At 37.3% G+C, this 68604-nt stretch overlaps 11 protein-coding genes, 1 long non-coding RNA gene and 1 pseudogene across 17 annotated transcripts; 4 read left to right on the top strand and 9 right to left on the bottom strand.

Annotated features, from left to right (window-relative positions):
• The first annotated feature begins 626 nt into the window (after window positions 1-626).
• On the top strand, window positions 627-3236 carry LOC100258844 (probable inactive purple acid phosphatase 16). The gene is made up of 5 exons (XM_010656023.1): window positions 627-870; window positions 946-1170; window positions 1690-1966; window positions 2209-2377; window positions 3024-3236. Exons 1-5 carry the CDS (start codon window positions 627-629, stop codon window positions 3234-3236), a joined length of 1128 nt encoding a protein of 375 aa, XP_010654325.1.
• Window positions 3237-4315: 1079 nt separating this feature from the next.
• On the top strand, window positions 4316-7509 carry LOC100253695 (protein IQ-DOMAIN 12). Of its 2 annotated transcripts, none has more exons than XM_059739257.1 (6): window positions 4316-4600; window positions 5079-5233; window positions 5330-5617; window positions 6058-6288; window positions 6371-6520; window positions 6681-7509. In XM_059739257.1, the coding sequence occupies exons 2-6, from the start codon at window positions 5159-5161 to the stop codon at window positions 7212-7214; spliced, it is 1278 nt and encodes a 425-aa protein (XP_059595240.1). In that variant the 5' UTR covers window positions 4316-4600; window positions 5079-5158; the 3' UTR covers window positions 7215-7509. The 2 variants fall into 2 exon arrangements, with proteins under 2 accessions (XP_059595240.1, XP_059595241.1); XM_059739258.1 differs by having other exon boundaries at window positions 6389-6520.
• A 1259-nt stretch (window positions 7510-8768) lies between these two features.
• On the top strand, window positions 8769-11456 carry LOC100243460 (probable inactive purple acid phosphatase 16). Its single transcript, XM_010655616.3, has 5 exons — window positions 8769-9174; window positions 9251-9475; window positions 9834-10107; window positions 10240-10408; window positions 10909-11456. The coding sequence occupies exons 1-5, from the start codon at window positions 8916-8918 to the stop codon at window positions 11119-11121; spliced, it is 1140 nt and encodes a 379-aa protein (XP_010653918.1). The 5' UTR covers window positions 8769-8915; the 3' UTR covers window positions 11122-11456.
• A 777-nt stretch (window positions 11457-12233) lies between these two features.
• On the top strand, window positions 12234-15221 carry LOC100265924 (protein IQ-DOMAIN 12). Of its 5 annotated transcripts, XM_010655615.3 has the most exons (7): window positions 12234-12497; window positions 12595-12636; window positions 12861-12974; window positions 13072-13356; window positions 13713-13940; window positions 14059-14208; window positions 14426-15221. In XM_010655615.3, the coding sequence occupies exons 3-7, from the start codon at window positions 12900-12902 to the stop codon at window positions 14954-14956; spliced, it is 1269 nt and encodes a 422-aa protein (XP_010653917.1). In that variant the 5' UTR covers window positions 12234-12497; window positions 12595-12636; window positions 12861-12899; the 3' UTR covers window positions 14957-15221. The 5 variants fall into 5 exon arrangements, with proteins under 5 accessions (XP_010653917.1, XP_010653915.1, XP_002277151.1 ...); XM_010655613.3 differs by lacking the exon at window positions 12595-12636; XM_002277115.4 differs by lacking the exon at window positions 12595-12636 and having other exon boundaries at window positions 12873-12974.
• Window positions 15222-17708: 2487 nt separating this feature from the next.
• Window positions 17709-19161, bottom strand: LOC100260718 (glucan endo-1,3-beta-glucosidase, basic isoform). The gene is made up of 2 exons (XM_002277157.4): window positions 19010-19161; window positions 17709-18801 (listed from the first exon to the last, which is right to left on the bottom strand). Exons 1-2 carry the CDS (start codon window positions 19062-19064, stop codon window positions 17852-17854), a joined length of 1005 nt encoding a protein of 334 aa, XP_002277193.1. The 5' UTR covers window positions 19065-19161; the 3' UTR covers window positions 17709-17851.
• A 2215-nt stretch (window positions 19162-21376) lies between these two features.
• LOC100255644 (glucan endo-1,3-beta-glucosidase, basic isoform) lies at window positions 21377-23637 on the bottom strand. The gene is made up of 2 exons (XM_002277137.5): window positions 22725-23637; window positions 21377-22425 (listed from the first exon to the last, which is right to left on the bottom strand). The coding sequence occupies exons 1-2, from the start codon at window positions 22813-22815 to the stop codon at window positions 21446-21448; spliced, it is 1071 nt and encodes a 356-aa protein (XP_002277173.1). The 5' UTR covers window positions 22816-23637; the 3' UTR covers window positions 21377-21445.
• Window positions 23638-27669: 4032 nt separating this feature from the next.
• Window positions 27670-29149, bottom strand: LOC100265779 (glucan endo-1,3-beta-glucosidase, basic isoform-like; annotated as a pseudogene).
• A 1494-nt stretch (window positions 29150-30643) lies between these two features.
• LOC100260564 (glucan endo-1,3-beta-glucosidase, basic isoform) lies at window positions 30644-32632 on the bottom strand. The gene is made up of 2 exons (XM_010655612.3): window positions 31956-32632; window positions 30644-31656 (listed from the first exon to the last, which is right to left on the bottom strand). Exons 1-2 carry the CDS (start codon window positions 32044-32046, stop codon window positions 30734-30736), a joined length of 1014 nt encoding a protein of 337 aa, XP_010653914.1. The 5' UTR covers window positions 32047-32632; the 3' UTR covers window positions 30644-30733.
• A 2035-nt stretch (window positions 32633-34667) lies between these two features.
• LOC100233076 (glucan endo-1,3-beta-glucosidase) lies at window positions 34668-36537 on the bottom strand. The gene is made up of 2 exons (XM_002277410.4): window positions 36038-36537; window positions 34668-35788 (listed from the first exon to the last, which is right to left on the bottom strand). Exons 1-2 carry the CDS (start codon window positions 36129-36131, stop codon window positions 34860-34862), a joined length of 1023 nt encoding a protein of 340 aa, XP_002277446.1. The 5' UTR covers window positions 36132-36537; the 3' UTR covers window positions 34668-34859.
• Window positions 36538-37932: 1395 nt separating this feature from the next.
• Window positions 37933-39100, bottom strand: G1 (beta 1-3 glucanase). Its single transcript, NM_001281224.1, is given in 2 exon segments — window positions 37933-38876; window positions 39007-39100. Coding segments are annotated over 2 exon segments (1038 nt in total).
• A 3070-nt stretch (window positions 39101-42170) lies between these two features.
• LOC132254190 (glucan endo-1,3-beta-glucosidase, basic isoform-like) lies at window positions 42171-44519 on the bottom strand. The gene is made up of 2 exons (XM_059739261.1): window positions 43613-44519; window positions 42171-43340 (listed from the first exon to the last, which is right to left on the bottom strand). The coding sequence occupies exons 1-2, from the start codon at window positions 43821-43823 to the stop codon at window positions 42400-42402; spliced, it is 1152 nt and encodes a 383-aa protein (XP_059595244.1). The 5' UTR covers window positions 43824-44519; the 3' UTR covers window positions 42171-42399.
• Window positions 44520-48018: 3499 nt separating this feature from the next.
• On the bottom strand, window positions 48019-54788 carry LOC104880126 (uncharacterized). Its single transcript, XR_786457.3, has 2 exons — window positions 53172-54788; window positions 48019-52988 (listed from the first exon to the last, which is right to left on the bottom strand). It is a non-coding gene; the product is annotated as an uncharacterized LOC104880126 (long non-coding RNA).
• Window positions 54789-57968: 3180 nt separating this feature from the next.
• On the bottom strand, window positions 57969-59231 carry LOC100854503 (glucan endo-1,3-beta-glucosidase, basic isoform-like). Its single transcript, XM_059739263.1, has one exon. The coding sequence runs from the start codon at window positions 59068-59070 to the stop codon at window positions 58198-58200; it is 873 nt and encodes a 290-aa protein (XP_059595246.1). The 5' UTR covers window positions 59071-59231; the 3' UTR covers window positions 57969-58197.
• Window positions 59232-68604: the final 9373 nt, after the last annotated feature.

A 68604-nucleotide genomic window follows, 5' to 3' on the forward strand; every position in this document is an offset into this window, starting at 1 on the left:
CTATACTCCAAAATCTTTGGATCAATAGTATTCTTTCGAGTATTCTTGAATAATTTGCAAAATGATGGCTAATGACTTCTAAAAAGAAATAAGAAAACAAATTTTTTTTCTTTGTATGAGTACTTTCATTAGTGTTGTCATCTCATTTCTTTGCTAGATTAGAGTTCCTCTTCTTATTCCAGTCTCATGTGTCCATTTTTCAAAACAAACTTAAATGTTGGAATTCAATTTGATTCCTAGACTACCAAATCCTAAATTTAGCAAATTTGCTATTAAGATTCTTTACCCTTTTATAATATTAATGAGTTGACTGAATGAATTTGTTGTCAAAAGAGAGTGTCCAATCTCTTAGCTTAAATGATTGAGCCATTACCAATTTTGAATATAATTAAGGTGAAACAAAAATGGACCACCCATTACAAATCAAGTCTATTGAATACATTCTATATGATTTAATTCTTATACATTTTCAAATAATTTAAACAGAGTTATAAATATCGACACTTCCGATGTTGGGGGGCAGTTTTAGCCGTTAATACCAAGAACCGCCGAAGAGGTTCTTGTCCATAGTCGTCAGCTCCGGTGCTCCGATCCTTAAAAACTTTCCGACCCATTCGACAGGGACCATGTCACTCACGTCTCTCTATATTCTCTTTCCTCTAATCTTGACCATTGGATTCGGAAGTTCCTCGGAGGAGCATGACGCCTTGCCGCTAAACTATCTTCAAGTGCGCCCGGGGTCATCATCGTTTAAAATTGCTCTCTTCGCTGACTTGCACTTCGGAGAGAGCGCATGGAGCGATTGGGGTCCTCTCCAAGATGTGAACTCTATCAAAGTCATGTCCGTTGTACTGGATCAAGAAACCCCAGGTGACACTACCAAACTGATATGAAGTTTGTGAATTTTTGGGTTACGAACTTTAAGTATCTTAACTTGGACAGCAGATTTTGTGGTATATCTTGGAGATGTGATCACTGCCAACAATATTGCAATTGGTAATGCAAGCTTGTATTGGGAAGAGGCCATATCTCCAACAAGGGCAAGAGGCATACCATGGGCTAGTGTGTTTGGGAACCACGATGATGCACCATTTGAGTGGCCACTGGAGTGGTTTTCTGCCACTGGGATTCCTCACACTCGTTGCACTCTGCCCAATTCATCAGTTTCTGGTGGGTATCAGCTTTAAGTTCTCAATTTTAGATCAATAATTTGGTGATAGCATGTTGTTCATAAAGACATGGCACACGTAGCTTTATGATGATGGGTTCATTGTTATCATGCTGGATCAACAGTTTTGGATTATTGAAGAGTTGTAGTGATTGGAGATGCCCTTTGAGATGATATAGTGGACATGAGTACTAGTAGTTTAAAACTGCACGATTTTTACACGTTGGAACAAACTAGATTCAAAATGATGTCTGCTTGATCCCTTTCCTGAATGTAGTTTAAATGGCATCATTTAGAGGATCAAAATAAGAGAAAAGAAAAAAACAAAGAGCAAAATGATTGTATTTTGATAGCTAGCTTTGATTGTTCTAAGGTGCAAATATGTCATTTATTTGGTGCATGGCTTTGGTCAATAAATGGTAACAAGTAAAGAAGGAGAATGGTCTTATTTCTGAATTCAATATATGGCTCCATTTCATATTACATTTCTTAACTACCAAGGGTAATGATTTCCATTTCAGGGGAAGAAGAGTGCAGTTTCAGAGGTACACGCCGTATAGAGCTAATGGAAAATGAGATTAAGCAAAACAATCTGTCATACTCGATAAATGGTCCTAAAGATCTTTGGCCAAGCATATCCAACTTTGTTCTTCAAGTTTCATCATCCCAAGATCCAGACTCAGCTGTGGCACTCCTCTACTTCCTTGATTCTGGTGGTGGGTCCTACCCAGAAGTCATATCCAGCTCTCAAGCTGAATGGTTCAACCGCAAATCCCAGGAGCTGAATCCCAGTTCTAGGTAGAATAATATGGAAACCCAACTCTTATAGCATTCCATTAGGATAGAAATGTAGTTCTAATTGATTTTTGGTTTATTCATTGAGTTGTAGACAAATGGGGAAAGGAGGATAAAATTTGCTCATTTCTTGCTGGTTTTTTCTCTTTGGGCTGCCAAACAGGGGATGTTTGAAGACAATCAATTTTTTTTTTCCTTTTGTTCTTCTGTTTTCCCATTAAACTAAATAGACTTTTATCTAACAGTGTACCTGAGATGATCTTTTGGCATATACCAAGTAAAGCCTACAAGAAGGTAGCTCCGAAGCTTGGAATACACAAGCCTTGTGTAGGCTCAATTAACAAGGAGGATGTTGCCACTCAAGAAGCTGAGATGGGTATCATGAAACTTCTTGTGAAAAGGCCTTCTGTTAAAGTAAGAATGCAAAACAAATTACAGAAATGCATGCACATATTCCATAAACGTTACTCAATGACATATATTACATAGATACATTTGTATTTACAGGCATAGATGGCCTGTAATGGGCTAGCCCCAAATTTTGAGCTCACATGATCTGAACATCAGAGTTGGGCTGGTAGCTCTATCAAATCTGCAGGCCAAAGAGAATTAAGCCATAACTGGGCAGGCTTTGCCTAACTTGATTCATTAACTACAAAATGGCTCTTGGCAAGCTCTGTACCCAACTGATAATTGCTCCCTGTTATATGATTTCCCAATCTTCTTTTCCCTTACCCTTCATTTCTCAGAAAACAAATGGAACATAAATTTTTTGCATACGTTTATCTCAATCATCTAGAGAACTATTTTCCAAATGACATTTTCATGTTTTCCAAATCTGTTCTAGTGCTCACCATGTTGTTTCCATTCGAATTCGGAAAAATGATAACTAATGCAACAATGTTTATGTACCCAGACCCACCTATAGTTTTCAGTTTTCAGTCTGAGTCTTCAAAGAAGATGTTCTAGGTTAGAGCCTGAGAATAGTTGGATTTTCTGAAAGCTGAACTATTGATGCAAATGGGGTCTTACTGATATTCATCCCTCTGCATGGTGGCAGGCTGTGTTTGTAGGCCACAATCATGGATTGGACTGGTGCTGCCCCTACGAGAAGCTATGGCTATGCTTTGCTAGACACACAGGTTATGGTGGCTATGGAAACTGGGCAAGAGGAGCTAGAATTTTAGAGATCACTCAGCAACCCTTTTCTCTCAAGTCATGGATAAGGATGGAAGATGGCCAATTACACAGTGAAGTTGTCCTGAGTTCTTGATGTCCATGCTCCATTCCTTTTTTTTTCCTAACCTACTCTCACAGCAAAGGGGAACAATGAAAGGACATGTTGGTACATTTCTTATACAAATGTTAGGTGGCTCGAGACAAGCCATGAAATACTTTACATTAATATGGTTTTGGAGGGATTGAGAGTTGGGTGGCAATGTACATATTCTACTTAGCAATATCATAAGCAACAGCTTTGCATCGATGTTGTGGTTCTGTGAAACAACGAATGTGTGTATAATTATAATGACAGTGATGGTACATTATCACTACACGTTGCCAGTTCTATCTCTGCATTATCTAATGTTAAATATATGCAATTTGATCATAATTTAATGTCTGAGTGCAAGTTCCAAGGATTTCTTTTAGTTGTTGTTTTGGTCACCCAATCATTATGTAAACAAGGGAAGGATATGTCATGTGATTCTCACATTGTACTAGCAAAATCTAAGCAAAGACTACTCATTATTGTATAGACTAATGCCTTCTTAACACCAAAGCAGAGGTGCACTCGTTAAAGGTAAGGGGCCGGCCATTCATGTTAACCAAATAACGAGGTTTTCAAACTTTTATGTATAAACTCATACCAACATCCATCCGTGTTTTCAGGACACTTCCACCTTAATACAACTTGAGGCAGCAAAAAAAAAAAAAAAAAACTGGGTTGAGACGAATTTTCCAAAATTTTCTCCACATTCATGGTAGGTCTTCTGCTTGGGCCATGTCACAGCTCAAAAGCCACTTTTCTTCAACTGGGCCACAATGGGGACTGACCCATAATGGGAAAGCTTAAAGGCTTGGTCAAGCACTTGGTTGTTTTGCACATGGCTAATCCATGTACTGGGTCCAATCCTCGTAGACAAACAGTAGGCCCCACTGGGGAAATCACAACCGTCCAATCATCTAGACTTCACGCATTCATTCATATTTTCCCTCAAGAAGCCAAGCCCTAAGGGTTTTTCAGTAATTTGATTCAAACCGACATTTGAACTGAGGAGTGGCAGTTGTGAAAGTGACAGTTGGAGAAGAAAGGAGGCAGTCCCCTAGTTTAGATAGCCTTCCTCATAAGCTACTACAAAGTACCTGAACAAGTCCACTCCATTGAAAGATTACAAAGGCATGCTTTTCTCTCCACAGTTGTTGCTTCTTCCCCTGTCTAAGCCTGTATTTTTTTCTTTTTTCTTTTTTTCTTTTGGAAACGAAAATATCAGAGAAAGACAGAAACCCCACTTGGATTAATATCCATAGTTGAAAGATTGATTGGATTTTGCGTGCTTTCAATATCACGGAATGGGAAGTCTCTGAGTTCATATCCTTCACACAGTCGGTTTTCTTCTTCACGAGTACTTTCTCCAGGTATGCCATCTGATGCTCAAAGAAGTAGCCCCAGTTCATTGATTTCTTGGTTGATGAAATGGTACGTGGGTTTCTATGGATTATTGTGTATATTCTGGTTTTATGCATAAAAATTGAGCTTGTAGGCTGGTGCTTTTGTGTTAGATGAAGTACCCATTCTTTTGATTTAGATTTATTGATGCGTGGTACTTTTAAGCAACATGGGTGAGAGATTCTTTTGGATTTCATTCAAAATTGTGTCTGCTAAAAGAAGGAGCTGAGCTCAGCATCTTTTCAAGTGTTTGTACTTCTGATATGGGCTTCTCTGGTTTAGGGTGGCAAGACAATTGATACTCTATATATATTTTTTTCTGTTCTTTGTCTGCTATCATTTCAGCTTCTTTTCTAGAGAAATTCATAAATGCTCTCTGGTTGTTGAGAAACTGTTGGAAAAGTTAGAAAAATGGGAACTAAAACTTTACTTTTTCAATTGCACTAGAACTTGGTAGATGAATGCTAGTTGTCATTCAAAAAATAAGGTGTGCTTGAAGATCAGCAGGCGAAATTCTTTAATTTTGGATGGGGAAAAAGAGAAGCTGGTTCAGTTTGGTGAAGAGAATCTTCATTTCTGAGGCAAAAGAAAAAGAAGAGAAGGTTGATTGATGCTCTTCTTCTTTCCTTTCTCTAACTGATATTTTATTACTCTTCTAGTATAGCATTCCCAGGACTTGAGTTCACTATTTTTTCCAGAAACCAAAGAGCTGGAGATGCCTTTTCACAAGGTTTAAGCTCAAGCAATGCCCTACACTTGCAGCACCACGTAGAACATTGACTGAAGCAAGAGCCGAGCAGAGAAAACATGCTTTAACTGTTGCCTTAGCAACAGCAGCTGCAGCTGAGGCTGCAGTTGCTGCTGCCCGTGCTGCAGCTGAGGTTGTCCGGCTCACATGCTCTCCTCCATCTTATTACCATACCTGTGATAAGAGAAACCAAAACTTGGCTGCCATTAAAATTCAAACTGCTTTCCGGGGATATCTTGTAAGTTTCTTCTTCAACTCAATAAAATTTCATTTATAATCATTGGTGAAACCATTTTATATCTTACTGAAATTTCCACTATGAAGTGAAATTTGAGCAGAACTATTATGAAAATTCAAACATCTGCCAGACTATCTTCAGTTACAGGATAATTTTCCTTATATTTCGCGACTTTACCAAGGAGGAATATAATATGAATCTTCTTGACATTGGGTTCAAATTTTTGGCCAAATTAATTCTAAAAGTTTAAAGCTACCAGGTTTATGATTCCATTCCCAGATTTTTCCATTTTCTTGTCAAATTTATCGAAGGAAATTCTTTCCATATGAAAACCTCAATTCAGTTCTTCTCCCATCTTTTGTATTTGAATCTGCTCAACATTATGCTACTATATCTTTAATTTGAAAGCCAATTAAATTTTCATTGGGAGAGTGATGCAGGCAAGGAAAGCACTGCAGGCATTGAAAGGATTGGTAAGGCTTCAAGCTCTGGTTCGAGGCCAAATTGTGAGACGCCAAGCAATCACGAAACTCAAGTGTTTACCCTCCACTGCAAATACACGGGCACAGGTCAATATAGGGGGAGTTCTAACTACAGAAGAAACTTATAAAGATGGTAATAACAGAAAGTTTCTTAGGCCAAAGAAAGAGTGTGGAGGGAGAGAAATAAAGGTAGGTGAGAAGAAACCGAATCAAGCTTCTAGTTCAAATTCCTGTGGTTGTTGGATTACATTTCATTGTTTCTTTTACTCAGGCTTATGTTATTGAGCAGCTTGAAGGCAGCGGTCAGAGAAGTTGGGATTACAACATTTTATCACAAGAAGATGTGGAAACCATATGGTTGAGAAAGCAAGAGGCTCTCATCAGAAGAGAGCGGATGAAGAAATACTCATCCTCCCATAGGGTAACTGTATCTGACTTTGGGATTCTTGGTTATGCTACATTTGGTTGACAATATTGGGACAACTATAAAACTTGTATGCTTTGTATTCTGTACAATCAAACGGAGGTTAAAATTTCCTGATTACATCTTTCAATTTTGCCTCATAATTATTCTGTTTCAGGAGAGGATAAATGCTCAAATGCCAGAGGAAACTGAACCCTACAAGGAGAATGGAAGACAGAGCTGCCAGTTAGTGCGGTGGATGGACAGTATGGAACACAAAAGAAAAGAAGCAGAGAATTCAAAGGCAGCAGCTGATTCAAATCTGTTAAATGGCCACATAAATGGAACAACAAATATTGAACTGAGAAATGGGTGGAAACAGAATTCCACAGAAGGATCAGATATGCCATTTTCACTCCCGAGGAGATCATTTTGTCACAGAAAGCATAATTCAGTTATCGATGACAGTTCCTTTCCAAGTTCTCCAGTTTTTCCAACTTATATGGCAGCAACAGAATCTGCCAAGGCGAAGGCTAGAGCACTGAGCACACCTAAGCAGAGGCTTGGGTTTCTAGACAGTTGCTTTGATCAGAGTTCACCATACACAAATAGGCCATCATTTTGGTCTTCACTTAATGGTGAATCAATTAGCAGCAGTGGAAGGAGTGGCTATTCTTGGCAGAACACTGTAAGCATGAAAAGCCTTAACTGAGACTCAAATCAAAGTGGTGCTTTTGGAAGATTCTATGCTAAGTTTTCCAGATTTTCATGATTGACTCTCTGGCTGTAACTGCAGATTGAAGAAACTTCCAAGCTTATCTGATTGGTACAGGAAGTGTGATGCCCCACTTTTATCTTTGTACATTTTCTTATGTGTTATCTTTTTTTGGATCTGTTTGTTTGAGTGCAACTATTCCCTGGCTAAAATTTTCAATCAGAGATGGCTTTTCTATCCTTGTGAAGAAACTTTTTACCGTATATCACTTTAGAAGAAACGTTTTCATTTCTATCATTGGGTACTTGAATATTCTTTTGAGTTAAATTATGAAGAAGAAGAATTATAATGACATGCTTTGGCTGAGTGACACCATGGGAGGATGACAGTCCATTTACTACTGAAAACAAGGCCTATTCTGAAATGGATGTAGTTTGTCATGGGGCATTTCTTCTTCCTTCATCCAGTAGCTTATAATTTAATTGTTCTGTAGAACTTTGGGGTCCTTGCAAGATGTCATGTCTCAAGACAATTATACAAGTATTGTACTACCCTTTACTTCTGCAGTACTGCTTCATAATCTTCATCTTCCTCGCTTTCGAAGTTCACTTTCGAAGTGACAGCAAGACATGGACCTAAAGCAAAGCCATCTCCATTCTCCATTCTGCTTCACACTGAAAAATAAGGTCATCAGATCCTTCAACTTCACCACAGTGTATGCTTTAATCTATTAATATACTTGAAGCATAATGAAATGGAAGCTTCATTCATTATTAAGATTTTCAATCACAACAATCAATCGCTAGTTTGAATCTCGCATTCATTCCCATTTTGGGTTGGATCCTCTATCGTCACATCCATCTACACCTCATAAGATCAAGACAAAATTTCATGATAATAAAAGTTATTTTATTTTATTGAATTTAATTTTAATTTTAATTTCAATTTCAATTTCAATTTCTAATTAAATAAAAAAAATAAGTTTTTTTTTCAAATTTAGGTTGAAAAATACTATATTCCCCTCACGGTTGATAATTTTTGCATGGATTTATACTCTGAACTTATAAAAATACATCATCCCTGCCTTACTTAAACTTTTGTAGCACGTGTTCATCACGCTCCCTCAAGTGGCCTTCAAAGGCTAAACATTTCCACGCGCATAAAATGCAAGTGTGAGATGTAGTCCCTCGAAAATCTACGCCGCTTGGATCCGAATATTCTCAAAGTGACGGGCTCACGATTTAAATATTATTAAGAAAACTTTCTGTTTTATCCTGAACTCTTACATATTTCTATTTATGTCCTCGAAAATTTTATATTTCATTTATTTATCATATGATGCCTCTCCTTATTCTTCTCATTCTATATCCCCTATTTTCCGAACAAAAATTAAGCGGAATTCAAATCGAAAAAATTTAAAATAATTTCTGAAAGCAATACATTACACTAAATAATAAAAATTAGTGACTCATTTCCATTTCCCAAAAAATAAAAATAAAAATCATGGGTCATAAATACAATTATGACGAATTACGGGGCCATCCCCGAATCCCAACACTTAGAAAGTTGATATTTACAGGGGACAGTTTTAGCAGTTGGTAGCACGAACAGCCGAACAACCCCTCGGCAATAATTCCCTGCTCCGGTGCTGTGAGCCCTCCGATTCTTCCAAAATTTCCCAACCTATTGACGGCGATCATGTCCCTCATGTGTCTCTTTCTTCTCTCGCAACTAATCTTGACCGTCGGATTTGGGAACTCCGCGGAACAACATGAAGGTACCGTCGCTCTACGAACACTGCGGCGAAACTATGTTGAGGTTCAGCAGAGGTCATCGTTTAAGATTGCGCTATTCGCTGACTTGCACTTCGGAGAGGACGCGTGGACGAACTGGGGTCCTCGCCAGGATGTGAAGTCCATCAAAGTCATGTCCACTGTGCTGGATCAAGAAAACCCAGGTGAACTTTCAAAATGATATCAAGTTTAGGATTATTTTGAGGTATGAAATTTTAAGAATCTGAATTTGGGTAGCAGATTTTGTGGTATATCTTGGAGATGTGATCACTGCTAACAATGTTGCAATTGGTAATGCGAGCTTGTACTGGGATCAGGCCATATCTCCAACAAGGGAAAGAGGCATACCATGGGCTAGTGTGTTTGGGAACCATGATGATGCACCTTTTGAGTGGCCACTGGAATGGTTTTCTGCACCTGGAATTCCCCACACCCATTGCAATCTCCCCAATTCATCGGTTTCTGGTGGGTTTCATCTTTCAGTTTTTGGATTATTGAAGTTGTTGTTGTGAGTATAAAATACCCTTTGTTTAATAAATTGATAACAAGTAAAGAATGGTCCTATTTCTGAATTCAAAGAAAATGTGCATGTATGGTTTCATTGATTCATTGTTTTACTATTGTTTTGGTATGCAGATGATTTTTTCCCCATTTAGAAGTTATGATTATGTTGGCTTCAGCTATATGCAGAAGGGTCATTGGGGTTTTGCGATACCATCATTTTAAGATACTTTCTGTTAGATACTTAGATAAAAATTAGTGAACATTATCATGTGATTGATATTAGTTTATTAACAGTAAAGGGCAATGCTTTCCATTTCAGGGGAAGAAGAATGCTTCAGAGGTACACCTCGTATAGAGCTGATGAAAAATGAGATTCAGCGTAACACACTTTCATACTCGAGAAATGGTCCTATAGATCTTTGGCCAAGCATATCCAACTATGTTCTCAAAGTTTCATCATCCCAAGATCCAGACTCAGCTGTGGCACTCCTCTACTTCCTTGATTCTGGTGGTGGGTCCTATCCAGAAGTCATATCCAGTGCTCAAGCCGAATGGTTCAACCGCAAATCCCAGGAGCTGAATCCCAATTCTAGGTAGAATAATATGGAATAAAATAACTGGAAAGGAACAGAGAATTTGGAAATTTGTAACCTGTTTGTTGCCCAAATTTTCTTGTTCTTTTGTTCTTCTGTTTTCCCACAACTAAATGGTGTTATATCTAACAGCGTGCCTGAGATAATTTTTTGGCATATACCAAGTAAAGCCTACAAGGAGGTGGCTCCAATGTTTCGAATTCACAAACCTTGCGTAGGTTCAATTAACAAGGAGAAAGTTGCCTCTCAAGAAGCTGAAATGGGCATCATGAAACTTCTTGTGGAAAGGCCTTCTGTCAAGGTAAGGATACTAATAAGATACAATCACACATCGGAACATTCCTGTAAAGAATTTCTCAAGAACATTTATAATTTATATCTATATATACATGTGCAGATGACCTCAAATGGGCTAACCCCAAATTTTGACCTCACATGGTCTGAACAGATGAGTTGGGCTAGTAGCTTATTAAGTCATGACTAGGCAGGCTTTGCCAAGCTTGATTCATTAGATACATATTGGCCCCTGGCAATATAGTTTTCAGTTTTCAGATTTGTACATGTTCTTTCAAGATGATTGGATGACTCGGAATTTGGACCTGAACCTTCTAATCTTATTGTTTTATTTTAATTGCTGAAAAATTGATGGAAAAATGATTGAAAATTCACCAAATAAGATGTTCTAAATTAGAGGCTGCACATAGTTGGATTTTTCGAAGCTGATACTCAGATGAAACTATGGCTTTGCTCGATTGATGCAAGTGGGGTCTTACTAATATTTATTCCTCTTCCTGGTGGCAGGCTGTGTTTGTAGGCCACAATCATGGATTGGACTGGTGCTGCCCATATGAGAAGCTATGGCTATGCTTTGCCAGGCACACAGGCTATGGAGGTTATGGAAACTGGAGAAGAGGAGCTAGAATATTGGAGATCACTGAGCAACCCTTTTCTCTCAAGTCCTGGATAAGGATGGAAAATGGTCATTCACGCAGTGAAGTTCTTTTGAGTTCTTGACATCCATGCCCCATCCTTTTTTCCCCTAAAGTGCTCTCTCCCAGCAAAAGAGGGATAGTAAAAGAAAATGTTGGGACATTTCTTGCATCAATGTTATATACTTTATGCTAAGTTGTTTTTGGAGGGAGAGACAGTTGGCTGGCAATGTATACGCCTGTGCGTGTGTGTATATATATATATATATATATATATTGTGAAACAAGGAATGCGTGTATAATTATAACGACAGTGATGGTATACATTGTTACTACATGTTGCAAGTTCCACCATCCATTAAATATATGCAATTTGATCATGATTTATCCTCTTAATGCAAGTTCCAAGAATTGATTTTAGTATTGTCTTGGTTCTAGGGGATGATCTGGTCTGGTCTCACCCAATCATTATGTAAAAGGTACAAGTACCATGTAATTCCTCATACTGTACTAGCAAAATCTAAGCCAAGACCACTCATTATTCCATACAATAATGTTTTTAACACCAAAGCAGACATGGAATCATTGATGGGGACAATTAAATGAACCAAACTATGGGGTTTGAAAACATTTAAATAGGAATATAATCAGTTCTTTAAAACTCTGTGTATAAACTCTTACCAACATCCATCCACATTTTCTTAATACAACTTGAAGCACCCAAACTGGGTTGAGAAAATTTTCCCATAATTTTGTCCATGTTGATGATGGATGGCTCTTCTACTTGGGCCCAGGAACAGCTCAAAAGCCACTTCTATCTACTGGGCCACTGTGGGGACTGGCCCATAATGGGAAAGCTGGGGCGAAAGTTCCCATGCCGGTCAAAAAACGTGGTTCTTCACACATGGCTCATCAATGGAGAGGGCCCAATTTTCTTGGAGGATACCTCACTGGGAAAATCCCAACCGTCCAATCGATCAAGATGCTCACGATAGGTTGGCATCACATATTCTGATATTCATATCCTTCCTGGAGGAACCAAGCCCGGAGGGTCTTTCAGTAATTTCATTCAAACTGACATTTGAACCGGTGGTGAATGGCAGTTGTGAAAGTGACAGTTGGAGAAGAAAGAAGGCGCGGGGAGGTCCCATGGTTTGGATAGCCTTCTTTATGAGCCACTATAAAGTTTCTCAACCGGTCCACTTCATTGAAAGATTACTAGGGCATGCCATTTTCTCCATGGTTGTTGCCTCCTCCTCCATTTTCTCAGCATGTGATTTTTTTCTTCTTTTTCTTGGAAACAAAAATATCAGAGAAAGAGAGAAACCCCACTTGGATTACTGTCAAATAGCTGATAGATTGATTGGATTTTGGTGCCTTGATTATCACAGAATGGGGAATCTTTAAGCATACGCTTCACACAATCAGTTTTCTTCTTCATTTCATGAGTACTTGTTCCAGGTATGCTGTGTTAAGATCAATGAAGTAGCCCAATTCATTGGTTTCTTTCTGTTTTTGATGAAATGGTATGTGAGACTCTAGCTGGTTTTATGCATAGAAAGTGAGCTTGTAGCTGATATGTTTCTACTCTGTTTTGGAGGTACTTTTTCTTTTTGGTTTAAATTTATTGATGTTATGTACTTTAAGCGTATGGGTAGGTGATTCTTTCTGATTTCCTTTAGAATTGTGAATTGCTAAAACGAAGTACAGTGTTAAATTCACAAGTGCTCTGTTTGGCTGTTGAGAAACTACTGGAGAATTTAAAATTTTCAATGGCCCTACATTTATGGTCAATGAATGCTAATTATCTTTCAAAAAACCAAGGTGTGCTTGAAGGCCGGCAGGCAAAATTGGAAAGTTTGGATGGGAAAAAAGAGAAGCTGGTTCAGTTTGGTGAAGGGGGTTTTCATTTCCGAGGCGAAGAAAAAAGAGGAAAAGGTTGATTGATGCTCTTCTTTCCTTTCTTTAACTGATATGTTCTATTAGTCTTCTTGTATAGCATTCCCAGTACTTAAAAGTTTACCATTGTTTTCAGAAATCAAAGAGGTGGAAATGGGTTTTCACAAGGCTTAAGCTCAAACAATGCCCTGCACTTGCAGCCCCATGTAGAACATTGACTGAGGCAAGAGATGAGCAGAAAAAGCATGCTATGACTGTTGCCCTAGCAACAGCAGCTGCAGCTGAGGCTGCCGTTGCTGCTGCCCATGCTGCAGCTGAGGTTGTCAGGCTCACAGGCACTCCTCAATCTTATCATACATATGACAAAGGAAACCAAAACTTGGCTGCCATTAAAATTCAAACAGCTTTCCGGGGACATCTTGTGAGATTCTTCTACAACTCAATTAACCTTATTTATCATCACACTGATTATACTCTGTATATCCTGCTGAAACTTTTAGAAGAAAAATGTATGCTATGTTACTAGAAGTGTAGAATGATTCTCAAAGATGGTCAAAACTTTTCATTAAGTGTTCTCAAAATGGGATCAAATTCTTTTCATTTGAAATCCTCAATTCGGTTTTGGCCCCAATTTTTTTATTTTTTATTTTTTGTATTTGAGTCTGCAGTGTTATGTAACTAAACTGTAAATTTGAAAGCAATTTTTTCACAAATAAGACTCTGGGGAATCTGTAATTCTTCTTCAACCCAATTAAATCCTGATTGGGGGTGATGCAGGCTAGGAAAGCACTGCGGGCATTGAAGGGATTGGTAAGGCTTCAAGCTCTGATTCGAGGCCAAATTTTGAGACGCCAAGTAATCACCACACTCAAGTGTTTGCCCTCCACTGCAAATAATCAGGCACAAGTTAACAAAAGGGGAGTTCTGACTGCAAATGAAAGTTATAAAGACAGTGATAACAGAAAGTTTCTTAGGCCAAAGGAATTGGGAGGGAGAGAAATAAAGGTAAGTGAGCAAAAACTGAACAAAGATTGCTTTCAGGATTAGTGCTTCTTCTACAATGGAGCTTCTAGTTCAAATTGATGTGGTTATTGTCTTACATTCAATCTTTTCTTCTGCTCAGGACTATGTTATTGAGCAGCTTGAAGGCAGTAGTAAGAAAAGTTGGGATTGCAGCATGTTATTAAAAGAAGATATGGAAACTATTTGGTTAAGAAAGCAAGAGGCCGTCACCAAAAGAGAGCGGATGAAGAAATACTCATCTTCGCACAGGGTAACTGCATTTTACTTTGCTTTCTAAATTATGCTCCATTTGGTTGACAAGCTGGAATAAATACAAAACTTTCATTTTTTTTTCAGCCATTCCAACCCCAGATAGACATTAGGTTCCTAATTTTCTTTCCTTTCCCTTTGTCTTCTCAATAACCAAGTGGAGTGTAAAATTTCCTGTCTATTTATTTCAATTTTGCAATATAATTATTCCTTTTCAGGAGAGGATCAATGCTCAAATGACAGAGGAAACTGAATCCTACAAGGAGAATGGAAAATGGAACAGCCAGTTTGAGCAATGGATGGATGCCAGGGAATATGAAAGAGAAGAACTGGAGAATTCAAAATCAACAATCCATTTGAATATGTTAAACAGCGACAAAAATGGAACAACAAATGTTAAATTGAGAAATGCCTGTAAACAGAATTCCATAGAAGGATCAAATTTGCCATTTTCACACTCGAGGAGATCATTTTGTCACAGAAAACATAATTCAGAAGCAGATAACCGTTCCTTCCCAAGCTCTCCAGTTTTTCCAACTTATATGGCTACAACAGAATCTGCCAAGGCGAAGGCAAGATCAATGAGCATGCCAAAGCAGAGGGTTGGGTTTCTAGACAGTTGCTTTGATCACAGTTCAGCCTACAAGAATAGGCTATCATTTTGGTCTTCATTTAATGGTGAATCAATAAGCAACATTGGAAAGAATGGCACTCCGCAGAATTCTGTAACCATGAAAAGCTTTAACTGAGACTCAAAGGATGCCAGCTTTAGTTCCCGACATCAGTTCGTGAAATCAAATCAAGTTATGCTTTCAGAAGATTCGATACTAGATGCCTACAATTAAGTTTGCCAGATTTTCATGATCCTCTCACTGTTTCTAACCCTCACATTACATAAAGAAACTTCCAAGCTTGCAACTATCTCATTGCTGGAGGAAGTGAAACTAGTTTGATCTTTGACGTTGAAATCTTACATGTTTTAACATGAAAATGTAATTTTGCACATTTTTTTTCCTTGCGCTTCTTTTTTTGTTCTCTTTTTGTGGCTCTGTTTGTTTGATTCTACCATCCCGTGTCTAAAAAATTCAATCAGAAATGGTTTGTCATTATGGAGAAAACTTTTCTCTGCATATCATCTAAGAAGAAACCTTTTCATTCCTATCCAGCACGAACAGTTCTATAACCATTTCACCTCCCTGTAGATATATACCAAAACTTGATCTTCAACACTTTCACCCTCTTTTTAATTGAAAAATGAAGAAGAATATAGAATGACATATGATCTCACATCCATGTTTTGGTTGATAAAATAATGCATATTCTCAAATGGATGTGTGTGCATGTATACAATGTCACCTATCAAAAGATAGAAAAGGCCATTTATATTTCATTTGAGACAATCGCTGCATTTCTTCTTTTATTCAACAGTGCATAGTTTGTTCTGTAAAGAGTTGGAGTCCATGAAAGGTTGTGTACTGTTTCTTGAGTCAACTTTTCTAGTGTGCTAAATGGTGCCAAAGAGATGATTTTAGTAGATAGTAATCTTTTTACTATTGCCTCTATATGGGCATGCTTTGAAGTACATAAATTTTTCTCCACCTTTCTGTGGAGACAAAAAGTTGCCCTTAACTCTTTTTTTCACATAGAGTAACCCCAACTTAAGATAGAACATGAATTAAAAAAAAAAGTGCCCTTGTTCAGAGACAGAAATACATGAAGTCCCTCCTTCACTTACACTTAGTTTTGCAGCTCTTCAATTGAAACTTGTGTGGTTTTTGGGTTGTTTATTTGGTAAAAGAGGTTTTCTCATGTTTTACAGGCTTTCCAGACCCCTTTGGACTCCTTCCCTCCACACGCTGAATCAAATGAGGTATTAGTCCTTGTACTAGCTATTGTTGTTGCTGTTCTACCCAGCTGAAGGGCAACCACTCTCTGAGGTAATCATTTCCAACAAACATTCATCAGTGGCAAAGTAAATGGAAACCTGTAAAAATGGTTTGGGAAACACAGAATGAAATTGATATTAGAGCCTAGGTATGGTATTCCATAACTCACACTTCTATTTGAGCACCTGCATTAGATGGATTGAACAAAGTCCCCGTTGTGATTGTTTTGCAGCTCATTTTGATTCTCATGGATAAGATGTAAACAAAGCGAGAGAGACCTGTTATGTCTAGGCTAGCCATTAGAAGAAGCAGCATTGCAGGCTTGCATCTATCAAGCCGTTGCCATCTGAATTGAACTTAGCCATGGAGTTGTTGAGCTTCAGTTTTTTCTTTGTTAGGTTATGTAAATCCATCCACCAACAGAGTCATTGCAGAGCAATGAACCACCACTGCAGAGGACTCCAAAAATTTGCGATGATACCATTTTGTAGCATCCCGACATTTTTTTATACATGACATAATACATAAAACATAAATAACTTCGATTTTGTCCAAAAAAAAGTTGAATTTCTTACCTATGAAAGAAACATTGATTGACGAAAAAAATTCATATGTTTCAATATTGGTAGACTAAGAAGACCGGTGAAAATCCATGCCCCCGACCAACCACGTTAAGTACCACAAAAATTGGGTGGAGTCAAGTCACAGTCCCTAAATACATTAAGATCTTAATCCTAAAATAACAGCCCATGTGAATTCATGGAAGGCATGCATGTTGTTTACCTTGCTGGAATCATTCTTCACTAGAATATGCCAAGATGTTTGAAGGGTGTTGATTATTGATCTTTGATAGAAAAGAGAAACAATTTTGTTTAATTATTTTGTCAGAGGTATTGAATAAATATCCTAAGTTTTGTAAAAAATAATTATATTTCATATCATTGTAAGTATCATGGAAGCAAACTGGCAAAACATTTCAAAGACATTTTGATTGACATAATGGGATGTGAAAAATTAAACTTGAACAACCAATTTATGCCATAATTGACCTTACCTTACAATGCTTAATCGGGTTTTAAGCTACGGCTAGACTGGGGAATAAGTCTAAATCTTTTATTGACAAGAACAACAATTCCAAAATTTAATTTAATTATGAAAAAAATAATTCTCAGAAGGTCTTAAATATCCATATGTATTGACTTGATGCTAAGGCTCATGACAATGTTAAGACTAAAAATCAACTAATGGTTCACTGTGTAACAGCATAGCATGAACTTTTAGAAAAATTATTGACATGGAAATTTTTTCTCTGAAGGCTTTGAGAAAACTTGGAACCAGGGCATACATCAACATCATTTGGATGTTTTTCGGTTTATTCTGTCCTCTGTGAATGTTGTTTATCACATTATAAAATTTGTCAAAATTTAAAGAACTGAAAGAGCAGATGAATTTCAGTGATTAGTGAAAATGCTGTAAAATGATCGACCTGTGTAGGAATTTTAGCTAATTATGGTTATTTAATAATTTATAGGTCATTGATGGAGGAGTGAAAAAATTGAAGGCTACCTTTCTTCATCTTAACAATTTTCTTGAAATCAAGATTCAAAAACAGGGATTTCAGCTAAAATGTAGTACAGATTCCTCCCCAATACTTGTCTTATTGAATATACAAGCCTTTCTAAGGCCCTTATAAATGAGGACATAAAGTTCAAGAACCCTTATTTGGGATAAAACTTCACTACACCCCCTTCCTATACATTAATTTGGAGAAAACTCAATCTGGTATACAGACTGTTTATTTGGATAAAAGAGGCCCCAATGTTTCTCCAATTCTAGGTTTTTGTTGTTCTCATTGAACATGGCGAATATGTAAGTTTGTATAGGTTTTCCAGGCCTCTTGGGAGTTCCTCCCTTCACGTGTCGAAGCAAATTTGTGATATAAGTCCTTGCATTCTCAATTGTTGTAGCCGTCCCACCAGCCGTAGGCCAACCAGTCTCAGACACAATAATTTCTAAAGAAGCACCACCAGCCTTCTCCAGAGCTGAGTAACCAGCATCTAGCATTGCATCAAATATGTTTTGGTACCCAAATTGGCCATCTTGCTCCATAACTCCAGGAGATGTAAAAAGAGCATATTCAAGGCTGATGTACTGGGTGTTGCCACTGTAGCTAAAATAAGGATACATGTTGAACAAAAATGGGGCTCTAGTGTCCGCTAAGAAGCTGATGATTGGATTGATAAATGATCCGAAATCGGGTCTGAAAGATCCTTTAGATGGAGGGTAGGATTCTCCAAGGACCATGGCACTGAAGGGGGTTGAGACTTTGATTTGGTTGCCAAGGCCAGCCTCTGTAATCGCCTGGTGAATGTTTTTCATGGCCCCCAGGAGATAATTTGCTTCCCAGGCAGGAGGATTTATTTCATTACCAACAGCTATGTATCGAAAATTGACGTTGGCATAGCTTCTGATGTTGTTTTGGACCCACGAATATGCCTTGGCCATGTCGGTAGCTATGCTGTGAAGGTCTTCATTCGCCACACCAACCATGAGCTCAATATTGGAGCCTCTGAGGGCCTGGAGGACTTCTGGGGCCGGAGCGTAAATCCTCATTTTCTGGATGTTGTTTCTTTTGTACAGATCTATAACTTCATGGGGTGGTGGTAAGTTGTCCCCCAGTAGTCCGTAGCAAACTCCAGTGTTGGCACCTGCTTTGAAAATTTGCATTTGCAATTACTGAAGTAATTTGAGACAATAAGACAGCAGCTATACTCTTAAAAAAAAAACTATTAGAGTTAGTCTGAATAAGTCAATTTAATAATAAAAGCCCATGAAAATCGAACAATAGTAAATGAAAGAATATGAAAGAAATAAGGTAGAATTCATCACTCAAGAAGAAAAACAGTGAGAATCGACCTGTTATATGGAAGGTGGCCACTAGAAGCCCAAATAGTAGCATTGCAGCAACCATGGAGTCACGGGAATACAAGGCAACAGCCAAGTAGAAAGGGGAGGAAAGAGAATTCAGCTAAGATGGGTTGCAGATACTGCTATTTTAACTCCCATTTTATAGACAGAGAAGGGGACATCAACTTGTGACTTTAGCCGTTGCATTTGCAGATTGCTTAGCCCTCCTGTCCCACTTGTCAGGTCAATAACTCCATGGAAACCACACAAAATCAATCATTGCAACCGCGTCCCTTGTCTTGTACTCTTGGACCTCCACCGTAATATCTTGGGAGAGTTCCGGATTTTGTCATTGCATGTGGCTTTCAATTTCACACCCTGAACTAAGAAACCTATCAGAAATTATATGGCATATGTCTTAATGTTCACGTGACATTCCTGATTAGAAGTTAACTTAACGGGGAATATTTCATGTATTTTATTTTATTTGATAATTGTGAATATCTCCCATCTTATTTTCACCTCGGTTTAAATACACAACTAATTTCTACGAAATGCCCTAGCCTGGTGCGTGGGGTTTATGAACTGAACAGTTTCAATGACATTAACCTCATCATTTTTGTGAACCCAATTGCGAAATGCTGCCAAAAAAAGAAGATTGATTTTACTAGATGGTAATCTTTTTACTATTGGCTCTCCATGGGCATGTTCTGAGGTACAGAAAAAATTTGGTCTTCACCTTGCTGAGGGGACAACAAGTGGTCCTTTCTCTTGTTTTCACATACTAGTTTGTTCAATGCTTTTACTGAAGTAATATTAATCTTTTTATTTTTGCTTCATCCTTTGGAGTAAAAGAGTTTTTGCATCCACATTTCTGAGGAGATTAGGAGTAACCCTTACTTAGGAAAGAAGAACATGGAAAAAAGAAGTGCCTTCCTTCAGAGACAGAAATACATGAAAAAGGTGCTCATTCACTTGCACTTGTTTTTGCTGCTCCTTAATTGAAATTCATGTAGCTTTTGGGTTGTTTACTTGGTAAAAGAAAACCCAAAAATGAAAGTGGCTCATTGTTTTGCAGTTTGGGATCCATATGTATGAGACGTAAAGAAGGAGAGAGACTTGTTATCTCTAGGCTAGCCATTAGCAGCCCAAGAGGTAGCAGAATGTAACAAACCTTGGAGGGATTTTACTAGTTGAATAGAACTTAGCCATGGAGCTAAAGAAAGGGAAGCCAGACTGAGAAGCCCAGTATACATCTAGCGCTAAGATTTAGCTCTCCTTTTATGGAGACAGACAGAGGCCTCACACTTGGAATTTTAAGTGTTTAGAGTCCCCACACTTAGACTTGCAGGGAAATCAGTGCCCCATGGAAATTGAGTTAGAAGAAACAAATTCACCACCATACCAGCTTCAGCTTTCATCATTTAACAACTCTGTCTCACTTGAGGGTGAATTCTTCACAGTTTGTAATGGCTAGCCTTCTCTAAAAAAATTGACTCAGATTTTGTATATATTTTCAAATAACTTACTTTTCTTAATTCAAATCCTACTCTTAACAGCTATATGAATTCATGGAAGGTATGCATGTTGCTTGCCTGAAGCATGGGATTTTTCCCAGGTAACTAGAATATGCCAAGATGTTTGAATGGTGTTGATCATTATCTTTGATAAAAGGATACTAAACAACTGTTTTGTTTTGTTAGACATTGAGTAATTTCCTAAATTTTGTAAATAAAATTATATTACATATTCTTGTATGCTCTAAAGAAGCAAACTGATGAAACATTTTAAAGAGCCAAATATTTTTTATTGACAACGAAAAATTGAACTTTAGTTAAGCTGGAAGCACCATAAATTATAAATCTTCTCTTTCAGGTCTAACTTTTCTCAAATGGCTAGGCTGGGGAGAAGCACAAAAGCTCAAAAGTCTTAGGATAACACATAAAAATGAATTCATACACATAGGCTAGAAACTAAGACTCATGAAGGAATGTCTTAGATGTCTTCACATAAATGGTAATAGCAATTAATGAGGCAATTGGCACAAAGGCTAAAAAAAGAATACTATTTCATTAGACTTACTAGCCTTTCTTGTGGTCTTTTAAGCTCTCAGTTACATAAAAAGTCTTGCATTCTCTAGTTTAGAATAAAACTTTGACAGGTGGGTGCCTAAGAAGTGAGTTCCAGAGAAGGGCATTATGCAACTCATTATAATTATTTTATTTAATGTGAATTTTTGTTCTATATGCTGTGACTGATCATGGTCTTGATTGATACTTGAATGAGTTTGGTTAAATTATATATATATTGTGCACCAGTTCCAATCAAATACACCTTTACCAAGCAAGACCTGTATCATCGAATACTACAGCCGACTTAGAAAATGAAAGATTTCAAATTCAAATTAGACCAAAGAGTATAAATGTGATGCCAGATGAAGCTAAGCTACACAATTGAATAGACAATTTGAGTGGCACTGGGGATCCTACAAAGTAAAGGGTACTTAGACTGCTTGTTTGGGAGAAATAGCCCCCAATGTCTCTCCAATTCTGGGGTTTTTCTGTTCTCATCAAACATGGCAAACACATAAGTTTCTATGGCCTTTCCAGGCCTCTTGGGAGTCCCTCCCTTCACATGCTGAATCAAGTTGGTATTGTAAATCCTTGCATTATCCAGAGTCGCTCCTGTGCCACCAGCTGAAGGCCAGCCACTTTCCGATATAACAATTTCCAGCGAACTCCCACCAGCCTCCTCAAGCGCTGAGTAACATGCATCCACCATGGAATCAAAGAGATTTCGGTACCCAAGCTGCCCATCTTGCACCGTAACCTCATTAGGCGCCGTAAAAAGAGCATAGTCTAGGCTGACGTCTTGGGTGTTAGCACTGTAACTGAGGTAAGGGTAGAGGTTAACTAGTAGTGGGGCACGGTTTTCCACTAAGAGACTGATGATGGGATCAAGAAATGTACGGGCTTGAGTCTGGAAGGAGCCTTGTGATGGAGGGTAGGAATTCCCTAAAACTCCAAGCTGAGTGGCAGTGGAAACCTTGATTTGATTGTCTAGGCCAGCTGCGGAGATTGCATTGGTGATAGATTTCATCGCAGGGAGAAGAAACTGGGCAACGTAGTCTGAAAGACTCACTTCATTGCCAACTGCAATGTATCGAAATTTGACCTTAGTATAGTTCGTCACATATTTTTCGACCCATGAATTTGCATTGCCTTGGTCGGCAATATCAGAAAGGGCATTGTTTGGGACGCCCAGCATGAGCTCAATGTTGGAGCCTTCAAGGGCCTGCAGAGCAGCTATGTTTGGTTCGTAAAGTCTCATTCTTTGGAAGTTGTTCTGGGTGTAGAGCTCTACAACCTCTTCCGGTGGTGGCAGGTTGTCGCCAAGCGTTCCATAACACACTCCTATTTGGGCTTCTGCTGAGATTGAACAAAAACCATGGAATTAAAAACCAACCAATCTTGTAGGGAAAAGGGCAAATAATTAGTGAACCACTCGTGTATGGGCCGGGATTAAATATAAAAAAGTAAGCTAGTAGTAAGTTGATAAGGGACGACCCTAATTAATCAAGGCCAGTACAGAGCATATATAGAATCTCACATGGGAGAAAACAGATTTCTCAAAAGTAATGAGATACCAATCTTTATTAGACCAAGGCATATTGGATTGAAGTCTTAAAACCCCACTGGCAAGATGCAAGGGAAGAGAGACAAACCTGTTAGGTGTAGGTTGGTCATCAGCAGCCCAAGGAGTAGCAGAACTATGGTCGTTCTTGGAGAGGTTTTAACATAGGAATTGACAGCCATGGAAAAGAAAGGGAAGAATAAAAGGGTAAGTTATATATGTCTCTAGCACTAAAATTTAGTTCCCTTTTATAGAGTGGATCAAGTCTTGCAGCTGGAATTTAAGTAATGATAGATCCATTCCCACAACCGGCTTGAGCCCTCATCATTGAATGCGATTCTGTCTGTTGCTTGAGATTAATTTCTCCCCCTTTTGAGAAGTCTTGGATCTTTCTACACCTCTTTTGGAGGCAAATTTCTGAAACAATCACTGTTATTGTAGTTGCCTCTCTCAGCTGGTAGTGTCTGAACTTAGTTCAAAACACTCCCATGAAATTCAAAACATCAAAACACTGGCATATAAAAAAAGATAAAGAAAAAAATATAGAGAGAAAAGAAAACAGAGATTTTGCACTTGAAGAACATCCATAGATGTGCGGAAAACTTAAAAAAGAGGGCAGGCGACGAACTTGACCCAAAGTGCCAAACATAGGTCATGGAATATCTTTGTGGAAATTACTATATGTTCTCCAACATCCCATGTGAATTCAGGGATGCATTTTGCTTATCCTTCACGGATCTCTCTTCCTGGACGCCGGATCGTGGCCCATTATCAATGGTACGGGGAAGATCGTTGAATTTTGAAGTCGGTGGTATCATAGATGACAAACATCTCCTGACTCTTTTAGTCAAGTCTTCCAGTAACTGATCTTATCCTGTTAGGCTCCGGTAAGCTCCCGTTAGACCCTCATGACTTTGACTAGGCAACAACCCCAATTCACGGAACGACAAGCACAATTCCTCAAAGGAAAAATAAAAAAGAAAAAAACCACCCAAATTGGTGACTATTTATTTGTTTTAAGTTTGTTTTTCTTCTCTTATTAGTCCATTTTTCTCTAGATTGAGCTGGACCAAACCAACCCCCAAGTTGGACCATCTCAGCTGGCCAGCATAGCTATTGATTCATCCCCCAACTTGGTTCGATGCCAAGGCCCAAAATTTGACCCAAGCAATGGCCTAGCTGGTGGGCCTCCACTTTCCATCATGGGCCATAGGTGTACTTTCTTATCATAATCTTGTCTGATGGGTAAGCGACAACTTGAAATCTATAGACTTTTCAACATTAGCGCCATAGGCCCATAGCCCAGATGCAAATGAGACAATTCAAGGATTAACATAGGTTATGGAATATCTTTGGGGGTTGTTCCGGGACTTTTCTCAATAGTACAGTAATTTAAAAAAGTTATGCTTAAATTATTGTAATAGAAGAAGTTATTACAAATATATGGTAGTTTTTGTCACATAGGAGAGAGGAGAGAGGAGAGAGGGTGAGAGAGAGGAGATAGGAGAGAGGAGAGAGGGTGAACGGATAAATTTTTTTAAAAAAAGGAACTCGTCTCTTCTCTAAGAGACGAGTTCCATGAAAAAAGACAAGGGAAAGACGAGTTCCCAAGGAAAAAAAATATATTTTTTTTAAATATATTTTTTATTTAAAAAAAATCCTAAATTAAATTAAAAAAAAAATTCCTAAAGGGAACTCATCTCTTTGGGAATTTTTTTTTTTAAATATATTTTTTATTTTAAAAAAAATCCCAAATAAAAAAAAAACTCCTAAAGGGAACTCGTCTCTTCAAGAGACGAGTTCCCATGTAAAAAAAAATATTTTTTTTTAAAAATATATATATTTAAAAAAAAAAATTTCCTAAAGGGAATTCGTCTCTTGAAGAGACGAGTTCCATGGAAAAAAAAATATTTTTTTTTAAAATATATTTTTTGTTTAAAAAAAAATCCAAAAAAAAAAAATTTCCTAAAGGGAACTCGTCTCTTGAAGAGACGAGTTCCCATAGGAAATTTTTTTTTTTTAAATATATTTTTTATTTAAAAAAAATCCTAAATTAAATTAAAAAAAAAAAATTCCTAAAGGGAACTCATCTCTTTGGGAATTTTTTTTTTTAAAATATATTTTGAAGAGACGAGTTCCCATGTAAAAAAAAATATTTTTTTTTTAAAAATATATATATTTAAAAAAAAAAATTCCAAAGGGAACTCGTCTCTTGAAGAGACGAGTTCCATGGAAAAAAAATATTTTTTTTTTAAAATATATTTTTTGTTTAAAAAAAAAATCCAAAAAAAAAAAAAAAAATCGAAGAGACAAGTTCCTATGGGAAAAAAAATATATTTTTTTAAAATATATTTTTTATTTAAAAAAATCCCAAATTAAAATTAAAAATATATATATATATATATATATATTTTTTAATATATATATATATATATATTTTTTAATATATATATATTTTTTTTAATATATATTTTTTTTTATAAAAAATATATTTTTTTCATGGGAACTCGTCTCTTCAAGAGACGAGTTCCCTTTGGAATTTTTTTAAATAAAAAATATATTTAAAAAAAATATATATTTTTTCCCAAGGGAACTCATCTCTTCAAGAGACGAGTTCCCTTTAAGAATTTTGAGGAATTGTTTTTTTTTTTAATATATATATTTAATATATATATATATATATATTTTTTTTACATGGGAACTCGTCTCTTCCGTCTCTTGAAGAGACGAGTTCCCTTTGGAATTGTTTTTTTTTTTTTTTTTTTTAATTTGGGATTTTTTTAAAATAAAAAATATATTTAAAAAAAAATATTTTTTTTCCCATGGGAACTCGTCTCTTAAGTTCCCTTTAGTATATGAGAACTCGTATTTTCAAGAGACGAGTTCCCTTTAGGAATTTTGAGGAATTGTTTTTTTTTTTTTTTTTAATATATATATTTAAAACAAAAAAACAAAATTTTACATGGGAACTCGTCTCTTCAAGAGACGAGTTCCCTTTGGAATTGTCTTTTTTTTTTTTTAATTAATTCGGGATTTTTTTTAAATAAAAAAATATATTTAAAAAAAAAAAAATTTCCCATGGGAACTCGTCTCTTGAGTTCCCTTTAGGAATTTTTTATTTATTTTAAATATATATATTTTAAAAAAAAAAAATTTTTACATGGGAACTCGTCTCTTCAAGAGACGAGTTCCCTTTGGAATTGTTTTTTTTTTATTTTTTTTTATTTGGGAATTTTTTAAAAAAAAATATAATTTTTTTTCCCATGGAAACTCGTCTCTTAAGTTCCCTTTAGGAATTTTTTTACATGGGAACTCGTCTCTTCAAGAGACGAGTTCCCTTTGGAATTGTTTTTTATTTTTTATTTTATTTTTTTAATTTTGGATTTTTTTTAAATAAAAAATATATTTTAAATTTTTTTTTTTTCCCATGGGAACTCATCTCTTGAAGAGACGAGTTTCCTTGAAGAATTGTCTTTTTTTTTTTTTAATTTGATAATTTTTTAAAAAATATATATATATTTTTTTTCATGGAACTCGTTTCTTCAAGAGACGAGTTCCCTTTTTTAAAAAAATTTATCCATTCACCCTCTCTCCTCTCTCCTCTCTCTTATCTCCTCTCTCCTCTCTCTCACCCTCTCTCCTCTCTCCTCTCTCCTATGTGGCAAAAACTACCATATATTTGTAATATCTTCTTCTACTACAATAATTTAAGCATAACTTTTTTAAATTACTGTACTATTGAGAAAAGTCCGGTTGTTCTATGTGTTGTGTGTTTGCCCAAGTTCTGCAATTTTCTATCATGTCTCAGGAGTTGTTGAGCTTCAGTTTTTTACTTTGTTAGTGGAGGTACCAAGCATAGAAGACGGCCAACCCATGGGTCTACCTACTTGCTCGAGTCGGATAGCGGATTTCACTACAAAAGCTACCTCCCGGAGGGTGCCGATTTTTTCCGAGAAGGGGTACCCGGATGTTGTATCGACTGAATTTTGTCTCCTGGTTGAGAAGTCCTCCCAGCTCCATTTAAACCTACAATGATTCGAGAACCCACCCGACCAATCCTAGAAGAACTAAAAAATTGATCATCGGGAAGAAGCTGTCATACCGCTAACACAGATCACGTGGCATGGATATCGAGGGCAACGACAAGGCATGTATGAGGAACAAATCTCAAAGGAAAATATTATCTTCACATTAGCAGGAAATGTCAAGGTTGATTGGCCATGGGCCACCTGACACAGATCTGCCAAGCCAACCGTGCACGCCACACAACCTTCAATCTAACTCAAGCCTATAAAAGAGGAAGAAGAATAGGAGAAAAGGGGGATCCTTCTCCTAGAGAGTCGAGATACCCACCAACAGAGTAAGTGACACTGGAAAATTGGCTACAGCCTTGATAGTCGTTGGATCATCATATCTATAAAGGTTATACACCAACAGTTAGGTTATGTAAATCCATAAACCAACAGTCATTGTAGAGAAAAGAACCACCACCGCTGAGAACTCCAAAGATTTGCAATGATACCATTTTGTAGATAGAGTGACAGAGGTATAAAAAGAAATTGATTCATTATCTGTGGCATCTACCCATACTGTGATTCCGAATCAACATACCTAATTTCCGAGATATGGCAACTCTTGAGTAAACTAATAATAAAATAAGAACTGTGCCATGTAACTTCATTCACAAATGAAACTTTCTTTGCGTCACTATGAAACAAAATTAGAAAATCATTTCTATTTTGATTATTTCTTTTTTAATTGTATCCCAAAAAGACATTTTTTATACATGACACAATACATAAATAACTTTGATTTTGTCTAAAAAAAAATTGTTGAATTTCTTACCTATCAACGAAACATTGATTAAGAAAAAAAATATATATATCATAAGTTTCAATACTGGTAGACTAAGAAGACCGCTGAAAGTCCATGCCCCCGACCAACCAACTTAAGTACCACTGAAATTGGGTGAAGTCAAGTGACGGTCCCTAAATACATTAAGATTTTAATCCTAAAATATAAGGTGCTTTTAAATCTAGTACAGATTCCTCACCACGACTTATCTTATTAAACATATAAGGCGCTCTTAAATGAGTGCATGAAGTTCTACATGACACTTTTTCTCAGGGCTCAAGACCCCTTATTTGGGATAAGACATCACTATACCCTTCCTACATTAATTTGGAGAAAACTCAATCTGGTATACAGACTGTCTATTTGGATAAAAGATGCCCCAATGTTTCTCCAATTCTGGGTTTTTGTTGTTCTCATTGAACATGGCGAATATGTAAGTTTGTATAGGTTTTCCAGGCCTCTTGGGAGTTCCTCCCTTCACATGTCGAAGCAAATTTGTGTTATAAGTCCTAGCATTCTCAATTGTTGTAGCCGTCCCACCAGCCGTAGGCCAACCAGTCTCAGTCACAACAATTTCCAAAGAACCACCACCAGCCTTCTCCAGAGCTGAGTAACCAGCATCCAATATCGCATCAAATATGTTTTGGTACCCAAACTGACCATCTCGCACCACTATTCCAGGAGATGTGAAAAGAGTATATTCAAGGCTGATGTATTGGGTGTTGCCAATGTAACTAAAATAAGGATACATGTTCAAGAAAAACGGGGCACCAGTGTCCGCTAGGAAGCTGATGATTGGATTGATAAATGATCCGAAATCGGGTCTGAAAGATCCTTTAGATGGAGGGTAGGATTCTCCAAGCTGCACTGAAGGCGGTTGAGACTTTGATCTGGTTGCCAAGTCCAGACTCTGAAATTGCCTGGTGAATGTTTTTCATGGCCCCCAGGAGATAATTTGCTTCCCAGGCCGGAGGATTTATTTCGTTTCCAACAGCTATGTATCGAAAATTGACAGTGGGATAGTTTCTAATGTTGTTTTGGACCCAGGCATATGCGGTGCCCATGTTAGTAGCAAGGTTGTAAAGGTCTTCATTTGCCACACCCACCATGAGCTCAATATTGGAGCCTCCGAGGGCTTGGAGGACTTCTGGGACGGGAGCGTAAATCCGCATTCTTGGGATGTTGTTGTGTTTATAGAGATCTATAACTTCGTGGGGTGGTGGTAAGTTGTTCCCCAGTAGTCCGTAGCAAACTCCAGTGTTGGCACCTTCATAGTAATTTAAGACAAATGAGACAGCAGCATTATCTTGAGAATGTAGTGATATAAATTCCGGACTTCCAGTAAGTTAATCAAAATTGGTAGTAATAGAAATTAGAAATTGATGAATACCCCATCATTCAAGAAGAAAAACAGAGAGAACCTGTTATTTGGAAGGTGGCAAGCAGAAGGCCAAATAGTAGCATTGCAACAACCATGGAGTCGAAGGAATGTAACAATGCAGTAGCCATTGAGCAAGAAAAAGCAAGAAAATTGAGGTTAAGTGGGGTGCAGATACTCCAATTTCATCTCTCATTTTATAGGCACATAAAGGGGTCTTCAACTGGAGTTGTTTAGCCATTACGTTTACAGATTTGCTAATTGCTTGGCCCTCCTGCCCTTCCTGTCGGGTCAACCACTCCATAGAAATCAACGCATTTATCCACAAATAACCACCCATCATTGCAACCGCTTCCCTCGTCTTATTTTCTCGCCTCCACCATCCTACCCTGGAAGAGTTCTGGGTATTGTCATTCCAAGTGGCTTTCACTTTCACACCCTATAAGGAAAATAGCATGTTGAATCTGTCCTGATCAGAAGTCTAACTTAACAAGGTATGTTTGTGTAGTTCATTTTATTTGATAATTGTGGGTATCTCTAATCTTATCTTCACCGAGGTTTGAACATAGAACAAAATGACATTGGCAATTTGGCATGGTGTAATGGTGTTTATGAAGTCAACAGTTAAAATGACAGCGGCCTCATCTCTTCAGTAGTGGCAACCCAACAGCTTCCAATAATGGAAGTCTCGCATGGAGTAATGGTGTTTATGAAGTCATCAACTAGAATGACAGTGGCCTCAACTCTTCAGTAGCGGGAACCCAACAGCTTCCAATAATGGAGAGATGGAATTACTGCTTTCAGCTACTAATAGGAATACAATATTGTGTATTAGTGTAACTTGGACGGGCAAACTTGATCCAACCCAAACCCACCCTGCTTAGACAATCATTTTTAATACTCAAGTTGGATTAGGGTTAGGTTTTTTTCAACCCAAGTTCAATTTGGATTGGGCTCGGGTTAAGGTTCAAATAACCTAATCCTAATCTGAATTCGATTTAATGTTTTTATAATATTTATAACGCATCTTATTTTATATAATAATATTTATCTTCTTTTTATATATTAAGAAAAAAATATTAAATTATATTATATCATATGTTTTTCATTATTTTTAAAAATTATATGAATTTACGTTTATTCTTTTTGTTATTAAATTGAAATTTTATCCTATTTTGAATTATACAAGAGTCTAATTTTGATCCATATGACTCTAACTTAAACAACTTGAAATTAACCTCAACTTAGAAAAATGAGGTTGAGTTGGACTTGAGTATTTTAAGTTTGAATTCGGGTTAATCATTCCCTAATTTGGATTAGGCTTGGATTAGTCATTAACTCTATACCAATTTCATGTTCACTCCACAACTTTAATTCCTTCTCATCTTTGCTTCTCTAAATGAAAAAACAATGTCACATGTAATAGAATGAGTAACAGACAAAACTTCTCATTTTAGCGATATTTATATTTCTTGTTATTTTTTGGTATGGAAGACATTAAATAGTATTTGCTTAATTACTGAGAAAATTGAGGGGCATAAAGAGAATATATATATATAAGTTTATTTCATAATTTTTAGTATGGAAATGAAAGAGAGAAATTCAAATATATAAAAGATGAATTGAAAAGAAATGAGAATTTTTGGTCCCATTTCCACGAATTTACAGAAAAGAAGCTTAAAAAATTGAAATAATCAACACCAGCTACGGTTTGAAAATGGAAGTTTCTCGGGAAAATGGTCCTAGAAATTTTTTGGACTAAATCTAACATAATGATAAGCTGAAAAAAATGAGATACCAATTCTGATATTATGTTACTCAATTGAATAAATAATTTGATTGGTACTGGGGACCCTACAAACTAATGGCTACTTTGGCTGTTTGTTTGGGAGAAATAGCCCCCAATGTCTCTCCAATTCTGGGGTTTGGCTGTTCTCGTCAAACATGGCAAACACATAAGTTTCTATGGCCTTTCCAGGCCTCTTGGGAGTCCCTCCCTTCACATGCTGAATCAAATTGGTATTATAAATCCTTGCATTATCCAGAGTCGCTCCTGTGCCACCAGCTGAAGGCCAGCCACTTTCCGATATAACAATTTCCAGCGAACTCCCACCAGCCTCCTCAAGCGCTGAGTAAAATGCATCCACCATGGAATCAAAGAGATTTCGGTACCCAAGCTGCCCATCTTGCACCGTAACCTCATTAGCCGTAAAAAGAGCATAGTCTAGGCTGACGTCTTGGGTGTTAGCACTGTAACTGAAGTAAGGGTAGAGGCTAACTAGTAGTGGGGCACGGTTTTCCACTAAGAGACTGATGATGGGATCAAGAAATGTACGGGCTTGAGTCTGGAAGGAGCCTTGTGATGGAGGGTAGGAATTCCCTAAAACTCCAAGCTGAGTGGCAGTGGAAACCTTGATTTGATTGTCTAGGCCAGCTGCGGAGATTGCATTGGTGATAGATTTCATCGCAGGGAGAAGAAACTGGGCAACGTAGTCTGAAAGACTCACTTCATTGCCAACTGCAATGTATCGAAATTTGACCTTAGTATAGTTCGTCACATATTTTTCGACCCATGAATTTGCATTGCCTTGGTTGGCAATATCTTGAAGGGCGTTGTTTGGGACGCCCAGCATGAGCTCAATGTTGGAGCCTTCAAGGGCCTGCAGAGCAGCTATGTTTGGATCGTAAAGTCTCATTCTTTGGAAGTTGTTCTGGGTGTAGAGCTCTACAACCTCTTCCGGTGGTGGCAGGTTGTCGCCAAGCGTTCCATAACACACTCCTATTTGGGCTTCTGCTGAGATTGAACAAAAACCATGGAATTAAAGACCAACCAATCTTGTAGGAAAAAGGGCAAATAGTTAGTGAACCACTCGTGTATGGGCCGGGATTAAATATAAAAAAGTAAGCTAGTAGTAAGTTGATAAGGGACGACCCTAATTAATCAAGGCCAGTACAGAGCATATATAGAATCTCACATGGGAGAAAACAGATTTCTCAAAAGTAATGAGATACCAATCTTTATTAGACCAAGGCATATTGGATTGAAGTCTTAAAACCCCACTGGCAAGATGCAAGGGAAGAGAGACAAACCTGTTAGGTGTAGGTTGGTCATCAGCAGCCCAAGGAGTAGCAGAACTATGGTCGTTCTTGGAGAGGTTTTAACATAGGAATTGACAGCCATGGAAAAGAAAGGGAAGAATAAAAGGGTAAGTTATATATGTCTCTAGCACTAAAATTTAGTTCCCTTTTATAGAGTGGATCAAGTCTTGCAGCTGGAATTTAAGTAATGATAGATCCATCCCCACAACCGGCTTGAGCCCTCATCATTGAATGCGATTCTGTCTGTTGCTTGAGATTAATTTCTCCCCCTTTTGAGAAGTCTTGGATCTTTCTACACCTCTTTTGGAGGCAAGTTTCTGAAACAATCACTGTTCTTATAGTTGCCTCTCTCAGCTGGTAGTGTCTGAACTTAGTTCAAAACACTCCCATGAAATTCAAAACATCAAAACACTGGCATATAAAAAAAGATAAAGAAAAAAATATAGAGAAAAAAGAAAACAGAGATTTTGCACTTGAAGAACATCCATAGATGTGCGGAAAACTTAAAAAAGAGGGCAGGCGACGAACTTGACCCAAAGTGCCAAACCATGTCATGTTCCAAAGTGGTAAGGTTGGTGTTGACTATTCAGCCTGAAACACTATAGACTTTTGACTTGGTAGCGTACAAGTGACCATCTGTATGGAAATTCCAATCCCACCTTTCTAAACAGCCCATGTGAATTCATGGAAAGCCCTACCCTGCTGGGATCATTTTCCCGGTCACTGGAACGTGTCAAGACGTTTGGATGATATGTATCTTTGATAAATATATATGGAAAATTGAAATTTCATAAGTCAGTTAAAATGGATATGTGAGAATAAAAAATGATGAGTTTGTGTCTTCCTGGAATGGTAAGATACCAAGATAGAATATGCTGCAAAGGAACCATCACCAACGAAGGAAAACAGAGGGAACCTGTCATGTCCAAGGTGGGCAGGCCTAGTAGCAGGCTTGTGACAATCATGAAGTGGGAAGAATAGAGACATGAACAAAGAACAATCAAGAATTTTGTTAAAATATGGATTAATGTAGATACCGCAATCTTAGCTTCTCTTTTATGCACCGAGAAGGGGACTTCCAGACACTCATATTTTTTTCATTGCAGTAAATTACTCACAAATTACTTGTTCACGCTGTCAAGTCGAGCACCCCCTATTTTAAACCGAGAACTGAGACCTTCCTTGAGATTTTAGTAATTTCCAAGTCTTTCCACTACCCTGAGGTCAAACACTCCATGGAAATTAATAAACACAACTAATTCAAGTAGAGGTTTCCTCCATTTATATTATTGGTCATGGCTGGCCGCCATGTTTATTAATGGGACAGGTTTCAGTATTCAATTTTCGTGAGACATGGAGGGCCCTAATACATGCTTGGATATTCTACATTTGTTTGGATGTTTCCTGGAAATCAAATTCTTCAATACTTCTAGGCTATGTTCGAGATTTTAGTAATTTTCAAGTCTTTCCACTACCCTGAGGTCAAACACTCTATGGAAATTAATAAACACAACCAATTCAAGTAGAGGTTTCCTCCATTTATATTATTGGTCATGGTTGGCCGCCATGTTTATTAATGGGATAGGTTTCAGTATTCAATTTTCGTGAGACATGGAGGGCCCTAGTACATGCTTGGATATTCTACATTTGTTTGGATGTTTCGTGAAAATCAAATTCTTCAATACTTTTAGGCTATGTTTGAGATTTTAGTAATTTCCAAGTCTTTCCACTACCCTGAGGTCAAGCACCCCATGGAAATTAATAAACAACCAATTCAAGTAGAGGTTTCCTCCATTTACATTATTGGCCATGGCTGGCCTCCATGTTTATTAATGGGATAGCTTCAGTATTCAATTTTCGTGAGACATGGAGGGCCCTATTACATGCTTGGATATCTACATTTGTTTGGATGTTTCCTGGAAATCAAATTCTTCAATACTTGTAGGCTATGTTTGATTTTCATAAAAAAATTAAAAGAAAATACGACAAAAAGAAAATCAACACAAAGATTATTAAGATAATGTATTCTCCTTTATTAAGATTATTTAAAGACATGGAGGGTCCTAATACATGCTTGGATATTCTACATTTGTTTGGATGTTTCCTGGAAATCAAATTCTTCAATACTTCTAGGCTATGTTCGAGATTTTAGTAATTTCAAGTCTTTCCACTACCCTGAGGTCAAGCACTCCATGGAAATTAATAAACACAACCAATTCAAGTAGAGGTTTCCTCTATTTATATTATTAGTCATGGTCGGTCGCCATGTTTATTAATGGGTCAGCTTTCAGTATTCAATTTTCGTGAGACATGGAGTGCCCTAGTACATGCTTGGATATTCTACATTTGTTTGGATGTTTCGTCTTCAATACTTTTAGGCTATGTTCAAGATTTTAGTAATTTCCAAGTCTTTCCGCTACCCTGAGGTCAAGCACTCCATGGAAATTAATAAACACAACCAATTCAAGTAGGGGTTTCCTCCATTTGTATTATTGGCCATGGCTAGCCTCCATGTTTATTAATGGGACAGCTTTCAGTATTCAATTTTCGTGAGACATGGAGGGCCCTAGTACATGCTTGGATATTCTACATTTGTTTGGATGTTTCCTAGAAATCAAATTCTTCAATACTTGTTGGCTATGTTTGATTTTCATAAAAAAATTAAAAGAAAATACGAAAAAAAGAAAATCAACACAAAGATTATTAAGATAATGTATTCTCCTTTATTAAGATTATTTACCTTTTATTATGGCATATATGAAGACAAAAATGTGGTAGCATTTTGCCTCTATAGGATCATTTTTTGAAGAAGTGGGGGGAGACCCTTATTCAAGATAGTAATACATGAAAGAAAGCCTCGCCCTTAGTCTTCTACTGCACTTAATTTTGCTTCTTCTAGTTGAAATTGATTGTGTATTTAGGTTGTTTGTTAGGGAGGAAGAGCCCCCAATGCTTCTCCAATTCTGGGGTTTTGTTGTCCTCGTCAAACATGGCAAACACATAAGTCTCAATAGGTCCTGTAGGCCTCTTTGGAGTCCCACCTTTGACATGCTGAATCAAATTGGAGTTGTAAGTCCTTGCATTATCAACTGTGGTTTGTGTCCCGCCGGCTGAAGGCCAACCACTCTCTGAAACAACAATCTTCAAAGAACTCCCACCAGCCCTCTCCAGCGCTGAGTAAACAGCATCCAATATGGCATCAAAAAGATTCTTGTAACCAAGCTGCCCATCTTGCACCACAACTCCAGGAGCTGTGAAAAGAGCATAATTCAGATTGCTAAGGTCACTGAAATAAGGGTACAAGTTGACAAGTAATGGGGCATTGTTCTTGACTAAGAAGCTGATGATGGAAGTGAGAAATGACAGGACGCCACTCTTGAAGGAGCCACTTGATGGTGGGTAGGACACTCCTAGAACTCCAGTGTCAATGGCGGTGGAGACCTTGATTTGGTTCCCTAGGCCGGCGGACGAAATTGCATTGTTAATGTTTTGCATGGCAGGGAGAACAAATTGGGCCTGGGCGCCTGAAGGACTCACTTCGTTTCCAACTGCGATGTACCGGAACTTTACATTAAGATGGTTTTTTATGTTGTCTTGGACCCATGAATCGGCATTGGCCTGGCTGGAAGCAATATTTTGGAGGTTATCGTTGGGGACGCCTAGGATGAGCTCAATATTAGAGCCTCCAAGGGCTTGGAGAGCATCTTGTCTAGTGTCATATAGTCGCATTCTTCGGATGTTGTACTGGTTGTAGAGAGCTACAACTTCTCCTGGTGCTGGCAAGTTGTTGCCATTCCTGCCATAACAAACTCCTATTTGGGCACCTGCAATATTAGATTTAACAAATTACGAAGGCTGTGATTTTGATGTTCCTCTATGGGAAATACGTACTATAAAGCAAAGGCGATCAGTCCAGGGTATGCAAAGAGAGGAAACCATTTGAAGATTTAAAATAAATAATAAATACTATAAATGAAGTATAAGTTTTAGTAACATGAGTGGGAATGGGTTGAACCAAGATGAGTCCAAAAAAGTATGAAGACAGTGGTACAGAAAGGGACTAAGGAAGAGACCTGTTATCTCTAGACTAGCCATTAGCAGCCCAAAAAGAAGCAGCATTGCAGCCATCCTTGGGGGGCTTTTTCCTGCTGAATAGAGCTTAGCCATGGAGTTGAAGAAAGAGAAGAATGAGAAGGTAAGATATATGTTTAAGGCTAGGATTTAGCTCCCCTTTTATAGAGGCTTTGCGCTTGGGAATTTAAGTGATTAGAGCCCCGAGTTTCCACGGCTCCGCTTGCAGGTCAATCACTCCGTGGAAAAATCAGCATTCATCATTCAATTCGATTGTACCTGTTTTCTGGGATTTTTTTTTCTGCCTTTGAAAAGTCATCCATCTTCTCGATGCCTATTTTGAGGGTTGCTTGTTGCTAGCTAACGTTTATTAAGAACTTTAACATGCATATTGTGTCATAAATTTTTAGCTTTATATGCAATTCTTATAGTTGAGTGTTCAGGAAGCAGAGTTTTGAGAAAGGCTCTAAAGCACCTTCAAATGGACTTAAGAGATTCATGGGTATTGGTATTGAATTCATAATATATAATCGATCTGGATTTTATTTGACGCGAACTTTCCTTTATATGGAATAAATAATGTTGCCCATGGGCTGCAATTTTGTTTCATGACCCAGAAGTTTTTGATCCTCCATCTTAACTTGGCTGGTTTGGATCCGTTCGATATGCCACCGACATAAAAAAAAAGAACCACACAAGTTACAGAAAAATAAAAAAGGCAATGTCCGTGGTGCTTGAAGAAACGTTCATAAATGTCTGGTATAGTAGTAGGGCCAGGTTAATTTCAAACAAATGGATAATGTTATACACAATTTCTATGAAGATGTGTGGAAATTACTATATGTTCTCCAACATCCCATGTGAATTCAGGGATGCATTTTGCTTATCCTTCACGGATCTCTCTTCCTGGACGCCGGATCGTGGCCCATTATCAATGGTACTGGGAAGATCGTTGAATTTTGAAGTTGGTGGTATCATAGATGATGACAAACATCTCCTAAGCCATCCTCTTTTAGTCAAGTCTTCCGGTAACTGATCTTATCCTGTTAGGCTCCGGTGAGCTCACGTTAGACCCTCATGACTTTGACTTGGCAACAACCCCAATTCACGGAACGACAAGCACAATTCCTCAAAGGAAAAATAAAAAATAAAAAACCACCCAAATTGGTGACTATTTATTTGTTTTAGGTTTGTTTTTCTCTCTTATTAGTCCATTTTTCTCTAGAGTGAGCTGGTATAGAAGTGCTGGACGAAACCAACCCCCAAGTTGGACCATCTCAGCTGGCCAGCATAGCTATTGATTTATCCCCCAACTTGGTTCGATACCAAGCCCCAAAATTTCACCCAAGCAATGGCCTAGCTGGTGGGCCTCCACTTTCCATCATGGGCCATAGGTGTACTATCTTATCATAATCTTGTCTGATGGGTAAGCGACAACTTGAAATCTATAGACTTTTCAACATTAGCGCCATAGGCCCATAGCCCACATGCAAATGAGACAATTTAAGGATTAACATAGGTCATGGAATATATTTGGGGGTTGTACAGTGAGATGGACGTATACATACCATCAAATGTACAAGTCATTATCTTTCATTTAAGATAATTATGGGATTTTATTTTATTTTCTTCCACAATGCAGCTTTCTTTGTGCTGCGAAGACTCGGGACTTCTACTGGATTTTCTAGTGTTACACAAAGATTTTACTCAAGTAGAAGTAGATAATAACTTCTTTTATTAGATATGTCCGCCTCCAAATGGGATTTTTGTCTTAGAGAAAGTAAATAACATTTTTGCCTCCCATTTTGCCACGAGGCTACAAACCCTTATTTATTGTAGAACTAGTACACAAGAAAAAAAAAAAAGAGCCTTTATTCCTTAGTAATTTTGTAGGCTCTTAGTTGAAATTGATTGGGTATTTAGCCTGTTTGTTTGGTAAAAAGAGCCCCCAGTGTTTCTCATATTCTGGGGATTTCCTGTTCTCATTAAACATGGCAAACACGTAAGTCTCGATAGGCCCTCCAGGCTTCTTTGGAGTCCCACCCTTGACATGCTGAATCAAATTGGAGTTGTAAGTCTTTGCATTATCAACTGTGGTTGCCGTCCCACCGGCTGATGGCCAACCACTCTCTGAAATAACAACCTGCAAAGAACCGCCACCAGCCCTCTCAAGTGCCGAGTAAACAGCATCCAATATGGCATCAAAAAGATTTCTGTAACCAAGCTGTCCATCTTGCACCACAACTCCAGGAGCCTTGAAAAGAGCATAATCTAGGCGAATGTCCCGGGTGTTACCAATGTAACTGAAGTAAGGGTACAGGTTAACAAGCAGTGGGGCACGGTTTTTGACCAGGAAGCTGATGATGGGGTTGAGAAAGGACGTGACTTCAGGCTTGAAGGCGCCTTTTGATGGAGGGTAGGATGTTCCCAGAACCCCAGTGTCAATGGCAGTGGAAACTTTAATTTGGTTCCCCAGGCCAGCTGCGGAAATTGCATTGAAAATGTTTCTCATGGCAGGGAGAACAAATTGGGCAGTGGGGCCCGTAGGGCTTACTTCATTTCCAACCGCAACGTATCGGAATCTGACATTACCGTAGTTTTTAATATTGTTTTGAACCCATGAATTGGCATTGCCTTGGATGGAAGCAATGTTTTGAAGAGCATCATTTGGGACACCTATCATGAGCTCAATGTTGGAGCCTCTAAGGGCTTGGAGAGCAGCTTGGTTAGGGTCGTAGAGTCTCATTCTTCGGATGCTGTACTGGTTATAGAGACCTACAACTTGCCCTGGCGGTGGCAAGTTGTCACCCTCCATTCCATAACACACTCCCGTTTGGGCAACTGCAATATTTGATAAAATTGTACAAAGTCATGAATCAGTAATAAAGCATATATACAAAACTTAATCAAAGTTCTCCCAACTTTTGGGAAAATGATTAATCGTACAAGACGAAAGGGACGAGAGAAAGACCTGTTAAGTGTAGGCTAGCCATTAGCAGCCCAAAAACAAGCAGCAGTGTGGCCATTCTTGAAGAACTTTTAACAGTGGAATCAAACATAGCCATGATGGAGAAGAAAGAGAAAAATAAGAAGCTAGGTTGTATGCATTAACACCGAGATTTAGCTCCCTTTTATAGACAGTGGATGGACGCATGCACCCAGAATTTTAAGTGATGATAATGCTAGTCTCCACCTCGCAAGTCAAGCACTCCATGGAAATTTGAGAGAAGATTACATAAATAAATAAATCCACCTCCCCAACCAGCTTGTACGTGCACTACTAAGTGCCATTCTGTCTGTTTTCTGAGACTTTTCTCCCCTTTGAAAAGTCCTACATTACATCCTCATATTGAAGTTAATAATTCTCTATCCTCTGGATTTCACTTCTTTTAGGAAGGGGAAATGCAATTTTTAGCTAGGTTCATTGAATCCCAATTACTTTAGAGCTTCCACTATGAACTTTAAGAATATGTTTTATATAATGATTTTAAAAAGTGTTTTTAATTTTTTTAATATTTAAAATTTTTTATTTTTTAAGTGTTAAAAATAATAAAAAATACTTTTTAAAATTACTATTAAATACACTCTTAAAATATGTTTCACAATAATTTTAAAAAATAATTTTAATTTTTTTTTAAAAATTATTAAAAATATTAAAAACATTTTTTAAAATCACGATAACTTAAAAGATTGCAACTTTCAGGTCACATTAAATTCACCATCAAATGCACTGTGCTCAAATGTACAGCAACTTAAGATACTTAAATGCAACTTCCAGGTCACATTAAATTGGGATTAATCTGAGTTTCTGACCCACTTCAAATAAAGGTAAATATAAAACACTAGGCTCCTTTTGGGCCGCACGAAAATATCAGACCCTTACATCTTGTTTCGTACGCGGATGTGAGGTAATGGGATGAATAGTCAAATAACTTAATCCGAGATCTTTCTGGTTCTAATGTAAACACCTCCCTTTTGATGATTTTTCCCCATCCGAGTCCCACTCTCCGTCTACTCCAACTTAGACTAAACGGCACGCACGGCATGAAAAATAAAGGAATTAAAAAATTTACTCCTATTAATATTTTTAATGTCACAATTGTATATTCAATTTTTAAATTTTGAATATAAAATAATATATAATATATTATTTTTTAAAGCATTATAAATATAAAATTACCTAATAATAATAATACATAGAAATAATTTATTAAAATGATGAAATACTTCTCATGTTTATAAATTTATTTTTTTTTTCATATTTTTATTTGAAGATTAACTCATTTTTAATATAAATATCATTGACTATTTCAAGTATTTATATTATATTTAAAAAAAATATTTTTAGAAGAAAATATAAGAAGATTTTTATCAATATGAAACCAAAAAAAATAAAGGATTAAATTTTAAAATTTGAGTTTTTAATAATCATTTTAATTAAATAATCCTAATATATAATCATGGTATGAATTAGGGTAGCGAAGGGATTTTTTTTTCATTTTTATTTTTGTCTAATTATATATATAAATAATGAGTCCCACTTCCCTTCCGTTTTCTTATCCCTTTTCAAAAAGAAAAGAAAAAAAAAAGGAGTAATATAAAAATAATACTTATTTAGTAAATCTTCAATATTATTAATCAAGAAAAGTAAGGCAGCAAAGACTTGAGCAACGAGGTTCCTAAATGCAAGTGTGGAGAGGGTGATGACCAAGACCAAAACATTAGCCACATAAAATGCCAATTGCCAAACCATATCATTGCCCCTATTTCAAACAAGATTAGCCACATAATTTGCACATGGGCAGCAGAAGAAGTCACTATCCATGTGGAAATTCCCCTTGTCCACTCTTAGCAAACAATGTGCGTTGATGGAAAACATTTTCCAGGCCGTTGGATTTGAGTGATGGTATGTGGAAATTTGAAGCTTTAAGAAGTGGGTATCATAAATTTATCAAATTACAATTGGTTCAATGACTTAGTCTATCTTGATAGGCTTGGAGTGGGACTTGACCCAACTGGCTGCACTTGGTGACGAGCGCAAATCATGGTGTGACAACTGACAAATAAAACTCCAAAATCCAATTTGATTTCCGGATAAGGATGATTTTATTAGAAAGTTCTTAAATATTGATATTGAGATGAGTAATAATAAAATTGGTTCTTTTCGATTATGGAGTGGAATAATTTAAATTAGAATGAAACATAAAAAAGATTTAGAAATGCGCCAAAGTTTTGTTTTTTAAGTTTATGTTTCACAACTTTTTTTAAGAATATTTTTTATTTCTTTATAAAAAAAAACAATAAAAACATGTTTTACAACTAGAAATTTATTATTTATTTTTTATTCTTAAAAATATAAAATATAATATTTTGAAGTGTATTTTTTAGTTATTTTTAATTGTTTTTACTTATTTTTTAAAAATAATTATATAATTACGTAAAATGATTAAAAAAATATTAATTAAATATAAAAATATTTCCAAATTATATTTAAAAATATTAATAATAGGTTAAAAATATTCTATGATTGTAAATGAATTTTTGTTTTATAAAATATTAAATAATAATTTTTAAAACTTATTTTTAAAAATAATTATCAATGGTCTAAATCATTTAAGTTGTTGTCGTCTGTACGACCTACCTACCACCACAAAAAACTTGATATTAAAAATCAAAATAGCACTTAAGCGTAACTCTTAAAGCTACGTAGTAGACAAGTTAAAAAATTCATGTAGGTTCATATCTTAGTTATCATGTTAAATCTTGGGATAATCAATAATGAAATCATTCTCACTTTGTAAAATTAATATTTCACCATTTTTTAACCTAAAAATTACCTATTTTGGACAAAAATGTCCTTATCTTTTCTCATAAAAATAACTTTAGGGTATTTATGTTAAAATTAGATTACACTTCAAGTTCAAAAATTAAAAAGATTAGTTTTACAAATTTAAGATTCTTTCATCCTTTTTAACCTATTAATCCTTAAATATTTCAAATAATTGGTATATATATAGAGTAGACTTGGGCTCAAAAAAGTAAAAATAAAAATGGGAAGGTGTTAATGTCTCCATATAAGTCAGATATATGCAAAAACTGAATTAAGGAAATTTCTAAAACAACTTCACATCAATATGGATAGGAATCAGCCAATCAGGGAAGAGATTGGCATATAAGGATATATGATAAAAGCACTATACTATTTTATTAAACATGCTAGCCTTTCTAAGGCGCTTTTACAGTAAGCATATAAAGCTCTGCATGACACTTTTTGATGCGGCATGCTGCATGCGGCACGCGGCAGCTCAGCACTCATGAGCCCTTATTTAGGATAATATATAGTTAACCATGCCCTTTGCTGCACTCAATTTCGAGTATGGTATACAGGCTGTTTATTTGGATAAAAGAGGCCCCAATGTTTCTCAAACGCCGGTTCTTTCTTATTCTCATTAAACATGGAAAATAGGTAAGTTTGTATAGGTTTTCCAGGCCTCTTGGGAGTTCCTCCCTTCACGTGCCGAAGCAAATTTGTGTTGTAAGTCCTAGCATTCTCGACTGTCGAAGCCAACCCACCAGCCGATGGCCAACCAGTCTCAGCCACAACAATCTCCAAAGAACCCCCACCAGCCTTCTCCAGAGCTGAGTAAGCAGCATCCAGTACTGCATCGAACATGTTTTGGTACCCAAACTGCCCATCATGCACCACTACTCCGGGAGATGTGAAGAGAGCATATTCCAGACTCATGAGATGAGGGCTGCCAATGTAACTGAAATAGGTATACATGTTCAGGAAAAATGGGGCATGGGTGTCCACTAGGAATCGGATGATTGGATTAATGAATGATTCCATATGGGGTTTGAAGGAACCTTTGGATGGAGGGTAGGATTCTCCAAGGATCTCGGTGCTGAAGGGGGTTGAGACCTTGATTTGGTTGCCAAGTCCAGCCTCTGAAATTGCCCGATGAATGTTTTTCATGGCCCCCAGGAGATGATTTGCTTCCCATGCGGGAGGATGTATTTCATTGCCAACAGCTATGTATCGAAAATTGACATTGGCATAGTTTCTAATGTTGTTGTGGACCCAAGAATATGCGTTGGCCATGTTGGTAGCAATGTGGCAAAGATCTTCGTTTGCTACACCAACCATGACCTCGATATTAGAGCCTCTGAGGGCTTGGAGGACATGTGGGAGGGGAGAGTAAATCCGCATTCTTGGGATGTTGTTGTGTTTGTAGAGATGTATAACTTCGTGGGGTGGTGGTAAGTTGTCCCCCAGTAATCCGTAGCAAACTCCAACGTGGGCACCTGCTTTGAAAATGATCAGTCTCTGCTAAAAAGATTGATACAGTTTTAAATGAAGATTGCGACAATTTTAATGTCCAATTAACTAACTAAAAAATATGCTGCCCACGTTAAATAATAGAAGCAAAGCGCATACGACATACAATGGGTCCCGGCAAAGTGAATATTTCAAATAAAAGTCAAACTTTTCGGATAAAGCAGTCCGCCACAAATGGTAAGTAAGACACAGAAGCAGTTGCAGCAGAAAATTAAAAGATGGAATGATCAGGTTGTACCAAAATTTCTCATTTCCACGGCAGTGACTTCTTTTAGTTTTCCCCTTGAGCCTTCAGAAGCCAAAAGCTTCTCTGTTCTCCCACAATACACCCTCCCAGCTGCCGAACCACTCCTCTTACCTATTTCTTTTCGTCCCTTCTCTCCTTTTATAGCTTCCCATTCCAGGACCCAGCTTAATTCCGACGCAGGAACCCTCATTGCAATCGACATGTATCATGTGTGTAGAATTCCCAAACAGCAGCCGCCGCATAATCCCCAGATTTAACCCATGCTGCTCGTGATCAGAATGATATTTGTGAGTCCTGGAATCCCATGCCTGAGCAGAAGCATTGGATTTTGAAGCAAATTAAAGCTTCAAGAACAAGCAATCAAGATATTCAGAGCAACCTCCATTACAGAAGTGGCTTCTTTTGTCAAGAGTTATGCATGTTACCTCATAGGCATTAGGTACGACGCATGTCTCCCAAACAGTTGGTATGATCATAAGACACAAGTCACACTTTCCATTGGTCAAAATTCTATTATATCCACCCAAGAATCAATTGCAAAATGCGATGTTCAATAGTTTAATTATGCCATGTTTGGTTGCAGCGATATATATGTGAAAACAGTTTTTTTTTTCTATTTTTTCTTTCTACGTTTTTTTAGAAAATTCTTATTAAAAATAAATTTAAAACTTCAAGAATAGGATGCTTCTTTTTTATAAAAAAAACTATTTTCAAAAGTCAAAACTAAATGAAATCATAAAAAATACGTAAAAACATCAAATTACTCTTTGGTAACTATTTTTTTAAAACAACTCTAAAAAATAGTTTAATTTGAGAATAATTTTTTTAAATTGATATTTGATTTTTGTAGAATAAAATTCTATTTGAAAACTTAAAATATTTTTAATTTGTTTTTAATATTTTTAAATATATTTTAAAAATAAAATTTATATATAATGTTTTATTTTTAATTATTCTACATGATCGTATAATTATTTCTTAAAACAACACAACAAATGAAAACAACTAAAAGATGTTTATTAAAAATACTATATTTTTTTATTCTTAAGAATAGAAAATAGAAAACATAAAACAATTTTTAGTTATCAAACTGTTTTTTACGTTTTTTGTTCTAGAGAATATAAAAATATTCTAAAAAATAGTTTTCAAACAAGTTCTAAAAACCTCATTTAAAAGACGAGGCTGATTTTATGACAATAATTTATTTTAATATCATCCTAAGTGTTTTTCAAAGTCAAATAGAAAGATTAATTAATTATAAAAGACAATGTTGCAACAAATTTAAAAAAAAAATTACTTTTTTTTTGCTTTTATAAATAAAAATATATTCACTTGTATATTTACTTTAATTAATTTATATACTTATTTATAGGAAAATACAAAATAAGAAACTAAAATGATAAATAATCCTATTGATAGGAAAACAAAGAACAATGTAACATGGACAGATCTTTAAACTTAAGTTTGGTCTATATTAAATAATCGAAAATAATTTTGATAATTAATTAATTGATTAATAAATACAATGTCAAATAAATAACAAAATTAATTTTTTTAGATTATCACATTTTGACTTGATGGGAAATCAATGCAAAAATAAATGGCTTGGATAACAACAAATGAGTTAACACAAGATGGCTAGCAAAGGAGTGAATCGATCGAGATGACTACTAGGGTTAGTGGTTGTGGTAGATCTACTCTTATATTTTTATATACAAATCATTTCATACTTAAAATGTTTTAATAAATAAATAAAAGAGAAAATAAATAAATTAAGTAAATACTTAAAATAATAAGTGGATGCAAATAAATCAATTTTGATATATATATAACAAAATTATTGTATTTACACGTCAAAATTAATCTATTATAAATAAGATTATCTTCTTGTTAATAAAATAATAAATTATAAAATATAACGATTTTTCCTATTAAAATAAATTTTGTATGTAAAAAGTGAAAATTCATAAATTATACTCTTTTCTCACTTTTTTTTTATTTTATGCCCAAGGCATTTATCAAATTACCAAATCAATTTATTTACTTTAAGAAATTATTTTCTTTTTCATTTATCTTAAAACAATATAAATTTGCATAATTTGAAATACAATTAGATTTGAACATACTTAAATTGCCTACTAAAATAATTGCAAAAATTATCTCTTTATTCACTTATACATAGAAATGCATATAAATTAATCCATCTTTTTATATGGGAGTGATTTTGAAGAAGAAATTTAGTTTGTTAGTGATTTTAAGAAGTGTTTCAAACCTTTTTAACATTTAAAATTTTGAATCATTCAAATGTTAGAAAAGCTAAAAACATTTTCTAAAATCACTATCAAAAGCACTCTTATAGCATATTTTAATATTTCTAATATTTTAAAATTTTTATCATTCAAATATTAGAAATGCTAAAAATACTTTCTAAAATCACTTCCAAACACACTCTTTAAGCATTTCTAATATTTGAAAAATAAAATATTTTAAATATTAAAAAGACTAAAAACATTTCTCAGAATCACTATCAAACTAACTCTTAGAGTTCATTTGATAGTAATTTAAGGAAGCGTTTTTAATATTTCTAATACTTGAAATTTTTTAACATTCAAGTATTAGAAATACTAAAAAAAACTTTCTAGAATCATTCTCAAATGTACTCTTAGAATCCATTTTATAGTAATTTTAAAAAACGCTTCTAGCATTTTTTTTTTCAGTATTAAAAATATTAAAAACACTTTTTAGAATCATTGTCAAATATACTCTTAACCTATGAGGTTATTTTTCCACCCGAACCAATGAAAGCAACAAAGCTTTTAATAGCCGGGTCAGTTCGAAAATTCTGAAGGGTGATTTTATAGGAAACCGCTAGCCCACGAGAAATGAATTAGTTTCGATATGTGTTTCCTTGGCAATATTATAATTAATTCAAATAAAAATGCAGTCGCATTTTAAGACTGCCCACAACCTCATTGAACCCAACCTCATAATATAACTCATTATTGTAAGAACCACAACACCTCGGCAAAAAATTATTCACACATTTTTTTCTCTTGTTGCACAAAGGATACAACAGAGATTGCCAAGGGATGACAAATTGTTGAGTGCGAGACAAATCCACCATCAAAGACAAAATACTTCCAAAAAAGATGTTTGTAATAGAACACAAATTTCCAAATACAATTTGAGATTTTAATTCTAAAACTAGAAGGTGAGAGAAAAAGCAAAACCATAGGGCAGAATAGTTTTCGATTCTCCAGAATTTAAAAAATAAGAAAATACATTTAACAACCAAAAAGCCATTTTCTATTTTCTGTTTGATGTTTTCAAAGAACATCCTTTAATTGTTTTCACTTGTTTTTTTAGGGTTGTTTTAAAAAATAATTATACAAACAGGTAATGAATAAAGTTAACGCACTAGATATAAAAATATTTTTAAAACATATTTAAAAACATTAAAAGCATGTTAAAAACATTTTTAGTTTCCAAGCAGACTTTTGTTCTACAAAACATCAAAAAACAATTTTCAAAAACCATTTTTTCGAACTGTTTTCGAAATCAGTTACAAAAAAAAGGCATACTTTCGTTTGCACCTTAACAAGCATACAATTGTTAAAATACTAATAAATAAATTCTACAACTCAAACTGCCTAAACTACAATGGCACATGAGAAAAGTTCTTAACCATATCAATGATTCAATATAGACCACTTTCTATGATTTCTAAGCCACAAACTGCCTCATGAACAAGCTTTTTATTTATTTATTTTTATTAGAACCTGGGTACAAAGGGAAGTGCAAGAAAACATGAAATCCTTAGTCATGCCCATATAGCTGTAAAAGAGTAGAAATATACAGCCTCCCTAGATAACAATGAAATCAAGCCAAGCTTTGTGAAACAAGGAAAAATAAATAAGAGAAAACCGAAATTTTCAAACAACAAAAATACATTGTCCTCCCAAGATAAGAATGAAATCAAGCAAAGTTATATAAAAAGAGGGAAAATGAATAAGAGAAAGAAAATTTCAAAAGACAAAAACTCCCATAACAATTTACCCAACCCTGTCATTTGGATTAAGTTGAGATTGACGGGGCTCAAACCCGCAACTTCCGCATGGCAAGGGCATTGCTCAGACCAATTAAACTACAATCCCAAGAAGCAAGGTCATAATGGTCAATATAAGCAACCAAACAAGCCGTTAAGGCAACAAATACTTAAGTTCAATTACAATATATTAAATGACATACAATTATTTTGTGGGAGCAATACTTAAAAATCAAACACCTTCAAATCATAGTTTGTTGGACATATATTTCAAAAATCATACATCTTTCAAATAGACCTTGTAAAGAAAGTGTGTTCATATCCATGTGCCGGGAGAAAATAATTCATATTAAGGCAATTTATATTATATGCATCAATTTATATGAAAAATCAATTTATATTATATGCATCAACCCTACATCCCACATCATATTATGTCCTGATGAAACCTAAACAATTATCAGCCCAAAACACATAATGACTCCAAAATCATGGAAATACCACCATCACATCAACCCCACATCCCACATCATATTATTTCCTGCAGAAACCAAAATAATCATCAGCCCAAAACACATAATGAATCCAAAATCGTGAAAATACCACCATCACTCAGCATGGAACAAATAGTCCCCATTCAAAACCTACAAATACATAGGTAAATCTCAATGCTACAGCCCACACCATAATGACAGCGATTACAAATTGAAGGGATTTCTATAGTGCATTCGACTTATACAATTTAATAAGAAATTTAACCATGCCTACCAAGAAATCCCCAAATAGAAACAAAACAATAGAAAGTAGAATTATCACACAAGGAAGCCCATCAGGCATCTGCAGAATTAACGCAAATCCAACGCTGCTATTCTTTCTCCTACTCATGGATATAACTCAAATACAACATAAAAATCAGATGGCTTGAAAAAGTTTACCAATCCATCAAATCCTTTCTGATATACTTTGAAAATATCAGATACAACATGAAAATCAGATGGCTTGAAACAGGTTTACCAATCTATCAAATCCTTTCTGAAGTACTTTGAAAATATGTACCAGTTTCTCAAAATCAAAGACTAAAAAAATTACATGAAAACATGCTTGGTAAACAGAAAGAATGAAGACCAAAGAAGAAGCAAAAATTTAACCTGGCCTGCATACCATTACAGGAACCCAGATGAACCAAGTCTGAACAGAAGAATTAACCATGAAAGATGGATTCTGTTAGAAATAGTCTAAAATCATATGGTCTACCAACATTTTCTAGAATGACAAAAAAGTGCACACAGTTTCAGCCAAATATGAGGAAAAGAAAAGACTGATTGATGCAAGGTCAACACTACAGTCTTTATGTATGCCACTTATCTGGGTTATGTATGGATCTCACTTCAGCAGGTGCAGGTCTGATATAAATGCAGCTGCTAAAGCATGGTTCAAAATCGCAGTATCAGTCATTGACTGAGAGGGTTCTAAGGCACATGGCGTCTCGGTTCCGTATCGGGCTATACGCAGAACAAGATACTTAAAAGTTCAAAAAATTATAAAAATTATTTTTAATATAATTAAATGAATTAACAAAACTAATAAACTTAATAATAAATCATTAACATAATAATAAATGAAATAATTTCTTAAATTATTAATAATAAATTAACATATAAAATAATACACCTTATATAATACCATTACCATGTAAAATAATATGTTACCTAAATTAAAGTCATTCATACCATATTTAATATATAAAATACTAATTTTCAAATTTCTAATTCCAAATACCGTTGGCATATAAGGTAAAATGATGCAAATACATGAACATTTGAAATAATAAATCATTTTTATATAAAACAATGCATTAAGCCCTTTTCTTAAATTCTCAATCCAAAACATCCCTTATTCACACCACGGGATACCCGGTTTGCAGAAGCAAAAGCCTCTCTATAGTACACAGCCAAACAACACTACGGAGATCGAGCAAGGAAAGGCAACACCAACATGCAACGATCATCATCAATGAAAGAATGTGATGTGGTCGGTCACCACGACTACATCACTGACACAAAGCTTTCTTTCTTCTTCTTCTTATCCTTCACGGCTATGGATCTTGAAAAAAAAAATTATTTTTAAGAGAATCTCTCATATTTATTAAAGATTTCTCAGTTTTGGTTGCCCTTTGTTGTGATTTGAAAGGGAAAAAAATTTGGTTTAATCTGAGAATATTTAGATCTTAAACGATTGAACTCATAATTTCCACCAAGTTCACACTGAATCTCAACCGAGGCGACCAAGTTTAACCGATTCTTAGTTGGGTCTGTGTTGAAGATGGTACCGGGTATCGGACTCGACGCAGAAAGGTTCCAGACAAATACGACTCGGCCAAGTCATATTAGACTCCACCGATATTTTGAACCATGTGCTAAAGTGACATACATCATCTGCCAAAGTCAAACCTGCACCTGCTAAAGTGACATACATCAACACCGTCCCATTTCTGATCCTAATTTGCTTAGGTTCCTTCACTTATTTGTGAAAGAACCCTACCCACATAGTAAATTTCCTGAAAAGTTCCACACACAGAGAGCTTCCATGTTTGAAAGATGAGATTCTAAAATCTAAAAAAAAATATATATATATATATATATATATATATATATATATTAAAATCACATCAAAAGCTATCAACAACCTTATTGAACCAAACCTCATAATAATATAACTAATACTCATAATAAAAAAATAATTATCTACAAAGAAATATAGACATATCCTCCTATGGTATTGTACAACATCTCAGGTATACAAGAAAGATTGCTAAGGGATGAAAAATTGTTGATCTTACATTTATTTAGACAGTATGGTAACAAAGAAATTGATGAGGTTGAATCTCTAAGATAGATTTGTTGCAATTTAAGTAAGACTAGTATTACTTTGAATTAAATTAGGATTAGTATTTGTTGGAGTTAAATTAGGAGTAGTCAATTATTAGAATCATAATTAGGTTATAGGAGAATTAGAATTAGAGTCATAATAGGTTGTTAAAATCCTAATACACTCTGGATTTCTTAGATGTCTATAAATAAGGCTAATTAATGTAAACCAAAGTATTAATTGATTGATGATTAATAATACTATGTTTTCTTGTGGAGTCTCCTAGAAGTCCTGAGTGCAACTCTAAAGTTCTACCCCTTCTTTTTATCTTAGTTCTCTATTTTTTTTTCCTTTTATGTTGTTGTCATAAACTTTATCTCTTATTCCTCTCCTTAAACCCCTAACCCACCTATTTGATGGTAGATAGTCATCCTAGGGTTGCCCTACATAAAAAATACAAGGATCTCTAAGGACAAATGGATGACTTTTCAAACGATATGGGACCTAGTCTACTTCTATTCATCTTTTTGGGCCTCTACAAGGGCATTCCTCTCAACATTATTCAACTTGATTGGCTTTCAATATGTAAATCAAAAGGTTTCAATAGCAATCATTTTCATGTCTTTTAGATTGTCTTGATAAAAAGAAAAAAAAAATGCATAATTGTTGAAATGGAGACAAATGGATTGGTATACTACCAAACTTGCAAACTCAAAACGGATGGCCATAGAACTTGAGAATCTGAACCAAGAAGTAAAGCCATAATTCATAAGCTTCCAAACTTATTTATACTCAAGCAAAAAAATTTCAATGCTTTGCTTCGAATATTTAATTAATCAATAACTAGAGCGCTTCAACACACCATGAAAGCAAGTAAGAAGCATAGATGAATTATAAAAATCCAATTGTACTTCTTTGGGCATCAGTGGGCCCTTGAGGTCTGGCTCAAGTGCTAAAGGGTTGGAGAGGGTTTATGGGAGGTTTTAAGTTCAAGTCTCAATGGAGACAAAAATTTACCTACCAACAAAAAGTTCTCTAGGCATTAGTGGGAAAAGGAAGCAATAATAACATAACAAATTAATCAATGAATTCTTGAACAAAACACAAGCTGCCTAAAATACAAATGGCACATGACCAAGTCAATATACAATTCCCAGGCAAGATACCACTTTTTACATATAAACCACAGTGCAAACCCCACATACATTTTTACTTATTTATTTACCAAAACCTCATAGACAAAATCTTCACAAACCAAACCTTGGTAATCCAAAGGAAAGTGAGAGAAAAAAATAAGCTCTTCATAGACAAGTATTTATTTATTTATTTCCAAAAACCTCATAGTTAAGGTTTTCACATATCAAACCTTGGTAACCCAAAGAATAGTAAAAGCTCTTCAATTTGTGAGCTAGACAACTATATTAGCCATGTTTTTATTTACAAATTAACAAAATAAATTAAAAAAACTGACCTGTTTTAATGTCCTCACTCTGACCCTTTCTTATGAAACCAGAAATCAAAAAAATTGAGTTGAGGCAAATTGATGTCCATGTCATAAAGAAGAGTGCTCAGAGACATAAATGTAACAGCCCCAAAAACATGATATTCAATAGAAAATAAATAAATAAGAATTTGTTACCACATAACTCCACTTATTCTTATTTCAAATCAGTATCTATAATGTCATTTTGTTCAAATACAAGCTATTGTAAATGAACACTTCTCAAATCAATCTTTCAAATAAAAAAAATTAAGTTCAAATACAAAAAAACTTAAATTCCATTTTGTTCTTCAAAGGGAAGAGATGATTTAAAAAATCAGTATCTATAATGTCATTCTTCTATGAAAGAAATAATTCTAAGAATCAAATGTCCCTTGATTAGGCTTTACGATATCCGAAAAAAAGCATTCAAATACAGTTCCATTTTGTTCTTTAAAGGGAAGAGATGATTTAAAAAATCAGTATCTCTATGCCATTCTTTTATGAATGAAAGAATTCTAAAAATCAAATGTCCCTTGATTAGGCTTTATGATATCTGACAAAAAGCACTGATACAAGGGACAAAATGCTCCATATTGAGGAAAAAGAAGAAAAAAAAGGTAACAACGAAACTCATCATTATATGTAACTCTTAATCTTATCAAATTCTGCATAATACGTCATATCACTTCTTGCAAAAACAACATCAATTGGAAGCCCAAAAAAACAACTCCTGTTAGCACTCCAAATAAACTTATCCCACCATGCTAATCAAACTCGGATCATTGAGAGTAATAGACCAAGCTGCAGATGTTAATACCCAAATCGCTAATAAAGGGTTCATTATGAAATACAGGGTTTGCATAGGACTTTGTTGGGATGGATGATCATCAGTTCCCTGATATTTCTCAACAATTGTTGTTAACCTCCTCCCGACTTTCTATAAAAGGAGGGTTCTACTGTGTCAAATGTGCCTGAAAAACAATGTAGCCAATCTATGACACCAATTTATTTAGACGAAACTGTAAAAGTACACACAAATAAAACTCAGGCATTGCCCAAATATCCCAAAAAATTTTAACAAATCACAAACACATAACCAAAAATATAAATTTCTGTACAAATTACCAACAAATCAAAGAACATTTGTCACTAACAACGAGTTCAAACAGATTGTAATCAGATAGCTGCCAATGAAGACAAAACCAAATATCAGAAATAAAACTCAGACATTGCCCAAATATCTCACAAAAAGTTAACAAATCACAAACACATAACTTGAAATTTTTAATTTTTTTACAAATTACAGACAAATCAAAGAACATATGTCACCGACTCACCAACCATCATGAACCCTTTCCTTGCGTCAAGCCCGATCCATTCCTGAAAAATCCTAACGCATGCCCAAAAAATTCCTATAGAAAATCCTATCGTCCTCACCCAACGTCGAGAAACCCTAACAGAAAAATTCTAACGTCTTCGTCTATCATCTTTATTTTAATATGGAATAAGATCGTCGTACAAAACCCTAAAAACCGCCTTCACCCATCATCCTCAAACACAAAAAAACCTAATGCCTGTACTCTTCATTCAACACCCATCAAAAAGGAAAACCCCAACACCCCACTCCATCATCTTTCATCCTCCAAAATCCCAACCCATTACCCTAAACTCTGAATTTATACTCTGTTCTACGCGGAACGGACGCGTATAGCCCGCATGCAAAACATGAAAAAAAACTCACTCTTTAGTTTTTAGAGTCGATCGTTGGGCTTTACAATTTCAGCCCAATCGGAGCCCAAAGTCCCCGTAGTAGCGAGCCAGATAATCAGGCCAGGACCACCACGCGCCCCACGCCACCCTGTGTGTGAGGAAAAAATATTCTTGGAAAATTGATGATGACGTGTATGCGAAGATTCCAAGAAGCTTCCATGTTTCTTGGAAAATATTCTCTGCTTCCCGATTTTATTCCTCGTCATCAAAGATTCTTCGCATACAGATTCTTGCAATTTTCATGTTTTAGAAGATCCTGCCTTTCAGCTTTTTTCTGAGCCCTTCCAAGAAACGACTTCTTTGACCCTAGGATTGCACCAGTGAGGGCCTCCACAGCTCAAAGTACACAAAACCAAACCCTCTGGATTTCCCATTGCCATCCTTGATGATAACATCAGTGCCAACTTTTCCAAACTCAGAGAACTTACCTCGAATTGTATCCTCTGTCAAATCTTCACCCAGATTATTCACTTACACATTTGGACACGTATAATTTTTTCCCTTCAAGACATTTTCTGCAAGTTTGGCAATATACTCTCTTGCAAGGTGGTGGAAGAAAGCTGCTGCTATTAATGCTTGATAAGTTGCTTGACGGGAAAAAATTATATGTGTCTAAATTTGTCAAGGAAGGTGAGAGGAAAGACGTTTCTGCGGAAACAAGGTCATGATACAAGAAATTTTTCAAGAAAAGTGAGAGGATGATAGGTTGAGAGTTTAGGATGATAGGTTCTTTTAAAGATTTTAAAGGATGAAAGATGGTGGAGTTTGTCAAGAAAAGTGAGAGGATGATAGGTTCTTTTAAGGAATTTAAAGGATGAAAGATGATGGACTGGGGAATTGGAGTTTTCCTTTTTGATGGGTGTTGAATGAGGAGTATAGGCGTTAGGTTTTTCGTCTTTGAGGATGATGGTTGAAGGCAGACCATGGGTGAGGACGATAGGATTTTCTATAGGATTTTTCAGGAATGGATCGGACTTGACGTAAAAGCTTTTGTAGCTTCACTTCTTAGTAATACAATAAGTTCCGGAAGGGGGAACACCGGAGGTGGATTGCAAAGGGGTTTTAATTATCTGCAACTTGATATCGAGCATAATCCTGATTTAATATTTTTATAATATCTATATTATTTTATTATCAATATTTTTTAAAATTTTAAATGAAAATATCAAATTATAATTATATTATATACTTTTTTTTAAGTATATATAAGTTTTTTTATTGTTATATTGAAATTTTGTATTATTTATTATTTAAATTTTAGTATAAATATATATATATATATATATAAAATGTAAATAAATTTTGAATCTTACTACCCAAAGAAATGTAGTCCAACCAATCAACTTGAGTTGAACCCGAATTTAAAAAAATAAGGTTAAATTGAACTTAAATTAAGTAACTCAAATTAGAGAAATTGGGTTGAATTTGAGTTAACTATTTTTTGTTTGAATTAGACAAACTTGGGTTAGTTATCAACTTAACCAATCTACCTAAATCGAATAAAAGAATCACATAAAGAAATAACTTCTATCAAAAACACTTTTAACAAACAAGATTTTAACAATGTTACCATAAACAATTTCTTTACATATTAAATTATTTTTAAAATTAAATTTAAAATGAAAATATTATATTTTTATTTTTATTTAAAAATAATTTTATTAAATAAACTTTAAAATTAATATATATATATATCTTAATATTTAGAGGGTGTTTGTTTTTTTGGCATTTTGTTTAAAGCAATTTGTTTTCAGAATTTAGATTGTTTGTTTTTCTACTTTTTCAAGACTTATTATAAATTTTTTACTAAATAGAAAAAGTCAAAATATTCTAAATAGAAAAAATAATATATTGGTTTTTCTTTACTTTTTAATACTTGATAAAAATAAAATACTATAAAAACAAACAACCTAATATTTAACACTATTAAACATTGAAGTTCTATTTAGAATTAAGTAAAAAAACAAACACCACCTTAATCATTTTATTACCAATTGCAAACCAAAATAAAAAATAAAAAATTAATTTTCTTATTTTTAAAATTAATATAAATTAATTTTTGATATAAAATTCAAGATTAAGATAAACAATTTTTATCTTTATTGAATTTAAGATAAAATAATATTTGTTTTCATACTCAAAATTTTTATTTCTTAATTATAAATAGTAAAAGATAATATAATTTGAAAAATAAAATAACTATAACAAATTTCAAAATCGTAAATCTGAAAAGTGGTTACATATCATCATTTTCCAAAAAAGGTAAATATTTAAACCAACATTGCAAAAGATTTCTTATTCTTTTTTAATGACATCATGATTTATTGCATATTCGCTATTAAGAAAATATGTCATATCAATTATTTCTCAAAAAAATTATATAATTTTTATAAATTATAAATTTATATAAATTAAGCAATAAAAGAAATTAAATGTTGGTATAACAATAGATTTTTTTTTCATAATAATTTGAACGAAATTAATCTAAAATTTTATCTTAAAAATCAATAAAAAAATTTTAATTTTATTTATTTTTTAAATCTTTAGAAATCAGCCACAATAGATAAAGAATACAAATTTTAATTCAAAGGATAATTTTTTTCTTTCATTTTAAAATAATAATCTATTTTTATATTTATTGAATCTTTTATATTTTGAAAAAAAAAAAATTAACGCTTTGTTTTTATTTATATTGATTAACATAAAGATAAATCTAACTTTGTCAAATCAATTAAAATAGTTTATTTTTTATTTATCCAATTTTTTTAATTTTAGTAAAAGATAATGAATGCCTTTTGACGGTGATTTTAGTCAAATTGTTTTATCTAAAAGTTTTTAAAAAAAATCACAGATCAATTTTTTCTCCGGATAATATTAAAAAGTGATTTTCAACCCCATAAGTTATTTTTCATATTTTTGAAGGTGCTTCCTAAATTTTGTCTTAACATTTAATTTTTTAAATTCAATATTATAAATAATTTTTCAAATTTTTAAAAGTGTATCTGTGGACCTTGTATTTTTGCTTATGTGTTTACACTCGATGGAGAGCTCGCTTTTTATTTGAAAAATATTTAACTTTTTAGAAAATAATTTAGAATCGTTACTTATTTTTGTTTTATTTTTAAGGGTAAACAAAATAAGAAAGAAAACCCTAAGTGTGACTCCTTATTTTAAAAAAAATGATATTTGAAAACCCAAATACGAGTTTGAGGGTCAAGTTACATATTGGGAAGATACAGTAAAGACTGTAACACTCCACTAAGTCCCTAAAAATGGGTCTCTATTAATGAGATGAAGTAATCATGAAAATTAATAAGGAGATCAATGGATATCAATATGATTACACATTGAAAGCCAAAATATACATGAAGGATGTTCAAAGTGAGAGATGATGCGTACCTTGGCAACAAATGACAATGCGCTATCAGAAAATGGGGTTATTGCACAAGTATGAGCATAAAATATGTTATATAGGCCACTAAATAGAGTGAGAAATCATCTGATATCACAATTCAATCAAATTTATTTTTAGAGAAAACATTCACTAATGTTAGGCTCCCACTAAAACCCAATTTATTTTTACATGAATTAATTTTATAAATTTCATCATTTGGAATTACAAAATTAAATTAATGCTTATGTTAAAACATTTTAAAAATCATAGAATTTATGAAATTTGCTTGCCAGAAGAGAAAATGGCAGCAAATTTGATTGAAAATAAGATTTTTGGTAACCTAAAACTCTAAGGAATGAAAAATTGAAGAAATGAGTTATTTGCAAAACCAGAATTAGAAAAATATTCACAAAATGGGGGTGGAGAAAATTATTTTCAAAATCAGAGATGATGAAAAGGCAAACGACACATGGCTCAAAAGTTGCATGCCAAAGGTGGCCATGCAAACTGGAGACATGCAGAGGTGGGCCCAAGGTAGAATGATTGGTTTGAGATCACTGAAGGATTGAATAGGGGAAGCAGACCCAGAAACAACATGCTCAACACTCGTTCCAATCCGCTGTTGAATTGTTGAGGCCAATCCTGATGCTTGCACCTTGTCTTTGTCTTTGCTATCCATTCAAGTGAGAGAGCTTTTGGATGGCATCTTTATGGATGTTCTGCAAATGAAGTCAGATATATGCAAAAACTGAATTGAGGAAATTTCTAAAACAACTTCACATCAATATGGATAGGAATCAGCCAATCAGGGAAGAGATTGGCATATAAGGATATATGATAAAAGCACTATACTATTTTATTAAACATGCTAGCCTTTCTAAGGCGCTTTTACAGTAAGCATATAAAGCTCTGCATGACACTTTTTGATGCGGCATGCGGCATGCGGCACGCGGCAGCTCAGCACTCATGAGCCCTTATTTAGGATAATATATAGTTAACCATGCCCTTTGCTGCACTCAATTTCGAGTATGGTATACAGGCTGTTTATTTGGATAAAAGAGGCCCCAATGTTTCTCAAACGCCGGTTCTTTCTTATTCTCATTAAACATGGAAAATAGGTAAGTTTGTATAGGTTTTCCAGGCCTCTTGGGAGTTCCTCCCTTCACGTGCCGAAGCAAATTTGTGTTGTAAGTCCTAGCATTCTCGACTGTCGAAGCCAACCCACCAGCCGATGGCCAACCAGTCTCAGCCACAACAATCTCCAAAGAACCCCCACCAGCCTTCTCCAGAGCTGAGTAAGCAGCATCCAGTACTGCATCGAACATGTTTTGGTACCCAAACTGCCCATCATGCACCACTACTCCGGGAGATGTGAAGAGAGCATATTCCAGACTCATGAGATGAGGGCTGCCAATGTAACTGAAATAGGTATACATGTTCAGGAAAAATGGGGCATGGGTGTCCACTAGGAATCGGATGATTGGATTAATGAATGATTCCATATGGGGTTTGAAGGAACCTTTGGATGGAGGGTAGGATTCTCCAAGGATCTCGGTGCTGAAGGGGGTTGAGACCTTGATTTGGTTGCCAAGTCCAGCCTCTGAAATTGCCCGATGAATGTTTTTCATGGCCCCCAGGAGATGATTTGCTTCCCATGCGGGAGGATGTATTTCATTGCCAACAGCTATGTATCGAAAATTGACATTGGCATAGTTTCTAATGTTGTTGTGGACCCAAGAATATGCGTTGGCCATGTTGGTAGCAATGTGGCAAAGATCTTCGTTTGCTACACCAACCATGACCTCGATATTAGAGCCTCTGAGGGCTTGGAGGACATGTGGGAGGTGTAGGGACCCCTCTCCTTGGGAAACACGTGGCACGCGGCTCATGGTGACGCGTGGCACGTACTGTCAGCCGGACCATCATCATCCGGATTCCCCTACAGATACGTATGGTGCGACTATCCTATCCGGAACCCCCCAAGGAAAGACAAACAACGTTTCAGCTTCTCCTATCCAAGGAAGAGCAAACGACGCTGGCAGAACGTAGACACCCGGGTAGTCTCCACAAACACATCCGGATATTCAGCATGATCCATCCGGATATAAATCGTCTGGATGGTCAATTAAAGTAAAGCGAGTCTTACACGCAATCACAACAAGCAGCCATGGCCCACATCCCATCACCTGCAGAATGAGAAGACAAGAGGAAGTGACAGCAAGTCACTTCCCACGATCATTCTGCATAATCGCTTCCCACGATCTCTGACAGCCGCATCACCTACCATGGTCTCTGACAGCCATTCGTAGGATGATAGTGCTCCTACTAACACCTATTGTCATCATCACAACAGAAAATATCTCCCCACCATTAATGAGAGGAACAGTACCCCTGAAGCTGTATATATATGACTTCACACGAAGAAGAAAGGAGGATCTCCTGGTAACCTCTTGACACCTAGTAAAAGGCCAACTGCCTCATATATCTTATTCTCTTACCATGGCTAACAACATCATCGGAGGGTGCATCCGGACACCCTGTCCGGATGCCTTTTTGCAGGTACAACCACTGAATCAAGAACCCCTTGTGTGTTGAGAATCGCGTGTCCATCCATCTAGCAGCAACGTGGCCCACCTAATACGCGAGGTGACAACAGAGGTTGCTCTGAATATCTTGATTGCTTGTTCTTGAAGCTTTAATTTGCTTCAAAATCCAATGCTTCTGCTCAGGCATGGGATTCCAGGACTCACAAATATCATTCTGATCACGAGCAGCATGGGTTAAATCTGGGGATTATGCGGCGGCTGCTGTTTGGGAATTCTACACACATGATACATGTCGATTGCAATGAGGGTTCCTGCGTCGGAATTAAGCTGGGTCCTGGAATGGGAAGCTATAAAAGGAGAGAAGGGACGAAAAGAAATAGGTAAGAGGAGTGGTTCGGCAGCTGGGAGGGTGTATTGTGGGAGAACAGAGAAGCTTTTGGCTTCTGAAGGCTCAAGGGGAAAACTAAAAGAAGTCACTGCCGTGGAAATGATAAATTTTGGTACAACCTGATCATTCCATCTTTTAATTTTCTGCTGCAACTGCTTCTGTGTCTTACTTACCATTTGTGGCGGACTGCTTTATCCAAAAAGTTTGACTTTTATTTGAAATATTCACTTTGCCGGGACCCATTGTATGTCGTATGCGCTTTGCTTCTATTATTTAACGTGGGCAGCATATTTTTTAGTTAGTTAATTAGACATTAAAATTGTCGCAATCTTCATTTAAAACTGTATCAATCTTTTTAGCAGAGACTGATCATTTTCAAAGCAGGTGCCCACGTTGGAGTTTGCTACGGATTACTGGGGGACAACTTACCACCACCCCACGAAGTTATACATCTCTACAAACACAACAACATCCCAAGAATGCGGATTTACTCTCCCCTCCTGTAGGGACCCCTCTCCTTGGGAAACACGTGGCACGCGGCTCATGGTGACGCGTGGCACGTACTGTCAGCCGGACCATCATCATCCGGATTCCCCTACAGATACGTATGGTGCGACTATCCTATCCGGAACCCCCCAAGGAAAGACAAACAACGTTTCAGCTTCTCCTATCCAAGGAAGAGCAAACGACGCTGGCAGAACGTAGACACCCGGGTAGTCTCCACAAACACATCCGGATATTCAGCATGATCCATCCGGATATAAATCGTCTGGATGGTCAATTAAAGTAAAGCGAGTCTTACACGCAATCACAACAAGCAGCCATGGCCCACATCCCATCACCTGCAGAATGAGAAGACAAGAGGAAGTGACAGCAAGTCACTTCCCACGATCATTCTGCATAATCGCTTCCCACGATCTCTGACAGCCGCATCACCTACCATGGTCTCTGACAGCCATTCGTAGGATGATAGTGCTCCTACTAACACCTATTGTCATCATCACAACAGAAAATATCTCCCCACCATTAATGAGAGGAACAGTACCCCTGAAGCTGTATATATATGACTTCACACGAAGAAGAAAGGAGGATCTCCTGGTAACCTCTTGACACCTAGTAAAAAGCCAACTGCCTCATATATCTTATTCTCTTACCATGGCTAACAACATCATCGGAGGGTGCATCCGGACACCCTGTCCGGATGCCTTTTTGCAGGTACAACCACTGAATCAAGAACCCCTTGTGTGTTGAGAATCGCGTGTCCATCCATCTAGCAGCAACGTGGCCCACCTAATATGCGAGGTGACAACATTGGCGCCGTCTGTGGGAAGCTTTTACTTTTTATTTTGATTCAGTCACTAGCAAAGATGGCCACACCTTCCCAAAGTCGATCATCTGGTAGAGAGGAAGAAGATAATCACGAATGGCGTCAAGCCATCGAAAAAAGACAGTTGGCGAGCGAAAAACAGCTAAGAGCTCTCCTCCAGGAGACGGAGAGGTTAAGGGAAGAAAACGCTGTGTTACGCATTCAAGCCTCAACATCAGGACCTCCTCGTCGTCAGCGCTCAAAAGGTCAAGTGGCAAACTCAAGGCCAGAGCCAGAATCAATATATCCTGGGTCAACAGGAGCTGTCCCAGGAACATACAACGCAAGGCCCCATGAGCCACGCACACCCATGCCTCGAGCTCCCCGTGAGGAAAGCTCAGATTCCACTCATTTCTCAGCAAAAAGACAACGTGATAGAAAATCACAGTTGTCAAGTTCTATGCGCGCAAGACTGGGCCCACAGGAGCCTGGGAGATTAAGGCCACCAGTAGCCACAACTCGGGCGCCACGCCCCGATCCTATGATTGCTCCCATGGTGCAGAACGTACCTCCGCATCGTGACCCCATGGTCACCCCAGCGATGCGGAACGTTCACTCACACCTAGCGGAACGACCAGCTGGGAGAAACATCCCAAACGGGCCACCCATTGGCTCCATCAGCAAGAGGCTGGATGACATGCTCTCCACGCCTTTCTGCTCTCATATCACCCATTACGAGCCCCCAAGGGGATTCCTCGTACCAAAGTTTTCCACATACGATGGGACCAACGATCCCTTCGATCACATCATGCACTATCGACAGCTTATGACGCTCGATATTGGCAACGATGCATTACTATGCAAAGTATTCCCCGCCAGCCTTCAAGGGCAGGCTCTCTCATGGTTTCATCGCCTACCTCCTAACTCTATTGACAATTTCAGGGACCTCTCTGAAGCTTTCGTAGGACAGTACTTATGCTCTGCCCGACACAGGCAGAATATCAGCACCCTCCAGAACATAAAAATGAGAGACAACGAATCCTTGAGGGAATTTGTGAAACGATTTGGCCAAGCCGTACTCCAAATAGAGGCTTGCAGCATGGATGCTGTCCTACAGATCTTCAAGAGAAGCATCTGTCCAGGCACTCCATTCTTCGAATCGCTGGCCAAAAAGCCTCCTACAACGATGGACGATTTATTCAGACGAGCTAACAAATATTCAATGCTCGAAGATGATGTGCGTGCGGCCACTCAGCAAGTTTTGGTTGCCGGACGGCCAGCTAGAAATATTACGGAGGGAAGTAATAAACCTCCGGATCGACCAAAGCCGTCTGACCGAAAGCAGGAAGGGCCAAGTCGCCCGGAAATGCCGCCTCTCACACCTCTATCCATATCGTATGAGAAACTTCTCCCAATGATCCAGGGATTGTCCGACTTCAAATGGCCTAGACCCATTGGAACGGACCCATCCATGAGAGACCGCAGCAAGAAATGCGCCTTCCACAGTGACCATGGTCATACAACAGAGACATGTCGGTCCCTCCAGTATCTAGTTGAAAGGCTCATCAGAGCAGGACATTTAAAACAGTACCTCCGCTCAGATGCTGGAGGAAGGGACGCGTCTCAACATCATAACTCTGGGGCCCCGAGGGCCCCAGTCGCCCCCAAGGCTTTCATAAACTATATCAATGGGGGCCCATCCGACGAAGAATACGATTCCAGACGGAAAAGGCAGAAATTGCTGCGAGCCGCGTCAATACGCGAGCGCATTAATTCCATCCGGCCGGGTCTTACCGGAGAGGGCCCTCGCCCCATAGATGGGACAATCATTTTCCCACCAGTAGATCCCACCCGGACGCTACAGCCACATCGCGACGCCCTCATCCTCTCCCTAGGAATAGGAGATTTCGATGTAAGACGCGTCTTGGTTGACCCAGGCAGTTCAGCCGATCTGGTGCAAGCATTAGTCATTGGCCATATGGGACATAGTCTCACGGGTCTCGAAAACCCCGGACGAATCTTATCCGGATTCAACGGATCTTCAACCACATCCTTAGGAGACATTATACTACCGGTCCAAGCTGGCCCAGTCACTCTCAACGTGCAATTCTCAGTGGTACAAGAGTTATCACCCTTCAATGTCATCTTGGGACGCACATGGCTTCACTACATGAAAGCCATCCCTTCCACATATCATCAAATGGTGAGTTTCCTCACCAACGAAGGACAAACTGACTTGTATGGCAGCCAGTTAGCCGCTCGCCAGTGCTATCAAATAGCACGTGAAGCAGTCGCTAACCAGGAGGATGCATCTCCCCCTGAACCTAGCGTTGCGCACGACCAATAGCAATTATTGGGTCCGGCGGACAAAGATCCCCCGGTAGCAGATCCCTTACAGACAATCCAAATTTCGGAGGAAAGTGATCACCTCACAAACATCAGTTCCCTCATGACACAAGAAGAAACTCAAGGCATGCAAAAAATCCTCAGACAGAACCATGACATCTTCGCATGGGCACATTCTGACATGAAGGGAATTCATCCCTCCATTGCATCTCACAGGCTTAACGTCTTTTCAACCACCAGACCCGTCCGGCAGAGGATCAGGCGCTTCCACCCGGATAGACAAAGAGTCATCCGGAACGAGATTGATAAATTGCTCGAAGCCGGGTTCATCAGAGAAGTTTCTTATCCGGATTGGCTGGCAAACGTAGTCGTAGTACCCAAAAAAGAAGGAAAGTGGCGAGTTTGTGTAGATTACACCAATCTCAACAATGCGTGTCCAAAAGACAGTTTTCCCTTGCCACGAATAGATCAGATTGTGGATTCCACTTCCGGGCAAGGAATGCTCTCTTTCTTGGATGCCTTCTCCGGATATCATCAAATCCCCATGTCCCCGGATGACGAAGAAAAAACAGCATTCATAACACCGCACGGCCTCTATTGCTACAAAGTCATGCCATTCGGACTCAAAAACGCTGGCGCCACATATCAAAGATTAATAACTAAAATCTTCAAACCTCTGATAGGTCACTCGGTCGAGGTATACATTGACGATATCGTGGTTAAAAGCAAAACTCGAGAGCAGCATATCCTCCATTTACAACAAGTTTTTCGTCTCTTGCGAAAGTATGGAATGAAGCTAAATCCTTCCAAATGTGCCTTTGGCGTAAGTGCTGGCAAATTTCTGGGATTTATGGTCAGCCAAAGAGGCATAGAAGTCAGCCCGGATCAAGTCAAAGCAGTCATGGAGACACCTCCCCCCAGGAACAAAAAGGAGTTACAACGCCTCATAGGCAAGCTCGTTGCGTTAGGACGTTTTATAGCCCGCTTCACTAATGAGTTGCGACCCTTCTTCTTAGCGATACGAAAAGCTGGAACCCAGGGATGGACGGACAATTGCCAAAACGCGTTGGAAAGAATTAAACATTGTCTTATGCATCCACCCATCTTGAGCAGCCCCATCCCAAAGGAGAAGCTATATATGTATTTAGCTGTCTCAGAATGGGCAATCAGCGCCGCTCTATTCCGCTGCCCTTCACCAAAGGAGTAGAAACCTGTCTACTATGTCAGCAGGGCATTGGCAGATGTAGAAACCAGGTATTCAAAAATGGAGCTAACAGCCTTAGCTCTTCGAAGTGCTGCCCAAAAACTCCGCCCCTATTTTCAAGCCCACCCAGTGATTGTACTGACCGACCAACCCCTTCGTAGCATTCTGCACAAACCAGATTTAACCGGGCGAATGCTACAATGGGCCATCGAATTGAGCGAATTTGGAATCGAATTCCAACCCAAATTATCCAAAAAAGGCCAAGTAATGGCCGACTTTGTGCTCGAATACTCACGAAGACCCAACCAGCACCACGAATCAAGTGAACAGGAGTGGTGGACACTACGAGTTGACGGAGCCTCACGCTCATCAGGCTCTGGAGTTGGGCTCTTATTACAGTCCCCAACTGGGGAACAACTGGAGCAAGCCATCCGGCTGGGATTCTCCGCGTCTAACAATGAAGCAGAATACGAGGCCATCCTGTCCGGATTGGACCTCGCCCTTGCGCTATCCGTCTCCAAACTCCGGATCTACAGCGACTCGCAACTAGTGGTAAGGCACGTCCAGAAAGAATATGAGGCTAAGGACTCACGCATGGCGCGTTACTTGGCCAAAGTAAGAAGCACCTTACAGCAATTCACTGAGTGGACAATCGAAAAAATTAAGCGAGCTGACAATAGGCACGCTGATGCTTTGGCCGGCATAGCTGCCTCCCTCCCTATCAAAGAAGCCATTCATTTGCCCATACATGTGCAAGTCAATCCCTCTGTCGCAGAAAATTCCATTTGCAACATCGTTGAGACAAACCAAACGGATGGTCAAGAGTGGACGCATGATATTGCAGAATATCTCCGGACAGGAACTTTACCCGAAGATTCTAAACAAGCGCACAAAATCCGAGTGCAGGCTGCCCGTTTCACCCTTATTGGGGGGCACCTGTACAAGCGATCCTTCACAGGGCCTTATCTTCGTTGTCTTGGGCATTCAGAAGCCAGGTATGTGCTAGCTGAATTACATGAAGGAATATGCGGAAATCATGCGGGAGGACGATCCCTAGCACATAGAGCTCATTCACAAGGGTACTATTGGCCAACAATGAAGAAAGACGCAGCAGCATATGTCCAAAAGTGTGATAAATGTCAGAGATACGCTCCCATTCCACATATGCCTTCAGCAGCGTTAAAATCGGTATCAGGCCCATGGCCTTTCGCGCAGTGGGGCATGGATATAGTGGGACCCCTCCCAGCAGCACCCGCCCAGAAGAAATTCCTCCTTGTCGCCACTGATTACTTCAGTAAATGGGTAGAAGCTGAAGCATACGCAAGCATCAAAGACAAAGATGTCACCAAATTCGTATGGAAGAACATTGTTTGCCGCTTTGGAATTCCCCAAGTCATCATAGCTGACAATGGTCCACAATTTGACAGCATTGCATTCAGGAATTTCTGTTCGGAACTAAACATCCGAAATTCATACTCCACGCCGCGTTATCCTCAAAGCAATGGGCAGGCGGAAGCCACAAACAAAACTCTAATCAATGCCTTAAAGAAAAGGCTTGAGCAAGCCAAAGGGAAATGGGTGGAGGAGCTACCCGGCGTCCTATGGGCCTATCGAACCACACCCGGACGGCCAACAGGAAACACTCCTTTCGCCCTCACATATGGAATGGATGCAGTCATCCCCACTGAAATAGGTCTCCCTACTATCCGGACTGATGCAGCAAAGCAAAAAGACGCCAACACGGAACTAGGAAGAAATTTGGACTGGACAGACGAAGTCAGGGAAAGCGCATCCATCCGGATGGCAGATTACCAACAAAGAGCATCAGCGCATTACAATCGAAAAGTCAGGCCCAGAAACTTCAAAAATGGTACGCTAGTACTTAGAAAAGTTTTTGAAAATACTGCTGAAGTAGGCGCAGGAAAATTCCAAGCCAATTGGGAAGGACCCTACATAGTGTCTAAGGCAAATGAAAATGGAGCCTATCATTTACAAAAGCTAGATGGCACTCCGTTACTCAGACCATGGAATGTGTTCAATTTAAAGCAGTATTATCAGTAGAAAGTGTACACGAGTGCAAATGAGAAAGAAGTAAGTTTTATTGATATGAGTAAATGTAATTACAAAGAGACATCCGGACCACGAAAATATACAGAAGGAAAAATTACAGCAGAAAAATTGCAAAAAGAGATAAACTGTCAGGGAGCAGGTTTCTCATGGAGCTTCTTTTCTTCACTTGGAGGAATTGAAGGAGTATCTCGCTTTATACCGTTCTTCTTCATGCAGCAGCGATACCCAAAGATAAATGTATCATCCACTTGTTTCTGGTAATCCGCTGCAAGTTCCTCCCTTTCCACAGCAAACTCCCGTTCAAGTTCCTCTTTTTGCACATCCAGACGCAGCTGCAAGTCTTTCTTCTGTTTCTTTTCATTCAAAACTTCTGTCCGGAGTCGACTCAATTCATCCCTTAGCCGGGCTGCCTCACCCTCCGCCTCATGAAGGCGGCCCGCAGTTGATTCTTCTCGACCCTTTGCCTCAGCCAACTCCACCCGGAGGGCTTCATTTTCCTCTCGCAGGGTGGATAGACTGGCCTCAGCCTCCTCCGTTCTCAGACGCAGTTGATTTTCAATCTCTTGGTGCCGAGAGGAGAAGGTCCTCATATAGTCTGCAGTCTGCAGCAGCTGAGTAAAAAGATCGTGTTGTTGAGACATGCTGCGGAGGCCCCTCACCAGCTGACACACAAAAGAAAAGCAAAGACATAAATTACACTACAATAAACACATCAGTGCAACAAAAAATCAAAAAGCAAAAACACAAGACAACGATATACCGTTTCTATCATATCAAACATCTGAGCAGAGGGCTTGATGGCTTTCCAGTCAGGGGTAATCTGCTTTAACTTAACCTCCAACTCCGCGTAGCTGAAAGGGCTAGCAGGAGCGGCATCGTCAGCAGATTCCTCCTCAGGTGAGGAAGCAGAGGGTAACTCTTGTCCCGGAATCGGAGCCCCCATATTTTCGTCCGGACACATAGGTCCGGATGCATCCTCAGCCGGAATTATTGCCGGGGCAGCTGAGGTCTCAGTAGCCATCTCCACCTCGCCTCCATCCGGATGAGCGTCATGAGCAGAAGCGCAGCTAATTTCAATCTCTTGCTGCCGCTCTTGAAGCCGCTCAAAGAGTCCGGACTGTAGATCGCGCGTCAAACGCGACTTCTTGAGGGGAGGCCCTTTCACCAGGACTATAGCCAGGCGATCCGGGTCGTCGGAAGGCTGACTTTGGCTTTCTGCTCCCGCTTCCTCCAACGGGGCCGTTTCAGCTGCATCAGCATCCGGATTAAGGTTGCCCGGACGATTGATAGATGCAGCTTCCTCAGCCACGTTAGCCAGACGCGCAGCCACGACCAAGGAAGGACCTGAGTGATTCAACCCCGACATGCGTCCGGGGCCGCTTGAGATAGAGTGCGGAGCAGCATTTACTGGCTCCTCTATCATTACTTCCCCCTCATAGGTAGTTTGGGGAGGAGGAAACTCCTTGGGAGGAGTGGGTTCCTTCATGTCCTTCCCATGCTTCTTCACCAGCTTCCCCCTTTTTCCTGAAGTTTTCTTTGGAGGAGAGTCCGGACCCCGCTTCT

This window comes from Vitis vinifera, chromosome 8, assembly GCF_030704535.1.
Source record: "Vitis vinifera cultivar Pinot Noir 40024 chromosome 8, ASM3070453v1".
NCBI classification, from domain to species: domain Eukaryota; kingdom Viridiplantae; phylum Streptophyta; class Magnoliopsida; order Vitales; family Vitaceae; genus Vitis; species Vitis vinifera.

What these genes read in the sequence shown, in the direction of transcription:
- LOC100258844 (XM_010656023.1), top strand. Translation starts at nt 627, where the DNA reads ATGTCACTCACGTCTCTCTATATTCTCTTTCCTCTAATCTTGACCATT. An exon ending in ACTGGATCAAGAAACCCCAG is followed by an intron (nt 871 to 945) that starts GTGACACTACCA and finishes CTTGGACAGCAG; the next exon opens with ATTTTGTGGTATATCTTGGA. An exon ending in GCCCAATTCATCAGTTTCTG is followed by an intron (nt 1,171 to 1,689) that starts GTGGGTATCAGC and finishes TTTCCATTTCAG; the next exon opens with GGGAAGAAGAGTGCAGTTTC.
- LOC100233076 (XM_002277410.4), bottom strand. Translation starts at nt 36,131, where the DNA reads ATGGCTAAGCTCTATTCAGCAGGAAAAAGCCCCCCAAGGATGGCTGCA. An exon ending in GGCTAGTCTAGAGATAACAG is followed by an intron (nt 35,789 to 36,037) that starts GTCTCTTCCTTA and finishes CTAATATTGCAG; the next exon opens with GTGCCCAAATAGGAGTTTGT.
- LOC100243460 (XM_010655616.3), top strand. Translation starts at nt 8,916, where the DNA reads ATGTCCCTCATGTGTCTCTTTCTTCTCTCGCAACTAATCTTGACCGTC. An exon ending in CCCCAATTCATCGGTTTCTG is followed by an intron (nt 9,476 to 9,833) that starts GTGGGTTTCATC and finishes TTTCCATTTCAG; the next exon opens with GGGAAGAAGAATGCTTCAGA. An exon ending in GAGCTGAATCCCAATTCTAG is followed by an intron (nt 10,108 to 10,239) that starts GTAGAATAATAT and finishes TATATCTAACAG; the next exon opens with CGTGCCTGAGATAATTTTTT.
- LOC100260718 (XM_002277157.4), bottom strand. Translation starts at nt 19,064, where the DNA reads ATGGTTGCTGCAATGCTACTATTTGGGCTTCTAGTGGCCACCTTCCAT. An exon ending in GGCCACCTTCCATATAACAG is followed by an intron (nt 18,802 to 19,009) that starts GTCGATTCTCAC and finishes TTTTCAAAGCAG; the next exon opens with GTGCCAACACTGGAGTTTGC.
- LOC100854503 (XM_059739263.1), bottom strand. Translation starts at nt 59,070, where the DNA reads ATGAGCCGCGTGCCACGTGTTTCCCAAGGAGAGGGGTCCCTACACCTC.
- LOC100255644 (XM_002277137.5), bottom strand. Translation starts at nt 22,815, where the DNA reads ATGGCTGTCAATTCCTATGTTAAAACCTCTCCAAGAACGACCATAGTT. An exon ending in GACCAACCTACACCTAACAG is followed by an intron (nt 22,426 to 22,724) that starts GTTTGTCTCTCT and finishes CAATCTCAGCAG; the next exon opens with AAGCCCAAATAGGAGTGTGT.
- LOC132254190 (XM_059739261.1), bottom strand. Translation starts at nt 43,823, where the DNA reads ATGTCGATTGCAATGAGGGTTCCTGCGTCGGAATTAAGCTGGGTCCTG. An exon ending in CGTGGAAATGAGAAATTTTG is followed by an intron (nt 43,341 to 43,612) that starts GTACAACCTGAT and finishes TTTTCAAAGCAG; the next exon opens with GTGCCCACGTTGGAGTTTGC.
- LOC100253695 (XM_059739257.1), top strand. Translation starts at nt 5,159, where the DNA reads ATGGGGAAAAAGAGAAGCTGGTTCAGTTTGGTGAAGAGAATCTTCATT. An exon ending in CAAAAGAAAAAGAAGAGAAG is followed by an intron (nt 5,234 to 5,329) that starts GTTGATTGATGC and finishes TATTTTTTCCAG; the next exon opens with AAACCAAAGAGCTGGAGATG. An exon ending in CTGCTTTCCGGGGATATCTT is followed by an intron (nt 5,618 to 6,057) that starts GTAAGTTTCTTC and finishes AGAGTGATGCAG; the next exon opens with GCAAGGAAAGCACTGCAGGC.
- LOC100265924 (XM_059739259.1), top strand. Translation starts at nt 12,834, where the DNA reads ATGCTAATTATCTTTCAAAAAACCAAGGTGTGCTTGAAGGCCGGCAGG. An exon ending in CGAAGAAAAAAGAGGAAAAG is followed by an intron (nt 12,975 to 13,071) that starts GTTGATTGATGC and finishes CATTGTTTTCAG; the next exon opens with AAATCAAAGAGGTGGAAATG. An exon ending in CAGCTTTCCGGGGACATCTT is followed by an intron (nt 13,357 to 13,712) that starts GTGAGATTCTTC and finishes GGGGTGATGCAG; the next exon opens with GCTAGGAAAGCACTGCGGGC.
- LOC100260564 (XM_010655612.3), bottom strand. Translation starts at nt 32,046, where the DNA reads ATGGCTGTCAATTCCTATGTTAAAACCTCTCCAAGAACGACCATAGTT. An exon ending in GACCAACCTACACCTAACAG is followed by an intron (nt 31,657 to 31,955) that starts GTTTGTCTCTCT and finishes CAATCTCAGCAG; the next exon opens with AAGCCCAAATAGGAGTGTGT.